Raw genomic sequence first — 72,089 nt, forward strand, 5'->3', positions numbered from 1 at the left:
CCCTCGGGGACAGCAAAAAGACAACATCCATGCTGTATGGAAAAGTTTCCATCATCAATATTCGGACTGTATACATTAACAAATGTGACGTGTTTGCAAATAAGTATACCCTGAACAACAACAAATCTGTTCATCATTAAAGGTGTGTAAGTTAGAAGTGTGTCCCTTTTTTAAGATAGCAACTCCTCTAGAATATGAGGAGAATCAGAAAGCATAAGCATATGCTAACCATCTGGTTGACAGGATTTTTTCGGGACTGGTAGGTGTGTTGTTATAATTAATTCCAAGCACGATGAATGGTATTTGAAGCTATCTTTATTTCCAGCAGCACACTATTCTTCCTCTCAGCGCATCCCAGTACCGGCCATTCTGGCTATCTTTCCCAACCATCTACATTCCATTCCAGAACATACACAATAATGGTTCTGTAACTTTAATACATAACAAATGTAAAATTGCCTAGAGCATGCAATACATAATAATAAAACATAACACATTGCCCTCCTTTGAAACAAAACACAAATAAACTAAAAGAAACTATAAACAAAAATATTATACAAACTCTCCTATGGGCGCTTAATTTGACAAGTGAAGCTATGAACTCATTATCTTTTGTCATGTTGTTTTCATTACTAGTCATTCCTGCCACATTCTCATCACCTGTAGAACCACTCCCGTACATGGTGTCGTTTTGATCACCATTTCTTCTATGCTGCTCCAATGATGACATAAAACACAAATCACACTAATTTCCTATCCTAACCAATGATCCTTTTCCATCACCCTCATTCACCAGGCTCCAACAAGCATGCTAACTACCTCATTTACATTAGATAAGGGATGACAGTTCACTACAATATTTACATTCACAGCTCTAAGATCCACACATAATCTCAAACATGTGTCTGCTTTTGGCCCAAAATGATCGGAGAGACCCTTTCTGAGGATTCTGTCTTCTCTATACCATCTTCCTTAATCATCTCTGACAACATATGCTTCCAATCTTCCCTCCCAGTAATAGGCACATTTCTGAGTTTTTGTACGACTGGTCTAGCGCTATTTTTGACCTTGATCTTGTGACTGTACCCTTCCAGTTTACCCAGTATTACCTCCGGGAATTTGGATATTATCCATTGTTTCGCCTCACCAATTTCTACTATCAACACGGGATCTGGACTCCTTGGATTCAATATTATTCCTAGTTTCCACTGGTCCTTCCAGCCTAGTACATTTACCCCTTTCACTGCAACATACAAATTTATGATTGCACATTTCCCTTTACATTTTATCTCAGTTTCTACATAACCTATGATATCAATTGCCGTGCCATCAAAACTTTCTGCTGTAATGTCAGATGTCTTTACATTTTCTATGATCCAAACATTTTCACATTTTTTGAACAAGATAACTTTGGGCAACAATTGTCCAGGGTGATCCTGAGTCACCCATAAGTTCTAATTCAGTGTTCCTTATCCATAGTTTGCATTTGGAAGGGCCTTTATTCTCACCATCTTCATCATTCCCGTCACTGTTTTTAAGAGACAATACCAAACCTATTTCACTGTCATCCTTACACCCACACTTGTGTTCACACTCACCAGCCCTTGCATTGCTCACATATGCCACTTTACCCTTCACAGTAGCATATCCCTTTCTCAAATCCCTACACACCAGAGCAAAATGCCCAACCCTGCCACATTTTTTACATTCTTTGCCTAATGATGGACAATTAGCAGACGATGCAATGTGGCTTGTGCTACCACAACAATAGCATGCAATCTACTCCATCTTATCATGTTTATCATACTTTTTTCCTAACATGTTGTATCGTGGATAGTCACTCCTTGTAGCACATACAACTTCACTCTTGCTCCCTTTAACTTTGACAGATTCTTGCACAGATTTCATCCACCTTTCAGATTGTTCTAATGCCTTAGCTGTGGTAATTACATCTTTCAATTTAGGATCTCCCATTACCCACAATTGCTCTTGTGTCCTTTTATTTTTGACATGTACAATTATCTGATCTCTAATCATCTCATCAGTTATCGCACCAAAGTTACAGTGCAAAGATAATCCTTGTAATTCAAGTAAGGAATTCATCAAAATCATCTTCATTCTTCTACGCTCTAGTGTAAAATTTGAATCTATTAAGTGCTATACTTGCAGTGGGATTAAATCTATTTTTCTAAACATAACAATGCCTCCTGGAACACATCTGCCTCCTCTTGTTGTTCTTGAGTCATAACTGATCGAATTGTCTAAATATCATTTGCCCCTCTGAGCCTAAACAATGTAACTTTTTTTTCTTTCTTGAGACATGTCTTCATCATCAATTGCCCTCATATATGTTAGAAACTCCTCCTTCCATCTCACCCAAGGAATAGGTGGATCACTCTTGTTTTGTAAGAATTTGGTTGGTGGTTCAAACTGCATAATTCAAATGTGGAAACAGTGTGCAAATCACTGAAATACTTAAAATCTGCTCAAAGTGTGCAAATTACTGAGTATATTTAGTACACCTGCATAGTTCAAATGTGGAAATATGTGAAAATCTCTGAAATTCTGGAAATCTGCACAGGAAGTGTGCAAATCACAGAATATACTTAGTTGAAATAGTTGTTAACAAATATAATAAAATGGCGTGTGTTTGCAAAGTGAATAACATAAATGTATTAAAAATCTGCATATTAATTGTCATGAGCGTGCAAATCACTGTAGAATAAATATAATATTGATCTGCACGATAACTGGAACCAGTGTGCAAATCGCTGACAGTGAAATCAAGAAAATGCAAAGTCCTCTTTCTTTTTCTCCTTTTTTTTATATCACGTGACGTTAGAGACACTGCATTATATTACACGAGAACTTCCAAGAGAAATGGAGAGAGCTGCATCCACATTGCGAAAATCAGATACATCCACTTTTGAATGCACATCTACTGTACATAAAGGATCCACGCAAGTACCATAATAATACTTCCTAGCATCATTCAAAAGTTCTGCTGAGAAGGTAAAGTTCGCGCCTTAGCTATTGTTCGTTATAAAGCACGAGCACTACTGCATTTTTTATATCTTACGCTTGCGGTGTGAAGTAACTCGCAGTACAGTTTATAAACGAACTGCAGCCAAGAGACTTTGGGCCAGATGTAGCAAAGGGTTTTTCCCCTTCTGTGTCAATGGGAAAATGTGTTCGTACATATGGCCCTTTGTCTCAGTATATAAACAATTTTAAAAATTGTACATTACCACACGTCTAGCCACTGCACTGCTAGTCCTGTTGCTTTTACACTCCGATGTGATGTCAAGACCACTCGATGTCCTGACAATGTAGAGATAGAAATATGGAAAACACTGGTTCTAAGGAGAAAACACTGCTCTGTGCTGCGTAATTACAAGTCTTTCTCCAGCTCGTCGCTACTTGTTAAAATTAATACCAAACGCAATGATTGGTATTTGAAGCTATCTTTATTTCCGGCAGAAAAGTACTCCTCCTCTCAGCTCGTCTCAGTACTCGCCATCCTGGCTATCTTTCCCAACCATCTACATTCCTTTCCAGAACATACACAATAAAGGTTCCATAACCTTAAACATAACAAATGTAACATTGCCTAGAGCATGCAATACATAATAATAAAACATAACATGTGTCTCCAGCAGGAATGCTACTGAAATATCATGATGCACACAACAATCATAAATTTGGCAAACACTGCAAGAGTTGTTCAGTCCTTTGAAATTCTATGTTAGAAGATTAAGGGGGTCATTACGACCTTGGCGGTCTTTTCGCAAGACCGCCGAGGTACCGCCGTGCTGAAGACCGCCAGTGGTGGCGGTCTTCTGCGCCGCGTATTATGACCGCTGGCAGGCCGCCGTCCTTTTTCATACGGAAAGCCGCCAGCAGCCATACTGGCGGACGGCGGGAAAGTGGAGGTTGCCCAACCTCCAACGCCACGTCAACAGAACACCGTCCACTGAATCACGTCCCATGAGTCGGTGTGGCGGTGTTCTTGTGGCGGTGTTCTGGTGGCAGAGCTGACCCCATGGATCCCGTCCCCTCCCGGAGGATCAACGGACAAGGTAAGTTGATTGTCCGTTAGGGAAGGGGGTGGGGGTGTTGTGTGTTGTGTGCGTTCATGGGGGTGTGCGTGTGAGAGTGTAGAGGGGGTGAGTGAGTGAGTGTATGCGTGCGGGGGGTGCTGTGTGTATGGGAAATGTGTGCGGGTCGGACGATGTGCATGTCTGTATGTGTGCGGGTATGTGTTGTCGGGGTGTATGTGTGCGTGTAGGGGTGTGTATATGTGCATGTTGGGGGTGTGTGCGTGTAGGGGTGTGTATATGTGCATGTTCAGGGTCGGGGTGGGGTGGGGAGGGGGGTTGTGCCACCTTTGGGAGGTGGCAGGGGGGTGGGGTGTGTGGGGGGAGGATTCGTGGGGGGTAGCGGGGGTGGGGAAGACCCCTATCAGTGCCAGGGAATGAATTCCCTGGCACTGATAGTGCCTACCGCCATGGATCTCATGGCGGTTCCCAACCACCCGAGATCCATGGCGGTATGCAGGGTCCTGATACCGTCGCCGGTCTAGTGACGACCGCCGGGCTGGAGACCACAATCTCCAGCCGAGCGATCTTCACCGCCATGGCGGTCGGAATGGTGAAGTGACGGATGACCGCTGCGGTCATAATTCCATTTTTTTTTCCGCCGGCCTGTTTGCGGTCTTACCACCGACCGCCAGGGTCGTAATGAGGGCCTAAGTGAGGGCTTCATCTTGTATGTATTAGGAGGATAGCCTTTGTGGTGGTAGTAACAATTCTGGAACAACATGAAAATGCAGCTTGAGCTGCTACATCTGCATTATGACAACATAAGAGGCATGTCCTGGTTTAAGGGATGTAGTGCATGTGCATACCAATAAACAACCCACCCCCCACTCAGCCACACTATGGCCATTTCAGTCAGCCAGTCAGCCAGTCAGCCAGTTACCCATCTAACCTGCCCCCCGAAAACCTAGAACAGATCCATCAGATTAAACATCTCTTCCCAAATGATGGTAGTGAGGGTATTACTCATGGGGAGCATCCAAAGTGCAAGGTGAACTTCTGCACACAAGGAGGCAGAAAGGATTGTTTTATCTGGCGTCATGACCTATAGCAAAAACAATCAATAAGTATATGTCCCAGGGTCTGCACAGTTAGTCAGAACATAAAGAGAATTTAACTTAGTCAACCGCTGAAGCTGAGTGGGCGTTTTGCAGCAATCTGGGCCAGTCTGCGTTTCCAGCTTTTCTTATGAGGACTCTTGTGAGCCACTGTTATGGAATGCAAATCCCTCTGGCCATACTTCATGCTGCTGGTGCCTTGCTTTGTTGATCTTCTTCAGGAAAGGAGAGGCAAGCTGGGGTGTGAAGATGTGTTGCCTTCCCTTGTAGTGCACCCTAAGGTCCGCATGGTACAGCACTACATATTTCATCCCCATCTGCTGCTGATTCTGTTTGATAGGAAGTTATTCTCACTATGCCACTTGGACAGACAGAGTAAATTCTGGAAAGAATGCAACACTGTAGCCCTAATTTTTCAAGTTCTGCTTTTCATGAGCCATTCTCAGCACTGCATGTCGATCTCTGTATTTTAACAACCTGGCAATTATGGGATGTGGTGGTTCACCTGGTGAGGGTCTTGGGGTCAGCACCCTTTGCACGCATTCCACAACTAACAGGCAAGAGACAATGCCGGTGCCAAAAATAGTGATTAGTAGGTGTTGCACAAATACTTCCATTTTACCTATCTCCACTGTCTGAGACAACCAGGTTGCGGAACCTGTTGTGGCGCTACTTGGCCACAAGGTCTTTATTACAATGTACCAACTGCAGACGTTTTTGAAAACAAGACACAGGGGGAGTCCAAGTGGCGTGGCTTGCATTCATCTTGATTTTTTCTTTCCCAGAATGCCCTGCAAATGTTTAACATTGAATAAATTGAGATAATTTTCCATGGGGGATGTTCTAGTATTTGGGCCTACTGTGCTCCAACACCCAAGCAAGCACAGATATTTTTGAAATTTGGAGACACAAGGCAATTCAGGATGCTGTTGCATGCATGAATCCCATCACTTTTTCATACCTTGAAAGGATTGCCTAACCTGATTCCACCACTGTTTGTAACCCAGAATGCCTTGCAAATGTCAAAATATGTATAAAAAACATCTACATTCCTGGCAATTACATGACAGAACACTTCCAGCCAACTGCAAGTGTCCCACTATTTTGGTTTCATGTTAACATATGAATACCATGTTGGCACAATATTGACTTGATATGGTCAGTTTTGGACCGTGACTTCAAAATATCATACACCCACCCACACATGTGGCATACTAAAATTTCTAGGTACTGTTATTTACAAGGAACTTTCCCCCATACATTTTTTTTAGCTCTGACTTGCTGAAATTTACCAAGGTAAAAACAGAAAGGAGGGTGGTTAAATGCTTATTGCACAACTCATATTTGCAATATGTGTGTTAAATAGGATAGTACAAATATTCGGGACAGCCAAAATTAGGTAGGAGTTGCATTTTTTCAGGAAGAAATTACTTTTGCTTAGTGTTCTACCTATTTAGGTAGAGCCGCCGACCAGACAGTGCAAGCTGTCTGGTTGCGAAAGACATATTTTGGCCTTAACAAGAATTTATATATGCTTAGAGCCTGTCTGTTTCTAACCATTGGTTGGCAATACTGTCACTTCTATTTGTTTGCTTATTTTGTGGCTTTACTTGTCCATCTTCTGCTTGTCCCACCCCAGGAGCACAGCTTCCTTAACATTCTCTTGACTGACTTGTCCATATGCTTCTCATTTTACTGAACTGTTTCCTTTTTGGTTAAACACTCCATCAGTGTGCATGCATTTTCTTGCTCTCTTTTATTTCTTCTGCCCACTGCTAAAAAAAATATACCCACCACCATATACTCTGTTTGCTGTCTCTGTAGCTGCCAAGTCTCTCTTCTGTGCACTTCTACCCCGCAGGCCCCTCTGATACTTTGTATGGAGCTCTCCTTTTTGTTGTTTCTCTCGAGCTACCTGCTAATGTCTCCATCTTGGGCTTTTCCCCACTCCATGTTGCTCTCTCTCTCATGCCCCCACCCATTCCTGTTGTTTATCCCAGCACTCTCTCCTCCTTTACCCCACAAATTCTGCTCTTTTAAAATATTTTTCTTTAATAAATGTGAAAAGTCCCTTTTTTCGGTGTGTATTTTTGTTTTACTAACATTCATTTTCATATCTCTCAAACTTTTACTAGTGCTTGCATAGAGGCTTTTTACCTTAGATGCTAGCTGTGAGAGGTATTGTGCAGAGTCCATGGACTATCCAACAAGCGCTCAGTAATGCTGCAACCAACTCATGGTCCCTTCTGCTAGCTCACTCTACTGTATCCATTCATAGTAGTTTAATGTTGATTTTTTAATATTTTGTCCTCTCATCTCCGGATGACATTACTATAGAGGGACTGAATCAATGTTCATGTAATGGGATAGTGCTTAAATAGCAAGACAATATGACTTTTAATCTAACCTTGCTCTGAATTGCTGAAATTATAACTCTTTTGCTCTCATCATGATGATTTAGCATTTTCAATGTTAGTCTATCAGAATTTCTATATAAACCCTCGATGTTGGGGGTGAGCCAGAACATTCCTGAGACTTTTCTAATGCAACTAGCGATGCTGTGCGATTTCTTATTGATTTTGCTGCTCATTTCAGACTTACAGTCTTTCTGATTTAGCTCTGTTTTCTGTATTGTTCTATCTCTGAAAGCCTTTATGCCATTGACTTTATGAATTTGCATTATATTTCTGTACTGCACCTTTTGAATTTGTGTAATAAATATTTTAGCCATAGAACTAACTTATTGAGTTTGCCCTCAAGTATCTGAATTTTTGATATGCTGTGTGATTGCCATGTCTCAGAACACAATGCCTCATGAAATTGAGGTTTAACCCCACCCTCAACCCAACCACATGAGGGTGTGGTTTTGAAGTATCTTTTGGAATGTAAGAATTTAAGGGATTTCCCACGTCTACAGGGGCATGATGAGCCTGCTCCACACACACATATATATATATACATGCACACAATCAGATTCCAAAGCAAACACACAATGGAAAATCCACAAATAATCTCATGCACACCTACACATTCATATGCACAACAAGGACAGAGACACACAGCCACCATACTTCAACACACAGTTGCAGTGATGCCCCTCCATTCTAGTAACCACTATGAAATAGTGCAGCCCAGCTCAATGTCAAGGTGGACATTGTATAATCACTGGGCAAGGCTTGGCTTTCAGGTAGAGGGGAGTGTTAAAGTGTTCACAGCAGCAGATTAAATTATTACAACCCACCTAGTCCACGAGCCATGTAGAGGTTGGCTTTTTCTTCTCCAGTTTACAGCAGTATTGTACGTGGGCATTTTTTTGGCTTTTGGAATATAATTTATTTTTAACCTTACACTGTGCGCTATGTGAGTAGTTGGGTGGCAGGGAACTTGTGTGTAAGTGAGCAACAATATGTGCACTGGCTTTTCATATGTTGCCAAGTATATGTTATTTATGCATGTGTGCTTGTATGAGAGGAGTGTATATCTGACAAGAACTGGATAAATTGCAATGTCAGTCCCATAAGAGCAGCGGAGTCTTCTGACTGGGTGGTGCAATTGGTTGTGGCAAGGCCGGCCAATTGGAAAATTAGATTTCAGATACCTCAATACCAATACTTTAGTAGCTCAGTGTGCAGTTGTTTGTCTTTGTCACAGGCAGGATATTGATGTGTCTCTGTGTGCATTTGTACCTTATGTATTGTGCGCTTGTATCTGTTGCCTTAGTTTTGCTATGTGTATATTCATGTCTAGATGTATGTTGCCTGTGCTCAGGTGTGTGCTTGTGCAATGCTATATTATGCTGCCAAAGCTGCATACACTAGAACAAAGATAGAGCAGTTAGCTGTAGCAGCGCTTAAATCTGTTTTATTTCCCAATAATACGTCTGTATTCCATGTCAGAATAGTAAACGTCAAACCGACTGCTGCTGTGTCAATACGTCCATCTGTTGCAACACATGTGCATGTATAAAAGGCTGCCATCTTTACAATTCCAACATGGCAGCTGTGTGTGTACATGTGTGCATATGCATCGTGATGCACTGGCAGCCAATTTGTATTTTCCTATTCCGATATGGCCAACAGCCCTTTTCTTCGCCCATGCTTGTTAAATCTTACATGACAAATGCAAGACCACTGCAAAATGTATTCCTCCTGGTTTGTGTCCCTAGGTTTCCACTGTACAAGCAGAGGTTCTCATATGGGTCAAAATTGCAGGGCCCACTTGTACAAAAAAAGGCCTTTGATGATTCGAAATGTTGGCATGCATATGTAATATTGTTAACTGGTCGCTTCACTCACCAGTACCGTGTAACCAAAATGCAGGTATTTACTGTGTTGTGATATATGTAATGTGTATTACAATATGTTCAGATTCTAATCAGTTCTGTTGGAGACACTGTAGTTAGTAAGCTTCCTCAGATAGTGATGAATCTAGAATATTTTATACACTCTGAGCTGTTAGCTGGGGAATAACGCAGCTGTTGCAGTGCTCTCTCGTAGATGCTGTGCCGGGATGTTGATACAATAAATTACTCAAACTGACTACGTCTCCGTGCTTCAATATAATCTTTTTGGGGTCAAGGATAGGGTGACGGGAGGAACGGTGAAGCTTCTTTACAGGAAGTTGCAAGACATTTCAAAGGAGACGTAGTTAACAGGAAAACGGGCAAAAACTGAGTTGTCAGATAGCAAATTAAATGGTTACGAGGGAGCAAAGAATGATACTAAAGATGTTAATGAAGTATGAACTGCAAAACAATCACCGTTTTCACTCTACCAAGGACATTTCACATTTTGTTTTTTTTCTTTAGATCATGTACATCTAGAACATCTGATTTGGCACTATTGCCCAAAACACGTTAGCATGATGGTCTTCTGATTTATTCGCCTTAGAATCAGATTCTTCTACTATTTTTTATGTGCTGCCCTTATGCCTTCTTTTCCGACAGATTTTATACAAAATTACTAATATTATGCATCCTGAGCACTTTTGATTGCGAGCAGGACATTGTTTGTCATTTGCAAAATGACTTGAGCTTCAAAATCTGTAACACATGCTAATATTGGCATTCGAATTAAGTTTCTTTTTGGCATTAGGCTTTTAAGAATTGGGGTTTTTCCTCATAGATTACCAACCGCCTTGGGCGGATTGTTTCAGACTCTTGGTCTCCCTATATCATTATCCACGAGGATATTTGGTTGGATAAATTCAAGGCAAAGTTGGGCGAGCACTTGGAACTTGCAGGGAGCTATTTCACCAAAAAGTTTCACTGCTGAAGAGTCCATTATTGGATTCATTAAACTGTTGTTTACATTTAAAAATAGGCAGAGTGCAAAGTGTATGTTTTATGAGGAAGGGTATCTCTTTTGTGGTGGAGAGATGAAGGGAATTTAGGCATGATCTTAGGTCGTAGCAGCCCAGAACCAGTCCCTGTCCTTCAAGATAATAATTATGAAGATTTGCAAATATTGGAATCCTTCAAATAAGTTTTCTTTTCTGGTAATTCAGAAGAACGTGTTTCCAACATAGTGTAATCTTAAAGGGAAATGATGTTCATCATGTCCACAAAGTAAGGAGCATTCCCATTACCATTAGGGAAGGCCTTTCTCGGGAACTGGATACATTGAAATGTCAGTTCCATAAAAGCAGCGGAGTCTTCTGACTGGGTAGTGCAATTGGCAAGGCAGGCCAATTGGAAAATCAGATTATGTGCCATTTCAGATACCTCAATACCAATGCATTAGTAGATCAGTTCCTCTTACCAAAAACTAGTGAGATGTTCTTACTTGCTAAACCTACACAATGGTTTATGTCGGAATATTTGAGGTCAGCTTGCCACCAAATTCCCCTGCAACTAGATAGCTGAAGACTTGCAGCTTTTATCACCCCATTCGGGCGTTTTCAGTTTTGAAAGATGCTGCTTGGCTTCGCCTCTGCAGCTGCTATCACTAGCTGAGGAAGCATACTAACTACTGTGTCTCTATTAGAACAGATTGGAACATGAACATATTTTATCGTAGTTTATACACAATATCACATACTGTGAATCAAGTTCTGCGCAAAACCCTCTCCCGGCTTCCTCAACTATCAAAATTCCACAATGAAAAAATCATCGCTGGCACTTATATGCTTCATGTTAGCAAAGATTTATTTACAAACAATTCGAATGTCAGACTCCATCGTATTTGGGTTTTTCTTATGTTCTTGCTGGCGCTTGTTAGGAGCAGCTAACGATTTCCTAAAGGCGGGCACTGGCGTAGCCACTCTGGCTGCCGCCTGAGACGGTACCTCGCTGAGCTCGTGTAACGCTTGCAGCTCCCAGACAGTTGTTTACTTCAAGACAAACTACAAACACGGCTTCCCCCTTGCGCCCGCCCCCGCTCACGAACTGACAGGTTGGTATTTGCACAGGGAATAACAGCCAATTGGCGAGAGGGAAGCACAATAACAGCCGTGCCACTTGACCAATAGCGGCCGTGGAAAAAAATAATCCTTTTTTTTTTTATATAACTGAAAAAATACGTTAACTACAAGCTTCTCTTGTTCCCGCGAACAGCCAATCGTGCCGTACGATTCAGGTTTACTCGGTTATAAAAATTAATACACTGCTGGAATACACTTTGGATAGTATTTCTCAATCAAATCCCACCCCTTCCTCCGCAAACGACATGGCCTCGTCTCACTGAATTTGCTCAAAATGGGACTGGGTTCGTTCAAGTTTAGGGGGTTGTTTGTCTCACGGAGAGGGCGGGTACGGTGGGCGGGGCACTTTTTGTTTTGGTATTGGTTCCCCGGGTAGCCAGTTAATGGTGTCCTCTAGTTGTAAGGCCTCGCCTACTACCCGCCTACCATAGATGAAGAAAGAGGACATCAATAATGGCAAAGGCTGGCTACGAGTCTGCCAGGAAGCCATATTTAAGCAAAGAGTGTGTAGACTCAGGCGAAGAAAATGTGTATAATGGCATTTATACTGTTCAGTAAGAGAGTATGTGAAAAAAGAGTGACAGATCCGAGACTGTGCTTTCTTTGGCGCAAACATTCGAATGTGTTTAAACACATTTTAATATGGTAGATGGTTTGGCTGCCGATGCAGTTCCTACGAGCGCGGTTCATAAAACAATATTTTAGGTTAGCTAAATAGCACCTCGTTGTAGAAGTCTACCCCCGTGAGCGAAAAGCAAATCCTTCTGTCGGAAATGGTATCCTCACGGTTTCAGACAGGAGACAGCCATTGTGTCTAGGCGCGTCGCGTTCGTCCTTCGTCTGTGTCGCTGGCGCCCCCCTCCGCCCCCTGCAGTCTGGAGGCCCGGAGGTGTCTGCGTGACGCAGGAGGCGGCGCGTCACGTGATGTTTTCGCCGCGCGGCGGCTGTTGATCCCCCTCGGTGCGAGTGTGTGTACGAGTGTTTCTGGTCCTGGCCGCCGGACGCGCGCGCCTGGAGGCCCGGTGGGGTGAAGAGAGGCGAGGCGCCCCACAAGCGGCCATGGCGAGCGTGCTGAACTACCAGGAGCCGCTGGACGCGGGCTCGGCCCCGGGCGGAGAGTGCTGCTGGCCGCCGGAGGAGAGCCCCTACCACCCGCTGAAGCGCTCGTCCAGCGCCTCGCTCTCTCAGGTGCGGGAGGAGCCGGAGGACGACGTGCGCAAGTGCGGCTACCTGCGGAAGCACAAGCACGGCCACAAGCGCTTCTTCGTGCTGCGCGCGGCCAGCGCCCGGGGACCGGCGCGCCTCGAGTACTACGACAGCGAGAAGAAGTTCCGCGGGGGCGGCGGGCTGCGGAGCCCGCCGCCCAAGAGGGCCATCCCGCTCTACCAGTGCTTCACCGTCAGCCGGCGCGCCGACGCCAAGCACCGCCACCTGGTCGCCCTCTACACCAAGGACGAGTACTTCGCCATGGCGGCCGAGAGCGAGCAGGAGCAGGAGTCCTGGTACCAGGCGCTAAGCCTGCTCATGGGCGAGAGCAAGGGGGCGTCGGTCGGGGAGGCCGACGAGGAGCTGTTGCAGGAGGCCGACGGCGCCTTGAGGCCCGGCGCTGTCTTCAAGGAGGTGTGGCAGGTGCACGTCAAGCCCAAGGGGCTGGGGCAGACCAAGAACCTGGCCGGCGTCTACCGCCTCTGCCTCTCCAGCAAGATGGTGCACCTGGTGCGCCTGAACTCGGACGTGCCCTGCCTGCACCTGCTGCTCATGAACATCCGGCGCTGCGGCCACTCGGAGAACTTTTTCTTCATCGAGGTGGGGCGCTCGTCCTCCGTGGGGCCCGGCGAGATGTGGATGCAGGTGGACGACTCGGTGGTGGCGCAGAGCATGCACGAGACCTTCCTGGACACCATGAAGGCCCTCAAGGCCTTCGCCGACTTCAGACCCCGCAGCAAGAGCCAGTCCTCGGGCAGCAACCCCATCTCCTTCATCAGCAGCCGCAGGACGCTGGGCAACCTGCCCCCCAGCCAGACCGGGCTCCAGAGGCGCTCGCGGACTGAGAGCCTGGCTGGCACCCCGCCCACCAGCAAGGGCAGCAGCGCCTACCGCTTCAGGACCTCCAGCGAAGGCGAGGGCACCATGACCAGGCCCTTCAGGTCGGTGACCGGGAGCCTGATCCACTTGAACACAGCCAGGATGAACCTCAGTCGGCAGGAGGGCACGGGCAGGTACGTTAGGGCACCGTTCACGTCGTCCTACCATACTCGTTCCGCCTCACTCCCCGTCTCCCACTTCCCAGCCACTACAAGCCCCATCAGTGTTTGCTCCAGCAGTGGGCACGGATCAGCCTCCGAGACCCTCACGCGACCTTCTAGTTCTTCAGTCTGTGGGTCCCCAAGTGATGGGGGGTTCATCTCTTCAGATGAGTACGGTTCCAGCCCAGTGGACTTCAGGTACTTTCGTGTCCGGAGTAATACTCCGGATTCTCTTGGGAACACGCCACCCATCAGAGAGGAGAATTGCTTAAGTGACTACATGTCAATGAGTAAACAGCAAAGTGACTCTAGCTCAAGGGACGATTACATGGAGGCTGACAAATGCTTCAGGAAAAGGACACATTCGTTGACAAAACCAGCGAGTATATCTGCCCAGCAGAAAACGGCACAATCCGCTTCTGCTTCGGAAGAAGTCCACTTGGACTGTCAGCCTAGCACAGACTCAACATTAAAAGAGAACCACCACCCCCTAAGTACTGTTAAACCCAATTATTCATGCAACCAAAGTGCAAATAAAAGTAGTGACGATGGGTACATGCCAATGATGCCAGGAGTAGCGTCTACCACCCCTAGTAATGGGGATTATTTGCCAATGGCTCCTAAAAATGGGTCTGCACCTAAACAGATTCTTAAATCTTGGCCCTCTTCGCAGGTAGACTCTAGAGGCTACATGGTGATGATTCCAACTGCGGCGAGCCCATCACCAGTTCAGAGTCCTGTCACCGGAGCTGTTTCTAAAGGGGGTCATGTTGTCAACGGCGAATACATGGACATGACCTGCGGAAACCCAGGGGCACCAAAGCAGCTCACAGATTCACAAGTCTCTCACCCCAGCACCGTTTCCAAAGGCTTCAGTTCCTATTTTTCTCTACCGCGAAGTTTCAAGGCTTTAGCAAAACACACTAATGATGTCAGCGAGTATGTTCCCATGTCTTCCCCAGGAAAATTATTGCAACTGGGTGCTGACCGTAGTGAAAATAGACTAGTTAACGGTACACACACGACAGTTTCTAAACCTTTAAACGATACATCAGAGCAACATCATAGGGCTACAAGGCCAACAAGACTTTCTTTAGAAACCAGAGACAGTAATAACATACTACAAATGTGTGATGGTGTATTTGCAGCAGAACCATCAAGTCCTGGGGAGTACATTAACATTGATTTCACCGAAAAAGCAAGTAATACACCCTATTCGATGTCTGCGGAGGGTTCCCCCTCTTCGCTTGGGTCGAGTTATGAACACAGACAGTCTCCACTTTCAGATTATATGAGTGTTGACTTAGACGTACAGTCTCCTAAAGCAGCTGAGCTGTCTAATTCCTTAACAGACATTTCGGTTTATCAAAGCCCTAGCCTCACCAGAACTCAGCCAAGTGCGGACTATGCTAGTCTCCCGTGTGGTACCGCATGTGTTAGCTCTGCAACCAATAGAAGCGATGACTACGCAGAGATGACTTTCAACATGGCCATGACACCACCGAGACCTTTCGCTGCAGAATCCACTAATAGCTCCAAAATTCATAGTCCCTCTTCCATTGTGAATAGGCTGTGCATCGTTGACAGATTGCGGGGTAGTGGTGACTTTTCTGTTCCCGAGCCATGTTCTGAGGCTGCCATTGGACCCAAAGTGATTAGAGTGGACCCACAGGGTAGGAGGCGACATAGCTCCGAAACCTTTTCTTCTGCAGCTACAGTTGCAACTTCCACATCACTTTTCACTGAAAGTAGCAAACGGCCCAGCTCTGCTTCCTTTGATAATGTTTGGTTGAAACCGGATGAAGGCGCTTGTGATCTACACGAGAGCAACATGTCTAGGAATTCTTCAGCTGGATTCCAAAATGGGTTAAACTATATTGCTTTGAATGTACATGATACTTCTCTTGATAGAGTGTCTGCCACAACTTCTCCAAATTGTCATCTGCAAAATGGTACTAGGGATTTAGATAATGGAGCATACGTAAGCATAGACTTCTCTAGAACGGATGGGTTGAAGTGCACTTCTACTAGAAAAGGTTTGTATACATTTACGATGTTATATGAAAGTTTGTCAGATGTGTCCTGAACTCTCCAGTCTGTGTTGGCTTAAACATCTAGGCCATGATTATAAGTGTACATGGAATGGTGCCGAGCTATTTACCACACTGACTAGGCAAGTTTCTATATATGTTTGATGCGGTAAATACTTCCTTCTGCAAGGTGTTCTCTGATTAGTGAACGGTTACGTGCAAAATTTGTTTTTTTTCATATTCCAGACGTATTAGAATTTAGAGCATATTTATTTCCTGGCATGTTTGGTTTCTGTTAATTTATCCGGAAAATTGTGAATGTGCAGTATTCCCCGCAGTACTTTGAATTGTGAAAGCCTTTTTCAAAGAGATTGGGATATACTGTTCGACTTGTACTCGGGTCCTTGGGTAGGAAAAGTGTATCCTCCAGACACCTGAATTACTTTTAAGACCTTGAGAAAGTCACCTCTTTCCCCTAAACACCTCAGTTTTTTTGGTAACACTATATTGTTTATTGCAGCAACCGTCAGGTGCAATAAATGACAGTGGCTAATATAGCATGTGAAATGGGGCTTAACCTTTTTTTGATTTTGGTGCTTACTGCACCAAATTTAGTGTGTACTGTCACTTACGGTAAATTTTCCACTCAGTAAATTACAGCAGGTTTTACCTTCTGAAATTTAACATTGGTGTTACTGTACATCGCAAATTAAAAGGCCGTCTGCAGTGGGTGAATGTGTTTTCAGATGATGTAGTTACTTGCAGGCAGCTTAGCTTCTTTTTCATTTGCTCCAGTCCAGGCTGGTGTGTGTTTTTTTGGGGCACTCCTTACTTTGGGTGCGTGGATTGCAGTGTCCCTTTGCATGATCAGTAAACTGTGGCTACTAACATGGGTGATTAAAGGTTTTGATCTTTTGTAACCAGCATTTGATTGTTTCTTTCCACAGTCAAGTGCTTGCCTGGTGGGACTTGAATGATTAGATTTTTTATTTATTTTTAGATCTGGTTTGAATACACAATTTGGAAGTTTTCATAACACTCACCCATTCCAACGTTTCTCAATATTTTCTGTATTATATAGAAACAACCATCTGAATCCTGGTGCACACTTGAGAAACGGTGATTTATCTATACAATAGGCTTGCTTGTGAATGTATGCGTTCAGTGTCTGGAATTCACATAAGTTGACATGTAAAACCTTTGTAAGTTGAAAAAAAAAAAAAAAAGACTCTTGCAAATAGGGTCGGTTTTAAGTAACGAATAAGGTATGAATTTCGATTGGTTAACTACCTAGTCTGAGTACTACTGTTGAATTATGAAGGTACACTCAGCCGTTGGTAGCCCAACATCCTGGGTTTATGGGAGTCAGGGCAACACCTATAAAGTGGCTGTACTTGAGGTACCTTGGGTGCAATCTATGTTACTTTTACCATCTCAAAAGTAGGGAATTGCCACTTACGGTGTTTTTTTTTTCACAAAGAAACACATGCGAACCACATGCAGAACATAACAAGTATTTGTAATGCAATAGGTTTCTCATTTGCTTGAGTTACAGCTATTGACATTGTAAATTCATACCTGGACTTTTCTTGCCACACAAATTGGTCAACCCTGCCTCATAATTTCGTCTGTTCCTGCCATATAATTCCAGTGGCCCTGCATATCACTAAAGCACTTCCAAGTACCTTCCTCCTCTGTGTGCAGCAAAAAATGAAAATGTTAACTTTTAGCATCCTAATTTTAATCTGACATGCTAATTCCAGTACAATACTACTTTCACCACCCCACTGTCAGTTGCTGGCTCGCTAACTCAATTCCTTAAAATAAAAAAAATAAAAAAAGACAGCCATGGAGGGGTAACGCGACAAATAAACTAGAAGGGTCACCCAAACATATCAATAGTGTTGAAACGATCATAGTGTAACAGGGATGTTAATTTGGCCTGAATTAGGGTCTTAATTGTGAAAAAAGAGATAATTAAAGCATATACAATTATCACATACACATTTATCAGAAATAAATGTTTGGCTTTAGACTGTAATGCTCAAAGCCCCTAGAGGGCACCATAACAAAAATATAATTTGTAAGAAACGTGGTCAGGTAACCGTATTGTTAGCCTCAAGAGGGGATAACCTCATAAAAAATATAGGGGAAAGTTATGCAGTGTAACCATATACTTAGCCCCTAGAGGACATTTTATGGGTTAGCAGGCCTATTACAATGATATTACAAACAAGGCCTTCAAAATAAAACTTATCTCAGCCGTAAAACATACATTGTAGCCATGAGAAAGCTTAAGACACTGAATGATGGAAGGGATTATTTGGGGGTCCTCAGTAACCCAGTGGGGGGGACCCAGAGATGATGTCGACAGAGCGTTTAGAAGGTGGTCCCAACAGGATGAGTTATGGGCAAAAATGTCTTGTAAAAGTAATGCTCTGCAAAGCACCATGTGGTGCGTTTTCATATAGTATGTCGACTGCAATGCTTAGAACAGCCCCTAGAGGACACTACAATAAAAATAGCATTTGGAAGAAACATTGTCATGCAACTATGCAGTCAGACTTGGAGAACATAACAACCTGAAAAAAAGAATGGGCAAAAGTATATAAGTGTAACAGTATATGTAGCTGCTAGAGGTCATAGCACAGTACACGTTTTCAAGTTTGGCATAACTATTACAAACAAGGCCCATACAACATACCTCTCCGAGCTGTAAAACAAAAGTTCCAGCCATGAAAAAAGATAATTAATGGTGGTAGGGGTTATTATTGTGTAGTCCCCAGAGATGATGTAGACAGAGCACATTGTGGTCAGTGTTTTGAAGGTGGTCCCATTGTCCTAGGACCACCACAGGCTGAGCTATAAGCAAAAACATTTTTTTTAAATTAATGTCCTGAAAAGAATTATGGGACACATTTCCTAGCCCAGATATGACTGTAATGCTTAGAACCTCCCCTTGAGTACCCCACAATAACAATAGACCTGGTCGTGTAAATGTACAGTTAACCATATAAAAAAAATGGCAGAAAATAAGGTAGTGTAAGCATATATTCAGCACCTAGAGGGCATGGTACAGTACAGTCAATCAGGGCTAACAGGCCTATAGCAATGATATTACAAAGACGATCCTTAAAAAACAACCTACTCCGCTGTAAAAACAAAAGTTCCAGCCATGAGAAATGTTAAAGAGACTCTTAATGATGGGATGGGTTATTACTTTGGGGCCCAACTAATCTAGTGTGGGGACCCAAAGAATATGTAGACAGAGCACGTTGTTGTGAATGTTTTGATTGTGGTCCCATTGTTCTAGGGCACCACTGTCCTAGGACCACCACAGGCTGAGTTATGAGCAACATTTTTGAAAAATAATGCTTGCAAAGCATTATGGGGCGAGTTTCCAGCGTGCAGTGAATATTATAGCATCTGCTCTACCACTGTGCTGAGAGAGATGCTTTCACTTCAAGGATTTCTGTTTTAGTAGAGCATTCACCAATTTCAAGTGTTTTAAGGGGAGAACCATAAGAAATGACTGATAAGGTAATGGAACAATATGACCAGTGCTCCAATACCGCTTATCGAGTTCACACTGTTGTGCCTGTTCGTACGTGAGTGCCACGACCGCGGTGCAGCACGAAGGAGAGACAAAAAAATAGTTCTCCCACGCTGAAGTATACTGGCTATCGTACAATAACCTGTGTAAGAGGGGCAGTCTGCAAGGTGCTACAAAAACAGCCTCAAGGCAGGACAAACGTGTAAAGCAAAATTTTAATTCTGAGGCGTAGATTTAATTTTTGTAAAATGGAAGGGAAATTATAACAACATTAAAACACATTTATTATGCAAGGAAATGCATGTTATAAATTGCTGCAGGTGTAGTTAAAATGGGCGTTCAGACTTTTTCTTTCCCCTATAAAGTGGATATAACATTTGGACGGTGAAATCAAAGACACTGCGCATCAGTTCCACTAGTTGCTAAACATTGGGGATAGGGTTCCTCTCCCCATCCTCTTTCCCTTTCTGCAGCATTTGTTGCAGTGCCCTATGTGATACTGAATATTTTATCCCAAGGTGTTATTTTCTGTACCTTATAGTGCAGAGATATGCCCTGCTAAATAATCATATCCATAATTAGTTTGTCTTAACACCAAAGATATTTCTTTACTGGAAACGTTGATGTCACATAGTTTTCATTTGACTCAGTTGCCCAATTTGTAAAACGTTGAATTAAGCCAGCTAAAGGAAATCTTGATTTGCAAAGCAAAGAATAAGGGGGTGGTTTTTAAAACCAAAGCCTTTCCGTAGCTGCTTATACAAAGAGTACGTTTATTTAAAATGCAGTGAGTGCTCCAGTCAACTGGGGCACACACACAATTCACACAAACTCTACATCTCTTAGTGCTGGTTTATTCTGTGAGTAGTGTTGGTACTCCAGTTCATTATTAGAACTCTGTTCTTCAGAAATAGTTGTGAACATTTCTTGCTGTGATATGTGCTTTGTGTCTGGACCAAGGCTAGGCTCAACTTCTGGCTATGGCTTTCTAGAGTTGCTCTCAACCAACTCAGAGCCAATCCAACATTTAGGTATTGTGTTGTAGTGAATTAGTGTATCATGGGGGTAGACAGACTTGCACAAGCAGCACTGAAACAATAAGCGCAAAATAGAAGATCCTTCTTCCTTACTAAGCCTCACCAAAAGTAACACCTACTCAGTCAGAGCATTGCACATCCCCTTCCTAAACAACCATACTGATATCCACTCAGAATTTCACGTCACACACACCCCTCATTTAATTTTTTACAGCTCTGCCACAACTTCTTTTTTTCACCAGTGTTAGAAATGGGGTCTCTAGTTGGCAGTCGTTTGCACAATGTTCAAGTAGGGACCCTCACTCTAGTCAGGGTAAGGGAGTCACACAGCTAAGATAACCCTTGATTACCCACTTGGTACCTTGGCACGAGCAGTCAGGCTTAGCTCAGAGGCAATGTGTAAAGTATTTGTACACACACACACACACACAGTAACACAGTGGAAACACCACAAAAGTACTCCACACCAATTTAGAAAAAAAGCCAATATTTATCTGAGTAAAACAAGACCAAAACAACAAAAATCCAACATACACAAGCAAAGATATCACTTTTAAAAGATTAAATGTAATTGTAGTTCCTTGAAGTCAATGAAGCAATTGATTAAGGCAACGTACTTTAGATGCATCAAAACAAAGAGTGCGGGCCCCAGGAAGGTGATGCGTTGGTTCCTTGCTGTTAAGAGGAGGTGATGTCGGTTCATTACTGCTAGGTAGGTGAGATGATGTTGGTTCCTTACTCCCACAGAAGATGTGATGCGTCGTTTTTGACATGAAGCGTCGGTTCCTTACTGCAGTGTGGATGAAGAAAATGGCACCCAGGGACGATGCATAGATGATGGGCCAAAAGTCAAGCTGCAATGCGTCTGTCTCACAGTGATGAAGCAGGTGTTGCGACGGCAGCAAGGCATTACGTCACAGATTTCAGTGATGCAGTGCTCAAAACTCATGCAGCAGTGGTTCTGACGCACTGCGACGGAAAGCTGGGGCCTGTATTGAAGGCTATGGTTGATGCGTCAAACAAGGAACACGCTCTGGTGCGGGATGCGGCAAATCATTACAGCGATGCATCAGTTCGGAATGACACTGAGTCAATGCATTGATTTTCCTCTTGTAGCACCAACAACCTCCCTCAAGGGCCCATAACTTGATTTGGCACCACTTGACAGGACCGTGCTCTCAGCAGAGGAGCCCAGTGCTGCCAGACAAAGTATTTGATATCCCTCAGGCTTCTTAACAGGAGGCAAGCTCAACTCAAGCCCTTGGAGAACCTTGGAAAGCAGAGTCCAGTCCTTTTACTCCCAGGACCGAAGTAGCAGTCAGCAGGCCAGCACAACAAGGCAACAGGCAAAGTGGCAGTCCTTCCTACAGCATCCAGCTCTTCTTCCTGGCAGAATGTCCTCAGTCCAGAGGTGTTCTACCTTTGTGATGTCAGAGGGCCAGTACATATACCCATTTCTGTCCTTTGAAGTAGGCAGACTTCAAAGAGAAGCCTTTGTGGTACACAAGACTCTGCCTTTCCCTGCTGTGGGCCCAGGCACAATCCAAGGGGTTGGAGACTTTTGGCACAGCCCTATTCAGGTACAGGTGTCAGCCCCACCCACCACTCTAGCTCAGGAAGACTCATCAGCCTGGTGATGGGCCATCAGGAAATGCAGGGCACACCTCCGCTCCCTTTGTGTGACTCTCTAGAGTGAATACACAAATAGCCCAACTGTCATGCTGACCCAGACGTGTATTGCACAGACAGACAGAGGCACAGAATGGTTAAGGAAGAAAATGCCCACTTTCTAAAAGCAGCATTTTCAAACCTACATCTTTTGGTGAAGTTGGTTTTACATTGTGAGTTCAGATACCCCAAACTCTAAATCTCTGTCTGCTCCCAATGGGAAATTGCACTTAACCATATTATTTTATTTCCTTGATATCTTTTATGAGAGAGGTAGCCCTTACAAAAGTAAACAAGCATTTGCAATGCAATAGGGTCTCACATTTCTCCGAGTTACAGCTATTAGCAGTAGTAAACTCCCAGCCGGACTTTTATTGTCACATTAAATGGGGAAAAAAAGCACAATCACGCTGCTACAGTTCACTCGTATGGAGAGTTGAAGACGGCATGCAGGTAGAAGGAAAAAAATACTAAAAAAGAGCGCAATCGCGCTGCCACAGTTCACTCGTAGTGAAACCTGTCGGCAAAAGTGCAATTAACTATCTGAATGTAATGCAAAGCGCTGGACTTCTGCCATGCGAGATCGCGCTGCAAAAAAAAGATAAAAAGTAGTCCACAAACCTGACGGGAAACAGCAAGCCTTGCATGTTTTCAGTACTTGGTCGCTGCGCTTGAGGAAGGCTAACCACCGAAAAAGGCATGGCGTATGCATGCCTTCCACTAATGAAAGCAAGCAGATTTTGAAAGGCAAGCCCACAAACCAATGAAAGACACTGACATGACATGGACAGGGCTCTGAGCCCTTTTCTATCTACTAAAGCGTCTCACAAGCGAAACGCATGCGCAAGCGACGCAGGCTCGACCCTACAAGACAAATTTAGCAGTATTTTACTGTTGTGACATGTAAAGCACGCCAGTACATGTCCTACCTTTTAAATACATTGCACCCTGCCCGTGGTGCTGCCTTGGGCCTACCTTAGGAGTGACATACAGGTAATGAAACAGAAGGTTTGGGCCTGGCAAGCAGGTGCACTTGCCAGTTCGACGTGGCACACAGTGTAAAACCGCACACACAGGCACTGCACTGGCAGGCCTGAGATATGTTTGCAGGACTACTTATGTGGGTGTCATGATCGGTGCTGCAGGCCCACTAGTAGCATTTGATTTACAGACCTTGGGCACACCTTGTGCACTATACTAGGGGCTTATTAGTAAATCAGAGGTGCCAATCATGGATAAACTAATCGCCAATACATTTTAGACAGAGAGCATATGGACTTCAGCGGTGGTTAGGAGTGGTTAAGTGCTCAGAGTCCTACAGCTAACCAAAACAAGTCAGAAAAAAATAGGCAGGAGAAGGCAAAACGTTTGGGGATATGCCTACAAAAAAGGCCAGATCCAATAGTGCGTATACAGGAGAATAGTCTTGGTTTGCATCCTCCCTTCAACGAAACAACGCAAGAATGTTGCCCACAGCATGTTCGGAATGCACATACTAAACTAATTAAAGACCACACGTCTTCCTTAGGAACATCCGCAAAACTGCAGCTCTTTGAGTGGAAAGCTGGTACCTGGAACACAGCCCAGGTAGGCCATTCTCCATCCACATCAGTATAACCACATGCTGAGAAACCATATCTACCCAGTTTAAAAAAATAAAATAAAAAAATAAAAAAAACATTGCCACTCTGTTGTACTTCCCGAGATGTTACTTTGTTTTAGTACAACATTTATGCCGTAATGTCATTTTTATGAACAAAATTTGAATACACATGCCTGATGGGCAGCTTATACAACTACTTAACCCTTGCACAGATGTCATCGTCTGTCCTTGAACACTTGCCATTCCCACAATCATGCAGCACTTCCATCCTTAGACACTGCTGCCCTCAGAATAAAGTACTTGAAATTCTTGATAGTGGACCTCACGCAGCGCTTGCAGGCCGTTTCTCCACGCTTATCCCTACCACTCTGAAGCACACTATCTTCATACTTCGGAATATTAACACTTGACATCTTAAACAGATTTCAGAATATATATATATTTTTTTGTAATGAAAACTTAATTTCTCTTAAGGTATTGTGAAGATACTTTCCTCCATTTCCACTTGAGTCTTTAGGTGTGACCTGTGTTGAATCTTAAAGCTCTCTTACAGGACAAAATCCCCAACTCATACCAGCATTAAAACTATCCTTTATTAACTTAAGCAAATCTTTTACAGCAGGTGAGAAACGTTTTGAGGGGCCTAGAATATCCTTTGTCTCTGTACCAGGCTAAGGACAGTGTATCCTGGCTCCACATACATTTCATCCAGTTTTCAGTGCTTGGTGTGGTTCTCGCCAACGCATGTGTGTACTTGTACCACATGCATTTGTAAAAGGACTGTGTACTTCCACAGTAGGTAAACATTCAATCGGTGTCTCAGCAGATTGCTAAATAGTAGCATTTAAGCTAGCGCCGCCAAGATGCTCAGTATTTTAACTTGTTCCTGTGTATCTGTGATGAGGGCCAGAGGTCCAGTGTTTACTATTCACCCAATTGGGAAATAAATGTTAAGGTGAATTGCAAACTGCAGTCATACATGCCCCCTCTACTCACGTTTCATGGTAAAAACCCATCCTTGCAGTAAACCTGCCTTAAAACCCTTCCCCCCGTATCCTTTAACAGTTCTCGGTTAAAACCTTCAGTGGATTTGAGGGCAGGGCCAATGCTTCTAGACTGCTGGTCATTTCTCTGACGTGTTGATTTGGACACACGCTCTTCAATCCTCCATAGGCTACAAAAATGCCCATAATGTCTGAAAACATTATGCCCTTCGGGAAAAATAGCGTCTAGAAGGTCCTATATACGTGAAACCAAGGCACATTCTAGTTCAGGAGCATGTTTTGCAAGTTACTAATGAAACACGGCTAAAAAAGAAAGACTGTCTGCTTCCTTAAATGTAACTTTCATGTTCCCACCACGCTGAAGATTCCACTCATCAGATAGCGCCATAACTCATCATTAGGTCTCACTCTTGCACCTCTCTGACTTCACCCTCGTTCCCCCTCTCCAGTTTAGGGGTCCACAATTCCCTTTTTTCGGTTTAGCCCCCAATTGATTTAAACTAAAATGGATGCACAAATGAATGTTCAATAAATAGAAAAGTTCATTAACTTACTTGAAACTTTATGATTCAAGAATACAAAATTAATTAGAATAACTGGCTACCAGTGTCAAATGTGTTACTTGGTGCCTCAGTCAGTAGTGCTATTGGGTAGCCTTGTATGCCTTTTACTGCAGACAGTCCCATTTATAATCCCTTGTCATTCCAGCATAATTAATTTCACACAGATATGTTGGAAATGTAGCAATGAATCGTTCTTTTACTGTTTTATTCAAGGCATCTGTAATGTAGAATAAGAGTGACGGATCATTCTGCCCAGGGTTAATGCTCTTTATGATAGTGGTCTTACTAATTAGTCTGTTGCTGATGGTAAGTTGCCACATTTAACAAATTTGGCCAATGCCCTCCATGTATGTATGGGATTCTACTTGCATATTTCCAGTTTGCCAGATGGTCTTGATGGCAGTAGTTCATAACTTACTGTACTCCTTTATACCATACTTACCAAATGTCTACCCACTTGTTAGTAGTACTAGCGGGAGTGCGGCCAACGTGTGCAATTGGTAAGGATTAAACGGGCCTTTTGAAATACCTTCACCCTAGTGTACTGTTGCAGTTGAATTGTTATAGCCTGGCTTGACAGCACAGCTGTCACCAAACTACTTTGTGAGAATCACTAGGAGAGATGAGCTTTGGTGCGAAAAGAAGAAAAAACCCCACCTCTTGAATAGGTTCCAGTAATGGAATCCTTACAACAATACTATAGCGTTGAGCAAGTCTAAGTACATACATAATAATAGCAATATAAAAGAATACATTTGATGTCAAAATGTTATTCATCCATAATTAGTATATCTTAATATCAAACTTCATGAGCATAACACAGAAACTATCTCTCAATCCTCATTCATACCGACATGCTCAGCTCACACTCCTTGATTAAAAAGACCAGTATACATAGATTGTTGGCCTAGTAGTCATTATTTTACAAATGTTCATGAAGGTGGAGGGGCCATCCTCCATAATCAAATAAGATACACTGAAATAATTCCAAAGATCCAAATGTTTATCATATAGTCTCTAATCTGGATCTTCATATGGTGAATACATCAGGCATCTATTGTACTGTATTCTTTAATCCCCTCCGCCTCCTGTATTCCAGGAGTACCCTAAGCGTTGCTGATGAGGGAGGGACCTTTGGGTATGTGGACCATATCCCCCTCACAATATTGAGTATGCTGGCATAAATCAAAAACTGTCCCTTATTCACGCTAAAAGTGTCCTGAGCCGCCTCAAAGGTTACAAAAGTCTCACTGGGGTAAAGGTCTGTAAGTACCCACCCTCTCGTCAAGTTCGAACATCCACCTTAGTTGTCAGGTGTTGAAACGCTGGAAGGCCCCAAAATAGAATTTTCGAGCGAATGGTGCCCACTGTAAGACCACCTTCACCGCACACATCAAGAGTATTGTTTGTTTCATTATATATGCAAGCTTGTGGCCCTCACCAACCCCAGTGTGGAGTAGCTGTGCTAGTGTTTCGGCTCGAGAGTCATCCCTGAGAAGGGTTTTCTCCCAGTTGTTCCCCTCTGCTAACCACCATGCTGCATACTGTCATTGGGAGGCTAAATAATAATACTCTAAGTTGGGCAACACCAATCCTCCCTCCTCAAATGGAAGGTGAAGGGTCTCACGTTTCACCTCATCTTGGCCCACAACCACACCAAAGATAGTAAGTAGGAATGTGGACGCCTAAATATTAAGTGAGAAAGTGTCTAGAGAATTCTGCAAAGTACATAGGCATCCGGGCAGAAACACAATTTTTGCCACTGCTACACGCCCCATGACCGACAAGGGGCTGGTGCACCGATCCCCTCAACCTCGACAGTACTCTCTCAATGTTAAGCTTATTTCGCAGTGCGATGGTGAGTCACCGTTTTCCGAGATATCGGAAGTGGTCAGTTTCCCATCGTAGGGGCATACACGGTAAAGCTTCCTGTGGGAGCCTCGCTAGGCTCCCCAGTGGGAATAATAATGATTTTTTAACATAAATACATAGGCCCGATAGTCTCCCAAAGGATTCCAGATGTCTGAGCAAAATAGGAATAGAGGACCTCGCCTCTGCTAAGTAAAAAAAAAAAAAAGAGTATTGTCCGCATACAGAGACAGTAGGTGGCGTGTCTCGCCCACTGTGATGCCCCATCTCCCGGTGCCCTGTCTAAGACTCTGTGCCACAGGCTCCTGAGCCATCGCTAAAGTAAGGGCAATAAGGGACACCCCTGTTGTGTGTCCCGCTCTATTTTCAGTCTGTTTGAGCATTGACTCCCTCACCTCCCCCAATTGGACCCAAGCTAAAGATTCTGTGTAGAGAATTTTAACCCATTTCAGGAATTTCATCCCAAACCCCACATTTGCAATGACCGCCAAGAGATACTTCCAATTGACGGCGTCAGACGCTTTCGGGATATCTATTGAGACCAGTGCCAATTCCTCCTCCCTCTATTCCACCTCATGGAGCACATGCATCAATCTATGGCAGTGGTTCCCAACATGTGGTCCAGGGACCCCTGGGGGTCAGCAAAGCCTCCTCAGGGGGTCCATGACTGCTTTGAAAATTAAACAACATTAACAGATTAGGTCCCCAGCTTTCAGTAATGACTTAATGGGTGGTCCCCGGACTCCAAAAATGATTCAGTGGGGTCCTCGTTTCCAGTAATCATTAAATGGGGGTCCAAAGAAGTCAAAAGGTTGGGAACTACTGATCTGTGGGTATTCAGTCATGTTCCGACCTGGTATGAACCCACTTTGGTCAGGATGGACCAGCCGGGCCAAGCCATGTTGCGAGGATCTTACTCAGTATCTTCACATCTAGGTCGATCATAGTGATAGGCTAGTAGGCCGCCGGATCGGAGGAGACCACTCCCTGCTTTGGGAATCATAGCAATGATCACCTCCCGCATTGATTCTGGTAGTATATTATTAGTAAATGCCTCGTTATACACTTCTAAAAGCCAAGGAGCGAGTTCAGTCGCAAATGCCTGATAAAGCTCGGTTGTAAAGCTGTCAGTGCCAGGACTTTTACCCACTGGGAGAGATTTAATAGCCGATTTAACCTCTTAGAGCGTAGGATCAGAGTCCAGCTCCTGCATCCTTGTCTCACTCAGGTAGGGGAGGACCGTGCCATTTAAGTATTCCAGCGAACTGTCTCGATCTGGGCCCATTAATTCATTCAGAAAGACAAATTAATTAAGTGGTTTTTTTTTTATTCTTTATTCTTCACCATATAATAAAAATTCTTTGTCACCCCAGCCAGTGTGTTTTTCCCTTTACACAGGACTTCATCAGAGATCCATCACACTGAAGTGGGATGCCAGTTGTAACATTCCTATCTTCTCTAATATCCCTTCACTAGTACTTTAATTGCCCAATTCCTTCAGCCTGTCAGAATATTGTCTTGTCCCAACTTTTTCCTTCCTGACAGCTGGCATGAGGACGTTGTAGTATGACCCACATCCTGCTGCAGTGGATGCCTGGCCCATTATCCTGTAGCTGCATGGAGTGCACATTGGGCAGTGGTTGATGAAAACATGGGGTGCCGAGCCGCTCCTCCATCAAATCTGCAGAGCCAGCTCTCCTTCCCGGCTCCCTCGGCTGCACAGAGAGCTGATCATGGACTATGTATAGTTTTGATTGAAATCTAGTGGGAAAGGAGGCCTTGGGCAGTAGAACCTCTGAGAAGCAAGCACCATATTTTTTTTAATTTTTATTTTTTTAACTAATTCATTCATTTTTGTGCGATAGGCAAAAGCCACTACTGCCTTTGCTTTGGTTGAGTTCACTACCCTTTAACTTTCTATTAAATCTCACTTCTAGTAGGACATTTTCCTTAACATGTGCTGACCGGAGATCTAGAGATGACGGCTCCTGCCCTGATCTCCCTTTGAAATATCTTGCTTACCTCGTCATTGGTTCCTACTAATGTTTATTAAAAAAAAAAAAAAAAAAACACACAAAAAAGGTGTGGTCCTTGCTCTATATAAAAGCCTTTAGCATGCTCAGAACTTCTCAGCATCTCCTGACATCTCTTTGCTACGTTTTTGAGTGAGTGTGCCACAATATTTTTATATAAAAGGAAAAAAGCAGAAGTATTTTGTGAGACCTTTTCTTTGGGTCGTGGCAATAGGTGAGTATGTGGCAGTATCTGTGGTGGATGCCATTGGTCACAATTGCCATTTCAGAACTTTTTTCGTTTTAAGTTATTCCTTTTAGAAACTTGTCTCTCTAAAGGGGGCAATAGTGTGTAGCCGAAGCTTACTCCAGGAGGTGCTGTAGGTATCAGAACGTAAATATGCTATGTAACATTAATCATACTTGATTAGACCCGTATCCAGCTACCCTAGCTATTTTTAATAAGGGACTGATTTTGAGTACGGTGTTGTAGGTTGAAACGCCAAAATGTCTTCTGTGACTAATAATCCCCAATACCCAAAAGAATCTTACAATCTGTGTGTGCCCAAAGAGTCCTGCAAAATGACATTAGCCCATCCTGCACGATTTAAGTACTGCGAGACCAATGGAAAGGGGGCCATTCTCTGGTAGGAAATGCAGAGAATCCACAATTGACCAAATTGGTGAGAAGTTTTAATATCACTGTAGATCCAACTGGGCTTCTTGCTTGGGCAGGCTTGGTTGCTAGTGCACAACTCAGGGCTGCTGCAGCCTTAAGGTTGGTGTTCACTGAGTCAGTCTGACTGTGCTTGCAAAGCCAGCTGGCCCATTGTCATGTGTAGAATGACAATCTGCCAATACAGTATGATGTGCGTCTAATTTGTGCCTCTTTCCACGACACATGATCTAAAACCTCGGGAAGTGACAGCTATGTCGGGCAAAATGGCTGCTTTTCAGTAGCACAGTTAGAATTCGCCCTCTGTGGGAGGAGAGGAAAGGGACTGTGCAGGGAGGAGGGCATCTGAGGAGGAACAGGGGCATTCCATGGAGTACATTAATGCACATTGAGTGATCTGCTAAACACTGAAGCTATGAGACTAGATAATAAATAGGTTCAGAGAGGCAGATCTTGCATCGGAGGTGGGAAGACCAAAGTGTTTGATAAGCTACCCTAGGAGTGACTTGCGGATAATGGACATAATCTGGTCTTCAAGTATCTGTTTTGCCAAGATCTACTCGATTTACCTGAAGCCAGACACAATTTGGTTATTAATTCTTAGGCTAAATATGAGTTGAGTAGCCTGGTTCTGGCCCCTTAGCAATTTGGCAAGTGTATTTTCAAATGTTAGGGCCATGTGCCTTAAATGTTTTTAACTGTAAGGCTCTAGCATTACTTTAGCTTTATTTTGCAAAGTCAAGCACCAAACCCCTTACCCCTCCACCCACCCAACTTAACTATTCGTTGTTACATTTCCTTTCCATATAGATGTAAACTGCACAAAGTCTACCATAGTAACCCCTTTTTGTTTTATTAGTTAAATGTATCTTTTTAGTGACTGGCTCCCATTATAGCTTTGGCAGTCTTTTTTTTTTTTCTCTTGTTTCAAACTGTTTTCCCTTTTTAGCCATCTCTTATGTATATTTCTCAGTTCAGCTCTTTGCATCTCTTACAAATGGAGTATAAGAGTAATTGGTTTGTTTAGAAATTCAATGTGATCCAGGCTTGGGTACTTCTGCCAGCCAATATGTAAGCCCAGACCACCTGTGTGACATTTGTGCCATCTCTTTATCTTTTGCAATCTGTGCGTCTTGTTGTTTACTGCAGCTTTTGCAGGTCACTTGCCCGATCTAGCATGTATTGTTATCATTGATCCCCTATGTATATTGAAAACGAAATGCCTTATCTTGAGCTTCACTGTGGAGTCACTTGAAGCCTCGCTGCATATCTCTGCAACACTATGAATTGGGATTTTAATCATGCCCTAATCTGGAAAAGGCGAACAATGGAGTAAGCGTATCAGTTTTCGAGAAACCCTGGCTTAGATTTTTCACCACTTTTGATTAATGCAACATATTTCCACTTAATACAGCTTTAATGTATATGTACTTATTATATTAGGATAATGTTTTATATTTTAGCCATTTTTGTGATACCCACACTAGGTAAGTAGTTTCTACTGCAAGCTGCTTCAACTATGCCAAAAAATGAATGTTCAGTTAATGTCACTTCCTGTGATGTTACCTCCTAGAGGGGCCTCGCAAAGTTTCTATTCTGCCTGGAGCCCCGCAAATCCTAGAACTGGCTGTGTTAACATGTGCAAAGTTAATACCGTAAAGCAGCCAAAAGGAAGTGCTCACGATCTTTCCTAAAATCTGAATCAGAGTACGCGTTAAGGTAACTGGAGAGTGAATGAAGGAGGGTATATTGCTTAGTTGCTTCTGCTGTAGTTTGAGTTGTAGTGTTAAACCATGTTCAAATTAAAAGCATTGACAAAGAATAGCAATGTATATAAAACCCTATTTAAGAACATGTTTTTAATATTCTTACCGCATTTTCATCTCAGCTTGTAAACTAAACCACACATTTATGTTAAAACAGTGTATTGCTCAAGTTTTTTTTTTTTTTTTTTTTTTTACTGTATATTGATCTTACCATTTGATCTCTTAAGAATGTGGAGGCACGTGTGAATGTTCTGTTGGGTGTGTTTGAGGGGAGTATTCTAGTGTGAATTACTTCAAGGAACTGGCCTCTGGTGGTTGTATCAGTAGCTCCAATAAAGGCCTCTTTTACAGAGTGTTCGTTTAATTGGCAACGAACGCTGACAGTCAGTGTTAGCATGCAATACTGTGCCACGTGGCAGTTCCTAGTTTGTTCAGTCCAGATCAGAGTTGTCAACAGAGATGATTCCAGTGGTCTACATTCTGGTTGTGACTAGACTTCACACCTGTGCTTGAGTAGAGCTGCGTTCATAATGTGGTCTGCATCAGAGAGGTGACAATGCAGACCACATTGTAGGAGCAGTTTTCTTATAATCGCACCTGGTGCTGTATGTAAATTTAGGATCTTGTAATGCAGAACTAAGGCAGCCAGTGTTTCAGTTGGACCGTAGGTATTATGTAAGACGTCATCATGTTTATATGCAGTAGTTACGTTTTGTAGTGAAGCACACACCTTAATGTAGCCTGCGCTCTCAACAAGGGAAATTCTCTGCATTATACTGCCTGGAACTGTGGTGTTACGCAGGCCTTATAACTTGGACACGTTGTCTGTTCTTGCATTCATGATGATCCACACCTTTTACTATGCTTTCCAGAATCACACTAACGAGTTGTACGCATGTTTGGACGGGTACATTGACACTGCTGTTTTGCATTGATTTGTTCTTAATACATAATCTGTGATGTGTACACCTGGGAATTGTTAGTTTTCTCGTATGTGCTGAAGCATGATTGTGGCCTGCTCGGCTAATTCAGGGTTCGGTATAATAAGTTGTTTTGCATCTAACATTTGAGATGTTATTTACTTAGGTTGGTGAACATAAATACAAATATTAACTGGGCCAAAAAGCAACTCTTCTATCATTTCTGCTTATTGTCACAGTTTCACCATGCAGCAGAGTGTTGTACTGATACCTTTCAAACCTAGGTGTTCCTGTTATGGGCTAAGATCAGTGGAAATAACTTTTTGAGGCCTATGTGGCTGCCATTTGATGGCACTAAAAGATACTAATAGGCAGTAAAAGTTACTAATGTGCCCTGCTTCGTCATTGTTTAGGTACTAATAGGTAGTAAAATGTACTAATGTACCCTTCTTAGTCATTGTTTAGGTCCAGGGCACAGGAAGATCTTTAAGCTCTGTTCTCATAAGATAGGAATGGGTGAAAAGGTGTGCAGTTGACTAATATGCCTGTTTGGTCAACAAGGTTCACACTTGTTTCAAGCCACAGAAACGTTACTGTGGAAAGGTATACATTTTAAAGGAGACATCGATTGCCGGTGGAGCTGACTTGGACTTTTGTGGGAGCCCTGAGCATATTGGCTCCAATCTGCAAGTACGAAGAATTATAGAATGACATTAGACCTCATGTTGTGGAGAAGGCTAGTAGCAAGAAATTTTGACAATTCCCAAGCCTACCATGGAAAAGGCCATATAACTAGTCTCAAGCATTGAAAGCACAATGTCCTGTTGGAGGGAAATGCCTTTGTCATCCCAGTCACAAGGCGTTCATAATGTCCTCCACAATAAATGAGTGGAACTGTAATGGGGGGGAGGTCCAAGTCTGTTGACTGTTATGTTGTGGTTACAGTAGTTAGATGGCCAGTGCTGTATTTCTGGATTTGGAAAGGGTGGATAATAAATGCAAGAAGGCAGGGCATTTTTAAAAAAATCTTAAAGTGTGGGAGGGGAAACCTTCTCTAAAGATATGAATGTAATTGATTTTCATGATCTTCCAAGGATTCGAAATTTGGGGAGGAGAGTGGTTTCGGAGTTAACATTTCATCTAACGAGCCAATAATGTGCATTGGGAGGTGTGGGGTGTAGTAAAAGACCTGATTGTCAAAGATGGAAACTTGGGGTGGAGCGGGCATGATGGCAGACTCGTGTCTCTTTTTACATTCTTTGATGATAATAAACGAAAGGTATTTCCTAATGTGTCTTTGAAAGCTACTTGTGTCAGAAAAGTGACACATGGCGGCAAGCCTATTGACATGCCAGGTGAGTTTAATGATGTCTTTCGAAGGAAACTCCACTCATTGCGGTATGACGTGCGAGTAATGCCCTTTTGGTTGGTTAGAGCAAAAGAATCTGGAGCTTTGACTTTGAGCAAGTACTCCTGAACAATGAGTTTCTAAAGACGAGAAGTATGTTAGCGAATATACTGGATAGGTTTGAATGGCAACAAAGGTCCTCTAAGTGCTTTACTGATGCAATTGGGAGGTTTCACGCAGAGAATGCATCTGAAGTCAGATGCCCAGCTAGTGGTTCACACAGTCCTGTTACCGGGGCATTCGGAACTGAAGAAAGAACTGAACCCTTTGTTTTCGCAGGATGTTTTTGAACCAATAGAGGCTTTGGCATGGTTATCCCTAGTGGTGTTGACATACAGGTTGAATGCTTTCTTGAGGATGTGTCAACATGCCTGTTCTGAATACCAGAATTTGGATCGACAGACCTGCCCTTCCAAACAGCAAACACGCTGCAGTTTATAAAAAGTGATATGCAGCAGCTCAGTCAGTTCGGTTTTATTACGCCTCAAGTGCTCTCTGCCCATTTGTCATCTTTGGGTGTTTTTAGAAGTCTGCTGTTAAGACCGACCAGGACTTAACGGAAACGAAAAGGCTAGGCTAGTACAGCCCAGCACATCACTGCCTTCACAGAATAGTGCACCGAATTAACAACATTTACAGGGCGTTATATCCCATCAGGCATTTGAGAAGTGGACTGCTCTTCCTGCTGGTTATAAGGGTGTGGATTAAAGCTCCATTCTGCAGCATGGTGTTAATTCCTAGGTTAACGTTACCAGTACGCCTGTCAGTGATCCACAACCACAATTCATTACGTCTTATCCAGCCTTTGAGAAATAGACTGATTTTCACCCGGACGAATAGCGGGTGGATTGAAGCTTCATCCTCATCTATCCGTGTTCTAGCTGAATCTGTATTGAACTCTTTGAATAACACTAGTTTTGAGGAAGAGAAATTGTGCTTGTTTCTAGTGAAATTGAACAAAGATTAATGTGCAACTAACTACAAGAAAAACACGCATTAAGTTCACTTTGAAATATTTACGTTTAAAGTGGATAACTGTAGAATCTTAAAAAATCAAAATCCACCTCTGCTTGAGAAGTTTGACTTTTATTTCAGGTAGCTTGGTTGTAAAGTGCCAAGGACACTGAAAGGTGATATGATTGAGCATAAATTTGAGTTCATTGGATATCTGTGAGATACTCAATTTTGCATATGGTTCTGCTTTTCTGGGTCGTGGTTCTTGTCCTTAGCAGGGCCATTGCATTACCTTTGACCATGTTGTGTTCTTGCATGTGTGCCTGCCTCCCAGAGAACGTATTTCAGAGGCAGCAGAGATGATCAAGTGGCCTGTTACTATTGAAATAAAATGTTGCATGATTGGTGGACAGGGACCGTGAACTTAATCTAAATTCGTGTTAGTCTGCTGCTTTAGTATGAAAAACGGGCATTAATCAAACCAGTAGGGTTGCCCTTAGTATAGCCTTTACACATGTAAGCAGGGGAACACCCCTACAGATATCTACATACACATGTTCCAACATACCTATACATTTAGAGCAACGTAGGTGCCTACATCCATTTCAGTACGATTATATCCGGTATATATGGGTGCCTATACACAGCTAGACTTCACACATACATACATACTCCTGTATGGAGACTGCGCAGTTTCCGATACAGAAGCAGCACACGCACATTGGCACATCATGCATGCTTATGAATGCATCAATAGGCGAGAGCATCCCATGCCAGTGGTACAACATGTAAAGTCTTTACTCTGCAAACCTATGGGGTTTAACATTTCTTATGAGTTCTGGATGAGACTAACTCTCACTACAGATTTTTGGTCAGTATCAAAACATTTCATTGTTTGCGAGATCTAGCACCAATGTAGAAATATTCAATTAATTTGCTAAAGTTCATTTTGATTGAGAAATGTACTTGCCCCAGAATTGATCAGGGCGGCTCTATTGTTCACTTTGTTTGAACAACTTCTCTCCGTCTAATACTAATCCCTTAAATCTTTTGCTCATAAGCCCTAATGCCCTCCATATTATACGACCTTGCTTGCCAACTTGATCTGAGCCAAACTACTGTGCCAACTCAGTCTTAATAGTTAGTAGATCAATAACCCTGATAACGGAGCAACCTTTTAGCAGGGGAGTTCACTAATGTTAACTTCTACAATATTTTGTCCTTCTGCTTTGTGCATTTATCATCCCTTTGCCCTCCTGGGTATCTACTGTAAGTTTACGAAATGCCTCATCACAAATGCAATGGATTCTATAGATAGCAACAACGTGTCAAATGCAGTTGTGAAGGAAGCGTCATGAAAAGCTACATGTAGCTGGAAATAATTTTGCCAGTGCTATATATTAATTTAAATTATTCGAATGGGTGCCGGAGAAAATCTGTCTTCCTTTTTCGATGACACTTTTTTTTTTTGGGCAATGTCAGTTGGGTTTTGCTACCACGTTCTGGCAACACCTACAGGGGCTAATAGTATGTTACTTAAAGAGGCTTTCAAATGTTCATTTTCTCCTAACGTCCACTCAAGCTGCTGACAACATAATCACATTAATAACGTCTTCCACTATCTATGGTAGAGAGCCCGCTACGTTCTCTGTATGAATAAATGCACCGTTCCCTCTCCCTATATTGGCCTGCTACAACTACCACCCTTCCACATTTAGGTACAGCCATTCAGTCCAGGCTACCCACAAGAGCCATTGCATTGTCAGTCAAGTGCAGTTTTATTCCTGGCCTGTGGCACGGCCAGGTAGATGTATTGGTTCACTGCTATGGATGACTTAGACCGCAACACAATTCTCAGGAGGTATATTCAGTCTGCATGTTATTGTCAGAACGGCTGTGTCATTCCAGGGCACACTGATGTTCAGACATTGCCACATCATGTGGTAGAAATCTGCATTCTCCCAATTACATGTGGGCACTGCAGATGTGCTGTGTCATATCTTAGGCCTGCTAGAAGTAATTGATGGGGAAGAGTTAGACGTGCGCATCGCACAAAACCTCGTGCTGCTTGTTCACCGACACTGGTATGCCCTTGGTTTGTCCCCCACTTCAGCCTGACCTCTTCCAGTGTTGTATGTCCAAGGCTGTGAAGGGCTTCGTACTTCTATGTGACCAACCTCCTCCCCCGCCGAAAGTGAAATATTCGTGCATAATCAGGAGGGTCAGACATTCTGAATCCATTCAGCCCTGATGAGCTGTACTGCACAGGCCAAGTATGTACGCATCCGGAACTTCCCTTTTGAGAGGTCTTAAAACAGCCTAGCATCGCTCCCTTTAAACAGGCTCCCAATTATGAAAATGCCTGTCAGCCCGCAGGGATTTCTTGGGCGTAGTACGTCAATATTATGAACCCAGTTATGCTCCATTGTGTAAGATCTGGGTCCTACAGGGACCTTACTCCAGCAAGGGCTGCATTCCATTCCAACACGAGCAAGGTGGGTGTAGTAACCTTTAATGTCAAATAATGGAAGCTATGGGCAACCATTGCACATCCCTGATAAGGTATTGTCTCTTCTGTTTGCTTGGGTAAACCACTGTTCCAGACATGGTAGCTGGGCCACTAGAAAGTAATATTCAAAGTGTGGAACTCCCAAGTCTCCCCTCAGCAAGGGCGCTCAAGTTACAGAGCCACCTGTTTTTGGAGACACTGGCATTTAAGATGGGGCCACATATCTCATCATGGAAAACGGAAGCCATTTCCAAAAGGCTACACAACCCCTTAAGGCTGCCATGTCTCTTCATCTCTAGGTCTTGACTACCTACCATGGGGGCATACTGGAACAATTATACATGTATTTCTGTGGCTAGTGAAGGGTAAGATGGTGCTTTTCTAAAATAATGCATACTTTTTTCTTCTCATCCTTCCTTGTAAGTATATTTGGTAAAAGAAAGGCTAGTCTCACTAGGCTGAGCCTAACTTTCATTTGCATTTAATTTATAGTCCTGTGAATAGTAGTCTGCATCTCATGCTGTTATGGAATCTACACAACTTCTTTTGCTCAAGCACGACTGTTTTGTGTAAGAGTGTTGTGCCACTGAAAACTCTCAGGTAAAAGGTAGAGCATCCACATGGGACTTCCCACACACTTTCTGTAAACATTGTGTGCCTCATCAAAATAACTTGAACAGTTTGCGTTCATGTGTGTTTTTGTATTTACTTAAAGAATGTGTTCCATCTTCGAAGGCTTCTATGCAAGGTAATCTTTCCCAGTGGGATGTGGAGGAACAGGCATAAAGGATGGAAATAGCTGCGTTAACTTGAGTACTGTTAGTTTATAGTCTCACGTATCTGGCGTACATCCTCTTCTCATTTCAGTCATGGTATGAATGTGTTAAGTGAATGGCGGGCTTGGACTTTTGGGTTCCATAGAAGTCTAGTGCATTACTAGATTCTTCCACAACTGAACCATAAATACCTCTTACTTGTCGCTTCATACTACCATTACCTGAACCCTACAAACTTTGTGCTGCCTGTAACGCTACTCTTCCCCGGGGCTGCGCACTCTAGAAACCCCCCCCCCACCCCTCACAGGAGCACTTTTGAACTGGCAGATCCTACAAGACCATAACACTAGTCGCCACTGAACCGTGAAAACTTTACCCCTTAACGCAATCCTTCCTTGAACCCTAAAAACCTATTACTGCCCCAAAAGCCATCCATTTTTTAACCCTAAAAACCCTTACTACTGCTTAAAGCCTACCTATCCCTGAATCTTAAAAAGCTTTTAGTAACCTTTAATGCTACCTTTCTCTGAACCGTAGAACCTTCTTAGTAAACCTTAACGGAAACATTACCTGGACCCTAAGGGCCTTTTACTACCCATTAGTGCTCCCCTTTCCTGAACTCTACACTCCCCTCAATACTCCTTAACTCTCACCCAGGGACTCTGCCTGCTGAAAGCAGGTTGGGCCTATGGGTGAAATGCTGGGAAGAAATGGAACTCAAATTACTGATTCCCCAGTAATTCCTCATTTCTAAGGCAACCCTCAAGGGCCCACTTGTGATCCCCGTTATTTCTATCGCCACCTAACTCCCCACAGTTATCAGTGCCCCAGGAATCGTAAACTCTTGGAAGGAGTTACCAGAAGATATCAGGGACGTCATTATAAGGCCATTAGTGATGTGTCAAGCAGCTTCCCTCTTTGAAGAGTTACAAGAACATTACTAGGGTGTCAGAGGAAGCGCTTTTAAGGATACATTATACTGTTTTATGTAGTGGTGCTACATAGACATGGGCTTAATGAGCACCTCACCAATAAAGGAGTCCTATACAGAACGTCGGATATTTTGCTGTTATGCAAGAACTCTGTAATACTGTTTTCAAAACCAGTTATTGTGACGTTACCACAGATTTAGAGAGAAGCTTGCAAGCATTGTTTTTGCCACGTTTTTCCACAATTATTGGTTTAAAATTGGCTCTAGCTTTTTGCTTGGGCTTTGGTACTAATATGTGCGGAATGCAGTACTTTTTCTTTCAGTGCAGAAGTATTGGTAAATGCAAGTAAAATCATTTTGCACACTTTTCACCATTTTATTACTGCGTCTATCTTATTCTAAATGACCGCCAAAGTAGTATGTCAGTGAATGACAAAATACACCAAATGTTAGTACATGAGTTTTTTTTAAAACTTTTTTTTTTTTTGTAACAATGGCCTTTTTAGGTAAGATGTTTTGAACAACCTACATAAGTTAATTAGATGGAAATGTGCTTTTATGCAAGTAAATTATTGCCTCTCCCTAAGCCCACTCACAAACCCACCTCCTGTAGAGAAGCCGCTTCCACCTACACCTCATTAAAAGATGGTGTTCTGTTCCCTGTCCTGCAGTTCCAAAGGGGGAAAACTACATACAAAATGTTTAAACACCCACAGACTGACAGTTTTGTTGCTTTCATCTGTATTTGGTAGCTAAGACTTTGCCTTCCCCTCCTATTCATTTCATCTTGTAACACCAATTTTTCCGCTTTCACCCTTAGTTTGCACTTTTGATGGTGGAAAATCCACGCACAAAGCAGGACACCCACAGTCAGAGTACACTTTTTGGGCACACAAATTGCACTTAAGTGCATGAAAATATTCGTTCATTAAACTATTTTGCTGCTCTGACTTTAAAAAATGTACATGTTTATGTTTTTGTAGTGAGAAAATATGAAACAGCGAACTCCTTTTTGCAGCAGCGTCTTCACCATATATCATATTTGCTTATAAAATAGGTTGAAAGTTAGTTGGTGTGATTCCTATTTCCTCCAATTGCTTTTATTGTGAACTTTGAAAGTATTCTCCTTAAAAATAGGCATTTTCTAAACCATAAATTGGTGAACAGTACTATGGTTGAACGCTTGGATGCCATTAATATTTTTTGTAAAAGACATCTTGGAAACTTTCAGAAAGTTGACCTAGGAATGTATTCTGCTCATTGATTACCATTAGCTTTGTGGTTTGTAACTCACGTTCTGGCTTTCCAGTTGCCAGCTTTCTTTGTTATACCCTCTCAAGGTCCAGTTCGTCCTCCCATTGCCTAAACCGTGTTTTCGGTATCTTTCCACAAGCTCACTCTCTGTTAGCAGCAGGCTCTTAAATCTTGTTCTTATCTCGTCACATTTACTGTGGATTTGAGCTCAAATGTCAGGAGCTGGCTTCCAAGGGCGCTTGTTTACTTTTCTTTCTCTGGCTTTAAAGTGAGGATTTATGCGACAATCTTGCTGCGTACTGGGGATAAGAAAGAGTTTGCTTTTTTTTCTAGCACACGACAACACTTAACTTACACTAGATGTTGCAATTTACACACATTTTTGACTGTGCACTGTATAATTGTATTAATAAAACTGTTGATCTGTGCAAATGTAATGGTAATTTAAATTGGAAATGTGTTGTCTGTAAGGGCAGTGTGCTACCACACCATGAATACTCCACTCTATGCCACTGCACTCTGCTCTGCACAACTCCTCTTTACACCACTCTGCACCACTCCTCTTTACACCACTCTGCACCACTCCACACCACTCCACGCAGCGCCTCTACTCTGCCCTGTGCCACTCAACTCTATGCCAACGCACTCTTCGCCACTACACTTTGCACCTCTCTAGTCTACTCTGCGCAACTCCACCCTGTCACTCTGCAACACTGCACTCTCCGGCACTGCACTCTATTCCAGTACACTCGACATCAATGCACTTTACTTTGTAGCACTCAATTCTTTGACCCTGCTCTCTAAACCAATGTAATATGCACTACTGCACTGTGACACTACACTCTACTCTGCACCACTCCCCTCTACGCCACTTCACTCTACTCTGAAACAATCTACTCTATGCCATGGCACCCTAGATGACTGCTCTCTATGCCACTCTACACCACTGCACTCTGAGACACTACTCTGTAACACTGCACTCTCCGCCACTCCACGCTGCGCTTCTGCACACTTTACTCTGCATCACTGCACTCTACTGTGTGCCACTATAATCCATGCTACTGCAATGCGGCATTGTACGATGTTGATTTCAGTGCCACTGCAATTTACGCCACTGTATTCTGCAACACTTAGTCCACACTACTCTGCCCCTCCAGTGCATGCTCCTCTGTTGGAGTCCACACTATGCCGCTCCAGTACACTACACTACACTGTCTGCCACACCACAACACTGTACTTCACAATTCCACTCTGCAACACTCCACATCACTCTCCTGAATGCCACTAACTTTTAGCCATGCTCAACAGCTGTCCTGCTGGTGAACAACGTGGCTAAAAGCCATTTGGCAAAGTCAATAGCTCTTGCATAAGCGATACCTTATTGCCTTTGTCAGTGCTTGTTCTTCACTATATGGTTAGGGTAGATTTCACTTTCTCAGGTTGAATGTCAACAATCCAGTGGATAGCCTCATTTGGCTACAGAGTTTGAAGGCTGAAGAACACAAATTGGGATTCGTTCAACCTAAGTATGTGATCTGCTTAGGCTGAGGTTTGGAGAAGTACATTAACTTTCGCATGATTTTATGGGCGGTAACTTCATCTAGTTTAAGAGTTGAAATCTACCTTTTACTACTTAACATACCACTGGTATTATTAGGCATAAGTAAGGCTTCATGTGTGTCCCTTGAAAAGTAGATTTATGCAGATCACTGGATGAAACGGCTACCAAAACAAAATGGTCTGCTCACCCTAGAGCCCATTAGTCTTTGATTTGTTTTCTTTCATGAATGTAAGCTGGAGTATTGTGCTTTATGCAGCAGACTAGGATAGTGTGGTGCAACGTTTTGTTTGTTAGTCACCAGTTGATTTATTATTTGTGCTTGAGTAGCAAGCATCCTAAAGTTCATGATGTATACGGCGCCCTTCCTTTACGTAGTATGAAATAAGTCATTTGCTATGTTTCTATATAGTGGTGCAGATTTTTTCGCATGCTAAAAAGCAAAATCTGTCATGAAACTGCTCACTAACACGTGTTGCAAACATTGTGAAATGTAAAGCATAATTCTGTTTCTGAAGTCTTAGTGTATTCACAGCCCTGTTGTTTATGCACCCTGTTTTGGTGTTTCTAAACATGACCTTTTCAGTTTTAATGACTTTTTTTTTTTTTTTTTTTTTTTTAGGAGACTGACTGTATTTCGGTGGAAAACCTTGATGAAAGAAGAACATTTTGTTAGTCTTCTGCTACGAATATGGGATTTGCTGTCATTGAAGCAGACACTTAAAAATCTCGAAGTCAGCAGGCCCGTTTTCAAATGGACACCCACGATAATTTAATTTCCATCTAGATCAACGTTTTAGGCCATTTGACTGACAAAATATGTGAATTAATAAATATTAATGTTTTGGTGATAGAATTTTGTCATGCTTATGTAGACTTGAATGCCGAAGATGAGTTCTCTTCCTTATTGGGTTAAAGAAGGCGTTTATATATTCTCAGATTGTAGTTGATGGTACAATATTTAATATATGGTTTCAGGTACAATAAGTGATTGTTAAACATGTAAGTGAGAAAATATTTTGAGAGTTTAAAATGTCCGCGTATTTTAACTTAAGAATGCTAGTCAGTCACATCTGACATGATAAATGTTTTTTTTTTGCTATTGTATTAATACAAGTCTTTTGACCTCCAGGCTTCTATATTTATGAAAAAGAATGTTAAGTTAAAACAGATGGTATTTACTAGAAAACATGTTTCTGTATAGCATAATTTGCTAACCAGGATTTAAACATGGTGTCCATGGCAGAATTACATCCGTTATTTGAGTTCCCCATATTTCTTGTGTTTATGAATTCTTAAAAATCCTAAAGACTGCAGAATCCGTGCATTACGAATTATATTTGGATGTAGTTTAAATGGAAAGACACCGGATGCGGGCTCAATTTTTGTCAAACGTTTTCTAAGCAGAGTGCAGAACAGAACTACTCTTGATTTTCGTTGTTGTATTTCTTATTTGTACATTGCTGTTGTCTTTATAAACCTTAGAGGAGCATTTGTCTGTAATTCAGAAAAATGCCGTATGATGCTGTTTGAACTCGGATCTGCAGAAATCCTAGTGTGGGTGTACTCATGCCATGCTGGTAATTCCCACCATCCCATGCCGTACGTTCTCATTTGGGCTGGACTGCCAAATGATGTTCAAGCTATCACTGAACAAGGCTTCATTAGCTGGGGCACTCGTCCTATCCTGACAGCTCGATGGTACAACATTTGCCAGTGTGAACCATGGCTCTAGAATAAAGTTGAATATTGGCATGTTGTCTTCTGTTAAGAATATTAAGTGATGTTAGGGCCATGAGCCCCATGGTTCCGGTTGTGTATGAAGGCCTTCGGGTGGTGCATTAATCTCTAGCCCGCGTGCCTTCTCCTTACCGAGCACCTGGCCGTGGTTGACTTGTGAAAGAAGGATTTAGTTCTAGCCAACTGTCCAGTGTATGTGGCACTTGTAAACGGAGTTCTTGTGTTCCTGCGTTTTTTGGCTTTTTGAGTTGTCAGTCTATTCTAATTTCAGAAGAATGGAGCACACCAACACTCTGGTTTTTCACTGCCGGATAGTGCCTGGGTCATCCTCAGGTGTTCCCTCTAATTTGACTTCGTGAAACTGCCATTTCCCTTCCATGTGTATTTGAGGCAAACAATTGTTGCCTGTCTTGCAAGACAAAAGTTTACCTGTGAATGTTTTTTTTCTGTTGGTACTATTTTTTTTCCCCCCTCTCTTTTGAGATAATCATTTCCCCCTACCTTTACATGCGAGTTAAGTTCTTCAGGAAAACCGAGCCGTAGAGCCCATGTTAGCTAGCTTTGTTGCATAAATTCTCTGGTCACCAAGGTTTATTTTGCAGAGTTGACAAGCACATGTAAATTGAGGAGTACGGTACACACTTAGTTCTTGCAGCTGTCACCAACTGCAGCTGTTAAAAAGAGTTTACTATTTATTTAAAAACAAAAGTCGTTTTCGTTTGCATAATTGATGGCACAGAAAGCTTTAATATTTTCTATGTTATTAGGTTGTTCCATCGTTTGATCATTTTTTGTGGTCCCAAGGCTGCCCATTGTAAAATATAGTGAGCACTGATCTTCTGGTACCGGTATAATAAATTCAAATGCTGAACAGTGGGTAACCTCATAGTTGTGAAAGGAAGAGTTAGCAGGCTTGGCATAATGAATATGCAATCTTTCTATCTGTAGTTTACAATGAGTGCTAATTTCTTCAGTATTGTGCTGGAAAACATTTTCAAAATATGTCAAACAAATCATTAGTTATATTTTCTCTTCCAACTACCAGTTTACTCTACTGTATAGTATGGGAATACCAATTATGGAACAATGTTGTTTGTCCTGTAAATTTAATTTGTTATTGGACATTTTGTTTTTCTTTACAAACTGAAAACATGGTTGATAACTGTTCATTATTTTTTGCTATTCTTGCTTCACAGATAAGTTTTTAAAGTTGAGCTTAATTATCTGGCTTCGTCTTCCATTGTAAATATTTTTGCATTGTTTTCTTTGTAAAAAACCGCTTTTGGCGGAATTGGGAGACTGCCTTTAAGCCCTGTATAGTGTTTATATTTATCAGACTGGCTTTCCATAGAGCTAAAATGCAGTAAAATGTGTTCCTGTAACAGTGTGCTTTTCTTTTTATTACATTCATATCTTATGTTTAAATAATTACAGTTTCAAAACTTTCACAAACATACATTTTTGAATTGTTCACAGATTCTCATTGAAACACGACGTTTTCTGTCTTATTTCCTAAGTGATTTGTTCCAAATAGTTTTCTTATGAGACTATTAATAGTGTGACATGCAAACTAGTGCTGCAGTGCTTGCTCCATTTTCAAAATCGTGACAAACGATGCCATCTTGTGGCTGAAACTGACCGTGTTACTCTGTCTCTCAATAAAGGCAGTCCTAATGCGGTACATGAGCTATCCTCTGGATGGCCTTCCTTGCTCAACCCAAAAGTATTCCTCTAAATTTCTAATGACTACAGTCCACACACAGTTTCACTTCTGTCTCTTTTTTGTTTTTAAACCTCTGGCCACAAGAAATGGCCTATCTGCAGTCGGCTTTGTCAGTTAAAAGTCCACAAAACGCCAGCACACGGGGAACTAAATGCAAAAGATTTATTACATGGTGCAGTGACATGGTGCCAGGTATTTTGCTCTTGTAGTGTACACATCAAGTTGAAAAGTATTGCACGTCAGTGCCACGGACGGTAGGTCAGTTTGTGCTTTCAGTCGATACCTATCGGATTATGGCTTGGGAGATTAGACTTTAGCATCGTGAGGACAGAGTTTGGGTGGGGGTGGCACTGTTGAACCTAATGAGGAAAAAAATCAAACCTGTATGTGAGTGAAAGGTACATGAGAGGTGACGAAAAGAGCAATATCGAGCAAGGTGCTCCAACCAGGATTAAGATTTGGTAGATCTAGTCAGCAGCTGTTAAATACGGTTAAGTCCCTCTGCCATTCACCAGCAGACCAGGAACTCTCATGCTAAAGATCCACTCTAGCAAGTGTTCTGTGGCGGAATGTACCGGTAGAGCAATGTTGCTGCATACAAGGTTAAAATAAGTTCAGAATGGCGATGGCGAAGGGCGTATCTAGATATAGCTTTCTGATGCACTGCATGGTGCGGGAACTTGTTTTTTCACCAACATCCACAGTGGGTCTAACACCTCACTATAATATGAGGCTTTCAGCAACATCTAGGAGTGGGTATGTCCCAGCAGTGACAAGTCGCCTAGCGCATTGCAGGTTGAGGATGCACAGCTGTCTTTAGATGTAGCTGCTGTGACAATCCATCTCTTCTTTTGTGGGTCCCCTATCCAGCACTGCTAATGATAACTCTGGTTTACCAACAAAAGAAGTTCATTGAAAAACACTCCAAATGCAGAATGACCGCACTTTTGGCTCTCCTCAAATATCAGTGAGATTTCAGACAGTGGCGAAAGAGGCCTGCCCGTGGAGGCCCAATGCATACGTACAATATTTTTGTAATTGTACTTGCAGTGACTGTAGAAATATATAACAAGGAAATTCTGCAATTTTTTTTTGTTTGTTGAGGACAGGCTTCCTTCTGAATGATAGCTTGGAAAATGGCACACCACGACAGAGTAGGCTTGTAAGCCCTAAGGTTCTATACATTATTGTTTTAAGGTTTCCAAGCAGTGCAAGTTGGTCAACCATGCAGTCTTCTTTCCTAACCCTTGGCCCACGTGCAATATACACGTTTGAGGTTGGTTGAATTGGCATAATGATAGTGCTGAGCGCAACAAAATCAGCCTCCTTACTATTACTTCCCTTCATAGCATTCTTTCCTCCCTTCTGTGCCTTTCCTGTCCACCGTGTGCACCCTCCCTTTCAGATTTGTGGTGGCCACTTTAGAGACCGAACAGTGGCATCATGGTTATACGTGCTCCGTAACGATGACAAATATGACAACGGTAGGACCCATGACCTTAACACATGCACACAGTAGCTCTGTCTGCAAATAACACATTACATCAGTACTGGCAGACTGATTGCCATCTGCAAGAGTGCCAATATTGTCATGCAGGCTTCCCTGCATATACAACTGTGCTGTCTGAAAACCCGGTGCAGAGCACCAGTCTTGTGCCTTTCCAGTTGTAACATGCACCCATATTGAAGTATGTAATAGTGCACCTTCTGCGGCTACTTCTGTTCTATTTAGTTTTAGACTTCAGAAGATATTAACACATTATTAATAAAATCTGTACCAAATACATGAAAACCTTCCACAGATGAAAAAAATGAATGAATCTCTATTCACTTAATTAAAACATACAAGTATAAAATCACATTAAAAAAAAAGTACAGGCCAGCGTTTTGCATGTATTGCCAGCCAGTGTTCCATAAAAAAAAATTGCAAACCTAAGCACCAGAGCTAAGTGTGTGAAGATGGAATCTTTTTTGCCTTGCTAATGCTCTATAAAAAAAATTGCCTTTTTAAAATCTCTGACAATTTATGGGAACCCTGATCATAATTTAAATAAAAGATCCTTTATTAAACTGCCTTTGCCACTTTTGGGTCGGCAGTGTTCATGAACTTAAGAAATTTCACGCAAAACAGTCATCTCTCCTTGAAGACAAGCCATAATCGATTGCTGGTTTTTGCGTATACTGTTGCTAATGAAAAACTGTCTCAGAAAACCTTTTCGTTCTGTCATTAAAGCTGTAGAAGTGCAAACAATGTGACAGATGTCTTTCTTAGGGTAGTTGCAAAGCCGACAAGTTACTACAGTGAAGGATCTCTTCCAGGCAGGGGAGTTAATACGGGTGCAACGATCACCTAGCCAGAGGTTCAGCAGTTTGAGCTTTGCCTTTAACAGGTCCCCTAAGTATGACTGGGGTTTTAGAAGGCCATACAAGCCTATTATCATCCAAACATGAGATCTCTTGAACAATGCAGTTTTATCGTTGAGAGATTAATTCTTTTTTTGCCGATTGAATTGATGACTGTTAAAAGCAGATTGTTAAACGGTTGAAGCACAGCCATCCTCTGCTTTAAAAGTGGTTAGTGCTAGGTTTAGTTAATAGCGAGCCTGGGAGTATCTTGAATCATTTATGGCTTTCACATGATACTACTAAGAGAGGTACTCAATTCACTTTTTATCATTTAGCAAAATTACAAATACCCACCCAGGCAGCTTACCTTCTGTTTCTGCAAGCTGCACTCAAAATAATTGATAACGCCATAATAGGGACACATCGAAGTGCACTTAAACTTCCCCACCAGGCCTCCCCAGCTGACATTGGATTTAGCCCTTCCTCACAGGGCCTCTGCTCCGTACGTGAGAGCTGGAGCATGTTTAGCAGGCATAACTTGTAGGAGAGGCTAAAGGGACTTACTTTTAAACAGTTTCGTAGAGAGCTGAAGGTGGCGGTCAAGGTGTTATTTCTCCTTTGTATCGCGCAGCACAGTTTGGTGAATGCAACGCTTCAGTCAAAAATAATGTTTAAGTATTTGTACTCTTGACAGGTTCCAGGGCAGTCTAGCTAAAAAATTGGTGGTCACATATTTTTGTGGTCAACAGCATCATTTTTGTCATGTTGAGATTCACTTGTAGCCTGTGGTTTGCAGCATACTGGGAGGTAGCATTGATTACACGCTGAAGGCTGACTTTGGTGTAACTTATCAAGACAACATTGTCCACATACAGCATGTGAGAGGCACTAAACCTGGATATCAAGGGAGCGTGTGAGTTGAAACTATTAAGGACAGCTGAGAGATCCGGTAAGTACAGGGTGAAAAAGAGACGGTGCCATAACGCACCCTTGTTTTAGGCCATTGCTTGTTGGTATTTTTTTTCCGAGATGGATGCACCTCTTTGTTGCAATGCTCGTGCACAGTGAATGTGGAATTGTGCTGTCACTGGGCTCGAGCATCGCCAGGGAATGGCGTTCGATTATGCTGAGAGTAAGCTGACAGTTGGAGGGTTGGAGACGCTTACCTGTGGTTGTCCTGTTGTCGGGGTCATACTTCTCTTCGAATAAACGTTTATCACCTCATTCCTGTGGTGACTTTTTTTCACAACAAAATTGGCGACGAGGGACCCCGATGAATAACCCACGCGTCCAGCAATATATTCGTTCCTAGTGCGACAATGGATTTCCAGGCTGGTTGAATCCTCGCGTTTGCCCTGACCTGGCGTTTTCATGTGGACCACGTGGCTGCGGTAGGAATTATTCAGTGTTAAAAAAAAAAAAGAAAACCTTTCTTGCCGCTGCTGTTTTCCGCTGTTTGCCTCATTCGCTCCTCTGCCGTTGCTTCAGACTCCTCGTGCTGCTGCGCACACTCCGGATCTGTTTGCTGTTGCCTAGTAACCAAGCTAGGAAAGTTTATGCTTTTACTTCAGACGCGCACAGCTCACGCGCTCCTCTGCCGTGCTCCAGACTTCTGCTGCTGTGCACGCACCGGATTTGTTGGGTGTTGCCTAGCAACCAAGCTGGGAAGGATTTTACGCTGTTCCTTCGGACGGGCACGGTTTGAGCTCTTATACATGGATTGTAGTTGCTTAGCAACCAAGTCTTGAAGGTTATTTGCGTATTTATTTTTTGTTTTCACATGCTCATCCTCAGAGAAAAGGAATAGAATTTTAAATTAAAAGGTAAATTTTAACATAAAACCGTCATGGCTTCAGGAAATGCATGGAATCTTACTGCCCCCGAACCCTTCATGCCTAAAAATGGAGAACCTACCTTAAAATGGGAGGCATGGAGAGAATATTTTGAAAATTACATTTCTACCTTTGAGGATGAAGAGGAACTTACTCCAGAAAAGAAGAAGAAAATGATTTTACATTGTTTAGGTGCAAAGGGTTTAAAAACTTACAATACTAATAATAAAAAAAATTAGAGCACCGGATCAAGGCAACGTGTTCAGTCATGCACTTGATGATCTTACTGAGTATTTTAAGCCTACTGTGTGCGTGGCTGTGGATCGATTTTAAATTTTATCATAGGCAGCAGCAACTTGAGGAATCTGTGGAGGATTACGTTGCTGCGCTCAAGAATTTGGCATTATCGTGTAAATTTGGGAATCTTCATGACAAACTCCTCAGAGACCAAATAATAATGGACACACCCAACCCCCATATTCAAGAGAAACTTTGGGCTAGAGGTGAAGCACCGCTACAAGACGTTATTGATATGGTCAAGAGAGCTGAACTTACCGGAAGGTGCGCAAACGCTGTTCTGCGTAGTGAGGATAAAACATTTTCGAAATTGGAAGACAATGTTACTATTGCCATGGTCAAGAAATACAACAAATTGTCCTATACAGAGGACTATCCTACACGTAGAGCGAAATAATTCAAATCTGAAAGACAAGAGAACTTGTTTCAGATGTGGGAGCAAGGTTCACCTAGCAAATGATAGGAAATGTCCCGCTCGTAATCAGAAATGCTCAAGTTGTGGCGTGTAAGGGCATTTTGCGATAGTGTGTCATAGGAAAAAATTGGGCGGGGGTGACACGTGTGTTAAATGCGTGAAGGATTGTGATTTAGAAAATAGCAGGTCTTCGGAGGAGTCAGATTCTAATTTATGCTTTCTTAATGTTGATGGCAATGTACAGAACGTAAAAGGGAACATTAGTAGGCCTTTGTGCCAAGTCACAATTGAAGGTATCGATACCTCTGTTGCTGCTGATTTTGGTTCCCCCTACGCAATCCTGAACAAGGGAGTTTGGCAGCAATGTCTTGAACCCGTGTTAGGTAATTGCTTTGAAAAAACGGATATATAGGAAGTTGGCTCTGTATATACTATTTCAAAGTAAGAAATAGTGTGCACAGAGTCCAAGGGTTCCCCTTAGAGGTAAGATAGTGGAAAAAGTAGATAATTCTAATGCTCTATTTTGTGGTAGTGTGGTCGAGCAGTAGGCTTATCAGAGGGTAGTGTTAAGCATTTGTTGTACACACACAGGCAATAAATGAGGAACACACACTCAAAGACTTACTCCAGGCCAATACGTTTTTATATTGAAAAATATATTTTCTTAGTTTACTTTAAATGTAAGGTACTTCACTTAGATACTTTAGGAACTTTGAATGAAAGCAATATCACATACAGTCTTTGTAAAAATGGCAATAAGCTATTTTCAAAGTGGGCACAGTGCAAAAATCAACAGTTCCTGGGGGAGGTAAGTAGAGGTTAGTTTTGGAGGTAAGTAAAACACTAACAAGTCTCAAGTTTGGGGCATAGACAGCCCACTGTTGGGGGTTCAAGGCAACCCCAAAGTTAGCACACCAGCAGCTCTGGGCCGGTCAGGTGCAGAGGTCAAATAGGTGCCCAAAACACCTAGGCGCCTATGGGGAACAGGGGTGCTCCGGTTCCAGTCTGCCAGCAGGTAAGTACCTGCGTCCTCGGGGGGCAGACCAGGGGTTTTTGTAGAGCACCGGGGGGGGGGGGGGGTACAAGAAGGCACACAAAGTACACCCTCAGCGGCACAGGGGCGGCTGGGTGGAGTGAGCAAAGCAGGCGTCTGGTTTCAGGCAGGAATCAATGGAGGGACCCAGGGGTCACTCTAGCGGTGCAGGCAGGCACGGGGGGGGCTTACTGGGACAGTCACCACCTGGGCTAGGCAGAGGGTCGCCTGGGGGTCACTCCTGTGTTGAAGTTCGGTTCCTTCAGGTCCTGGGGGCTGTGGGTGCAGTGTTGGTTCCAGGCGTCGGGTCCCTTGTTACAAGCAGTCGCGGTCAGGGGGAGGCTTGTAGGTCAGCAGTCGTCCTTCTTTCTTCAGGTTGCAGGAATCTGATTTCCTGGGATCTGGGGTGCCCCTAAATACTAATTTTAGGGGTGTGCTTAGGTCTGGGAGGGCAGTAGCCAATGGCTACTGTCCTTGAGGGTGGCTACACCCTCTTTGTGCCTCCTCCCTGTGGGGAGGGGGGCACACCCCTAATCCTATTGGGGGAATCCTCCAAGCTCAAGATGGAGGATTTCTCAAGGCAGGGGTCACCTCAGCTCAGGACACCTTAGGGGCTGTCCTGACTGGTGGGTGACTCCTCCTTGTTTTTCTCATTATCTCCTCCAGCCTTGCCGCCAAAAGTGGAGGCAGTGGCCGGAGGGGCGGGCATCTCCACTAGCTGTGATGCCCTGGGGCTCTGTAACAAAAAGGGTGAGCCTTTGAGGCTCACCGCCAGGTGTTACAGTTCCTGCAGGGGGAGGTGAGAAGCACCTCCACCCAGCACAGGCTTTGTTCCTGGCCACAGAGTGACAAAGGCACTCTCCCCATGTGGCCAGCAACATGTCTGGTGTGTGGCAGGCTGGCAGGAACTGGTCAGCCTACACTAGAAGTCGGGTATGTATTCAGGGGGAATCTCTAAGATGCCCTCTGGGTGTATTTTACAATAAATTGCACACTGGCATCAGTGTGCATTTATTGTGCTGAGAAGTTTGATACCAAACTTCCCAGTTTTCAGTGTAGCCATTATGGAACCGTGGAGTTAGTGTTTGACAAACTCCCAGACCATATACTCTTATGGCTACCCTGCACTTACAATGTCTAAGGTTTTGCTTAGACACTGTAGGGGCATAGTGCTCATGCACATAGGCCCTCACCTGTGGTATAGTGCACCCTGCCTTAGGGCTGTAAGGCCTCCTAAAGGGGTAACTTACCTATCCCCCAGGCAGTGTGAGGTTGGCATGGCACTCTGAGGGTAGTGCCATGTCGACTTAGTCATTTTCTCCTCACCAGCACACACAAGCTGGCAAGCAGTGTGCATGTGCGAAGTAAGGGGTCCCTAGGGTGGCATAAGACATGCTGCAGCCCTTAGAGACCTTCCCTGGCATCAGGGCCTTTGTACCAGGGGTACCAATTACAAGGGACTTACCTCAGTGCCATGGTTGTGCCAATTGTGGAGCCAAAGGTACAGTTTAGGGAAAGAACTCTGGTGCTGGGGCCTGGTTAGCAGAGTCCCATCACACTTTCAAATCATAACTTAGCATCAGCAAAGGCAAAAAGTTAGGGGCTAACCATGCCAAGGAGGCATTTCCTTATACAACCCCCCCCCCCCTCCCAAACGAAAGAGGATGAGACTAACCTTTCCCAAGAGAGTCTTCATTTTCTAAGTGGAAGAACCTGGAAAGGCCATATGCATTGGCATAGGCAGTCCCAGATCTGTGTTTCACTATAAAGTCAATTCCCTGTAGGGATATGGACCACCTCAACAGTTTAGGGTTTTCTTATTTCATTTGCATGAGCCATCTGAGAGGTCTGTGGTCAGTTTGAACTATGAAGTGAGTACCAGCAATGCATGGTCTCAACTTCTTCAGGGACCAGACCACAGCAAAGGCCTCCCTCTCAATGGCACTCCAATGCTGCTCCCTGGAGAGTAACCTCCTGCCTATAAAAGCAACAGGCTGGTCAAGGCCATCATCATTTGTTTAGGACAGTACTGCTCCTATCCCATGTTCAAAGGCATCTGTCTGCACTATGAACTGCTTAGAGTAATCTGGAGCTTTCAAAACTGGTGCTGTGCACATTGCTTGCTTCAGGGTGTCAAAGGCCTTTTGACAGTCCAAGGTCCAGTTAACTTTCTTGGGCATTTTCTTGGAGGTATGTTCTGTGAGGGGGGTCACTATAGATCCATAATCCTTCACAAACCTCCTATACTAGCCAGTCAAGCCAAGGAATACCCTAACTTGAGTCTGGGTTTTTGGAGCTACCCAGTCCAGAATAGTCTGCATCTTGGGTTGGAGTGGCTGAACTTGACCTCCACCTACAAGGTGTCCCAAGTAAAGCACAGTACCCTGCCCTATCTGACATTTAGATGCCTTGATGGAGAGGCCTGCTGCTTGCAGGGCCTGCAAAACCTTCTTCAGGTGAACCAGGTGATCCTGCCAATTGGAGCTAAAGACAGCAATATCATCAAAATAAGCTGCACTAAAGGACTCCAAGCCAGCAAGGACTTGATTCACCAACCTTTGGAAGGTGGCAGGGGCATTCTTTAAGCCAAAGGGCATCACAGTAAACTGGTACTGCCCATCAGGTGTAGACAATGCTGTTTTCTCTTTTGATCCTGGTGCTATTCTTATTTGCCAGTACCCTACTGTTAAGTCAAAGGTACTCAGGTATTTGGCAGCACCCAATTTATCAATCAGCTCATCTGCACTTGGAATGGGGCGAGCATCTGTCTTGGTGACAGAATTAAGCCCTCTGTAGTCCACACAGAACCTAATCTCTCTCTTGCCATCTTTTAGGTGAGGTTTGGGGACCAAGACCACAGGGCTAGCCCAGGTACTGTCAGAGTGCTCAATCACTCCCAACTCCAGCATCTTGTGGACTTCCACTTTGATGCTTTCCTTAACTTGGTCAGACTGTCTGAATATTTTGTTTTTGACAGGCAGGTTGTCTCCTGTGTCCACATCATGGGTACACAGGTGTGTCTGACCAGGGGTTATGGAAAAGAGCTCAGCAAACTGCTGGAGGACTTGCCTGCAGTCAGCTTGCTGTTGGCCAGAGAGGGTGTCTGAATAGATCACTCCATCTACTGTGTCATCTTTAGGGTCAGTGGAGAGCAGATCAGGGAGAGGTTCACTCTCTGCTGTCTGGTCCTCATCTGTAACCATCAACATGTTTACATCTGCCCTGTCATGGAAGAGTTTTAGGCGGTTAACATGGATCACTCTCTGGGGTCCTGCTAGTGCCTCGGTCCACCAGGTAGCTGACCTCCCTCTTTTTCTCTAGCACTGGGTAAGGGCCACTCCATTTGTCCTGAAGTGCCCTGGGAGCTACAGGCTCCAGAACTCAGACTTTCTGCCCTGACTGAAACTCAACCATAGCAGACTTTTGGTCATACCACATCTTCTGGAGCTGTTGGCTGGCCTCGAGGTTTTTACTTGCCTTTTCCATGTATTCTGCCATCCTGGAACGTAGGCCTAGTACATAGTCCACTATATCTTGCTTAGGCTCATGGAGAAGTCTCTCCCAGCCTTCTTTCACAAGAGCTAGTGGTCCCCTAACAGGATGGCCAAACAGAAGTTCAAAGGGGGGAAAAACCCTACTCCCTTCTGCAGCACCTTTCTGCAGGCGAAAAGCAGGCATGGCAAGAGGACATCCCATCTCCTTTTGAGTTTTTCAGGGAGCCCCATGATTGTGCCCTTCAATGTCTTGTTAAATCTCTCCACAATACCATTGGTTTGTGGATGGTATGGTGTGGTGAATTTGTAAGTCACCCCACACTCAATCCACATGTGTTTTAGGTAAGCTGACATGAAGTTGGTACCTCTGTGGTAAACCACCTCCTTAGGAAATCCCTCTCTGTTAAAAATACCAATGAGTGTTTTGTCTACTGCAGGGGCAGTAGTGGGCCTAAGGGGAATTGCCTCAGTGTACCCAGTAGCATGATCCACTACTATTAGGATATACTGATTCCCTGATGCTGTGAGAGGTTCAAGTGGACCCACTATATCCACTCCCACTCTTTCAAAGGGGACCCCCACCACTGGAAGTGGAATGAGGGGGGCCTTTGGATGGCCACCTGTCTTACCACTGGCTTGACAGGTGGCACAAAACTCCTTCACTTTCTGGGACATATTGGGCCAATAGAAATGGTTGACTAACCTCTCCCATGTCTTAGTTTGTCCCAATTGCCCAGCAAGGGGAATGTCATGGGCTAAGGTCAGAAGGAACTCCCTAAACTCATGAGGCACTACCACTCTCCTAGTGGCACCAGGCTTGGGATCTCTTGCCTCAGTGTAAAGGAGTCCATCTTCCCAATAGACCCTGTGTGTTCCACTGACATTTCCTTGTTCTTGGTCAGCAGCTTGCTGCCTTAGGCCTTCAAGAGAGGGACAAGTTTCTTGCCCCTTGCACAGCTGTTCCCTTGAGGGTCCCCCTGGGCCCAAGAGCTCAACCTGATAAGTTTCTAACTCTATAGGCTCAGTTCCCTCAGGGGATAGAACTTCTTCCTGAGAAGAGAGGTTCTGTTTCTTTTTCTGTGCTGAAGCTGGTTCCCCAGTCTTCTTTCCTTTTCTCTTGGAGGGTTGGGCCATTATTCCATACTCCCGCACCTCTTTTTCACCCTGAGCTCTGCACTGTGCCCTAGTCTTGGCACACACCAGTTCAGGGATACCCAGCATGGCTGCATAGGTTTTGAGTTGTACCTCAGCCCATGCTGAGGACTCCAGATAATTTCCAAGCAGACATTCTACTGGTATAGCAGAAGAGACTACGACCTGTTTCAGGCCAGTGACCCCTCACCATTCTAAAGTTACCATAGCCATGGGATGTACTTTAGTCTGACTGTCAGCTTTGGTGACTGGATAAGTTTATCCAGTCAGGTATTGTCCTGGGGAAACCAGTTTGTCTGTCACCATACTGACACTGGCACCTGTATCCCTCAGTGTAGGAAAGTACCATCTTGCCTGGCATGTTACCCCCATATTTCACTGTATATATGTTGTTTTAGTCTGTGTCACTGGGACCCTGCCAGGCAGGACCCCAGTGCTCCTAAGTACGTGCCCTGTATGTGTTCCCTGTGTGATGCCTAACTGTCTCACTGACGCTAAGCTAACCAGAACCTCAGTGGTTATGCTCTCTCTGCTTTCCAAATTTGTCACTAACAGTTTAGTGACTAAATTTACCAATTCACATTGCCATACTGGTACACCCACATAATTCCCTAGTATATAGTACTGAGGTACCCAGGGTATTGGGGTTCCAGGAGATCCCTATGGGCTGCAGCATTTCTTTTAACACCCATAGGGAGCTCTAACAATTCTTACACATCCGTTATTTCGCAGCCATTTACCACTGCACTCAAGTAAATTATAAGTCACCTATATGTCTTACCTTCACCTGGAGAAGGTTGGGTGCAAAGTTACTTAGTGTGTGGGCACCCTGGCAATAACCAAGGTGCCCCCACATCGTTCAGGGCAAATTCCCCAGACTTTGTGAGTGCGGGGACACCAATACACACGTGCACTATACATAGGTCACTACCTATGTATAGCGTCATAATGGTAACTCTGAACATGGCCATGTAACATGTCTAAGATCATGGAAGGCAGTGGGGGGACAATTCCATGATCCCCCGAGTCTCTAGCACAGTACCCAAGTACTGCCAAACTGCCTTTCCGGGGTCTCCACTGCAGCTGCTGTTGCTGCCAACCCCTCGGACAGGTTTCTGCCCTCCTGGGGTCCAGGCAGCCCTGGCCCAGGAAGGCAGAACAAAGGATTCCCTCTGAGAGAGGGTGTTACACCCTCTCCCTTTGGGAATAGGTGCGAAGGCTGGGGAGGAGTAGCCTCCCCCAGCCTCTGGAAATGCTTTGATGGGCACAGATGGTGCCCATCTCTGCATAAGCCAGTCTACACCGGTTCAGGGATCCCCCAGCCCTGCTCTGGCGCGAAACTGGACAAAGGAAAGGGGAGTGACCACTCCCCTGACCTGCACCTCCCAGGGGAGGTGCCCAGAGCTCCTCCAGTGTGTCCCAGACCTCTGCCATCTTGGATTTAGAGGTGCTGGCGGCACACTGGACTGCTCTGAGTGGCCAGTGCCAGCAGGTGACGTCAGAGACTCCTTCTGATAAGCTCTTACCTATCTTGGTAGCCAATCCTCCTTTGTTGGTAGCCAAACCTCCTTTTCTGGCTATTTAGGGTCTCTGCTTTGGGGAATTCTTTAGATAACGAATGCAAGACCTCACCAGAGTTCCTCTGCATCTCCCACTTCACCTTCTACCAAAGGATCAACAGCTGACTGCTCAGGACGCCTGCAAAACCGCAACAAAGTAGCAAGACGACTACTAGCAACATTGTAGCGCCTCATCCTGACGGCTTTCTTGACTTTTTCCAGGTGGTGCATGCTCTGGGGGTAGCCTGCCTTCACCCTGCACCAGAAACTCCGAAGAAATCTCCTGTGGGTCGACGGAATCTTCCCCCTGCTAACGCAGGCACCAAAAGACTGCATCACTGGTCCTCTGGGTCCCCTCTCAGCACGACGAGCGTGGTCCCTGGAACTCAGCAACTCTGTCCAAGTGACTCCCACAGTCCAGTGACTCTTCAGTCCAAGTTTGGTGGAGGTAAGTCCTTGCCTCCCCACGCTAGACTGCATTGCTGGGTACGGCGTGATTTGCAGCTGCTCCGGCTCCTGTGCACTCTTCCAGGATTTCCTTCATGCACAGCCAAGCCTGGGTCCCCGGCACTCCTTCCTGCAGTGCACTACCTTCTGAGTTGTCCTCTGGCGTCGTGGGACTCCCTTTTGTGACTTCGCGTGGACTCCGGTTCACTTTCCTTCCAAGTGCTTGTTCAGGTACTTTTGCGGGTGCTGCCTGCTTCTGTGAGGGCTCCCTGAGTTGCTGGACGCCCCCTCTGTCTCCTCCTCCAAGTGGCGACATCCTGGTCCCTCCTGAGCCACAGCAGCACCCAAAAACCTCTACTGCGACCCTTGCAGCTAGCAAGGCTTGTTTGCGGTCTTTCTGAGTGGGAACACCTCTGCAAGCTTCATCGCGACGTGGGACATCCATCCTCCAAAGGAGAAGTTCCTAGTCCTCTTCTTTCTTGCAGAACTCCAAGTTTCTTCCATCCGGTGGCAGCTTCCTTGCACCCTCAGCTGGCATTTCCTGGGCTCCTGCCCACTCTCGACACTGTCGCGACTATTGGACTTGGTCCCCTTGTCTTACAGGTACTCAGGTCCGGAAATCCACTGTTGTTGCATTGCTGGTGTTTGTTCTTCCTACAGAATCCCCCTATCACGACTTCTGTGCTCTCTAAGGTAGTAGGTGCACTTTACACCTACCTTTCAGGGTCTTGGGGTGGGCTATTTTTCTAACCCTCACTGTTTTCTTAGTCCCAGCGACCCTCTACAAGCTCACATAGGTTTGAGGTCCATTCGTGGTTCGCATTCCACTTTTGGAGTATATGGTTTGTGTTGCCCCTATACCTATGTGCTCCTATTGCAACCTATTTTAATTCTACACTGTTTGCATTACTTTTCTTGCTATTACTTACCTAATTTTGGTTTGTGTACATATATCTTGTTTATATAACTTATCTTCATACTGAGGGTACTCATTGAGATACTTTTGGCATATTGTTATAAAAATAAAGTACCTTGATTTTTAGTAACTCTGTTTATTGTGTTTTCTTATGATATTGTGCATATGACACCAGAGGTATAGTAGGAGCTTTACATGTCTCCTAGTTCAGCCTGAGTTGCTTTGCCATAGCTACCGTCTATCAGCCTAAGCTGCTAGAAACACCTCTTCTACACTAATAAGGGATAACTGGACCTGGCACGAGGTGTAAGTACCTCTGGTACCCACTACAAGCCAGGCCAGCCTCCTACATTGGTTGTGCAGTGGTGGGATAAGTACTTGTAACTACTTACCACTTTGTCATTGTGTACTTTTCATAAGAGAATAATATACAAAACAGTTCAGTGTATGTGCACCTAACCAAAAAGTTTAGCTTTTCTCCTCTTAAACTTTTTACAAGCTTCTGAAAAGTTTTCTAAAACTTCTAAAAGTTTTCTAAAGTTAGAAAAGTTTTTTTTCTCTGTTCTTTAAAAAGTCCTGAAACTTTTTCTTCCTTCGCACTATTTCTAAACCTTTTACTATTATGTCTGTAGAAGATTCTACTCTTAAAATGGTCAATACTACTTATGACAATTTGAATTACAAGAGCCTAAGGAGTCTCTGCTTAGATAGAGGTTTAGTGATAGGAAAGAACCCTACAAGAGAGTTTCTATTTAACATGCTTATTGGGAATGATGAGTCCCAAGCAGGCACATCAAATGAGAGGTTAATAGAAGGTTCCCATTCTGACTCGGGGGATCTCCTTGAGGGAGTTGGGGAGGGTTCTGAACCAGATCTGCCCCCTAGCAGGACACCCAGTAATGTTGGTAGTAATGGAGGTTCCCATCACAGTAGGGAAGTCTTTATTCCTAGAGGCAAAGTTGCTAGGGTCCAGTCAGTTAGGGACAGATCCCTCTCTGTTGTTTCCAATTTATCTTCTGTGTCCAAGCATTCCCAACCCACCCACCCTGAAGACAACATGTTAGAAAGGGAACTCAAAAAGTTGAGAGTGTAAGAGACCAGACTGAAGCTTAAACAGCAACAGCTGGCCTTAGATAGGGAATCCCTAGACATTGAGAAGGAGAGACAGAGGTTGGGGTTAGGACCCCATGGTGGCAGCAGCAGTATTCCTGATAGTAATCCTGTTAGAGATCATGATTCCAGGAATCTGCACAAGATAGTCCCCCCCCTTACAAGGAGGGGGATGACATCAACAAGTGGTTTGCTGCACTTGAGAGGGCCTGTATGGTACAGGGGGTCCCTCAAAGGCAGTGGGCTGCTATATTGTGGCTATCTTTCACTGGAAAGGGTAGGGATTGGCTCCTTACTGTTAGAGAAAGTGATGCTAACAATTTTGCAGTTTTGAAGGATGCACTATTGGATGGATTTGGCTTAACCATTGAACAATACAGGATTAAGTTCAGAGACACCAGAAAAGATGCCTCACAAGACTGGACAGACTTAGCAGACTGTTCAGTGAAGGCCTTGGAAGGGTGGTTACATGGCAGTAGAGTGTCTGACTATGAACGCCTGTATAATCTTATTCTGAGAGAGCATATTCTGAATAACTGTGTGTCTGACTTGTTACACCAATATCTAGTGGACTCAGATCTGACCTCTCCCCAAGAATTGGGAAAGAAGGCAGACAAATGGGTCAGAACAAGAGTGAACAGAAAAGTTCATACAGGGGGTGACAAGGATGGCAAGAAGAAGGATGGTAAGTCTTCCGACAAGGGTGGGGATAAAAGTAAAGCTGAGTCTTCATCAGGCCCACAAAATCCTCTGGTGGGGGTGGTGGGTCCAAATCCTCTTCCAATAATCAACCTAAAAAGCCTTGGTGTTATTTGTGTAAAGTCAAATGCCATTGGACAACTGATGCCAGTTGTCCAAAGAAACACCAAACCTCCCACTACCACAACCCCTACTGCAAATTCTAGTGTCCCTAGTAATAGCAGTGGTGGTGGGAGCAAACCTACAAAAAGCCAACCCAAGGGAGTAGCTGGGCTCACTGTTGTAATATAGTTGGGGTTGGTCTTGTTAGGGAGACCACAGAGGCTGTGTTAGTCTCTGAAGGTGCCATTTATTTGGCCACCTTAGTTGCTTGTCCCCTTAATATGGATAAGTACAAGCAACTTCCCCTAATAAATGGTGTTGAGGTTCAGGCCTACAGGGACACAGGTGCCAGTGTTACCATGGTAATAGAGAAACTGGTACACCCTGAACAACACCTACTTGGTCAGCAGTACCAAGTGACAGACGCTCATAACAACACTCTTAGCCACCCCATGGCTGTTGTGAATCTCAACTGGGGTGGGGGGGGGGGGTTACTGGTCCAAAGAAAGTTGTGGTTTCCTCAGATTTACCTGTAGACCGTCTACTAGGAAATGATTTAGAGACATCAGCTTGGGCAGAAGTGGAGTTGGAGGCTCATGCAGCAATGCTGGGCATTCCTGGGCATATTTTTGCTTTGCCACGGGCTCAGGCCAAAAAGCAAAAAGGACAGGGTAACTTGGATCCTGGAACAATGGACCAAGTGTTCCCTAAAGCTAGGGATAGCAAGGGTAAATCCCTACCCACTATCCCTCCCTCTACAGATGATTCTCCTTCTGAGGAAGAAGAATTTCCTCCCTGTGCAGAACCTTCACCAGATGAGCTAGCAGCAGACACTGCTGAGCTTTTGGGTGGAGGGGGGCCTGTCAGGGAAGAGCAAACTTGTCCCACATTAGAGGGTCTCAGACAGCAAGCTATCAAGCAGCAAAATGGGGATGTCAGTGACTCACATAGAGCTTACTGGGAGGACAACCTCTTGTACACCGAGGCAAGGGACCCAAAACCTGGAGCAGCCAGGAGATTGGTCATTCCCCTGCAGTACAGAGAGTTCCTCCTAACTCTTGCACATGACATTCCTTTGGCTAGGCATTTGGGCCAGATCGAAACATGGGAAAGGCTTGTCCCCCTGTTTCACTGGCCTAGGATGTCAGAGGACACTAAAGATTTTTGCAAGTCTTGTGTGACCTGCCAAGCCAGTGGCAAGACTGGTGGCACTCCAAAGGCTCCCCTTATTCCACTACCTGTGGTTGGGGTGCCCTTTGAAAGGGTAGGGGTTGACATAGTTGGCCCCCTTGACCCTCCTACTGCTTCAGGCAATAGGTTTATCTTGGTGGTTGTGGACCATGCGACAAGATATCCTGAAGCAATTCCTCTAAGGACCACTGCAGCGGTAAAGGCCCTCCTGGGAATCTTTTCCAGGGTGGGTTTCCCTAAAGAGGTTGTATCAGACGGGGGGTAGCAACTTTATGTCTGCATACTTGAAGGCAATGTGGAAGGAATGTGGTGTAACCTACAAATTCACCACTCCTTATCATCCACAGACTAATGGACTGGTAGAGAGGTTTAATAAAACCCTCAAAGGTATGATAATGGGACTCCCTGAAAAACTCAGAAGGAGATGGGATGTCCTGTTACCTTGCCTCCTTTTTGCTTACAGGGAGGTACCCCAGAACGGAGTGGGCTTCAGCAACTTTGAACTCCTCTTTGGACACCCTGTAAGAGGTCCACTAACACTTGTGAAGGAGGGTTGAGAACAACCTTTAAAAGCTCCCAAACAGGACATAGTGGACTCTGTACTTGGCCTAAGATCCAGAATGGCTGAGTACATGAAAAAGGCCAGTAAAAAACCTTCAGGCCAGCCAGGAGCTGCAAAAGCAATGGCATGACCAGAAGGCTGTTCGGATCCAGTACCAACCAGGACAAAAGGTGTGGGTATTGGAGCCTGTGGCCCCAAGAGCACTCCAGGACAAATGGAGTGGACCCCATCTAATTGTTGAGAAAAAGGGCGAGATTACCTATCTGGTAGACCTGGGCACTGCCAGGAGTCCCCTTAGGGTGATTCATATCAACCGCCTAAAACCCTACTACGACAGGGCTGATCTCACCCTGCTCATGGCAACAGATGAGGGACAGGAAGAAGAGAGTGAACCTCTCCCTGATCTCTTTTCCACCACTGACACTGATGCTTTCGTGGAGGGAGTAGTTTTGGCAGATTGTCTGACTGCAGAACAGAAAGACAACTGCATAAATCTCCTTGGACAATTTTCTGACCTCTTTTCAATTGTGCCAGGAACAACTTCCTGGTGTGAACACACAATTGATACTGGAGACAGCTTGCCTGTCAAAAGTAAAATCTATAGGCAGCCTGACCATGTCAGGGACTGCATAAAACGAGGTGCAGAAAAAGCTTGATCTAGGAGTGGTTGAACTTTCTGAGAGCCCATGGGCGAGTCCTGTGGTGCTTGTACCAAAGCCTCACTCAAAAGATTGAAAAAGGGAGATGAGGTTTTGTGTAGACTACAGAGGTCTTAATCAGGTAACAAAAACAGATGCTCACCCTATACCCAGGGCAGATGAGCTCATTGATACACTGGCATCTGCCAAGTATCTTAGCACCTTTGATTTGACTGCAGGGTATTGGCAGATCAAATTGGCTGAGGATGCTAAACCCAAAACTGCATTTCCAACTATAGGAGGGCACTACCAATTTACAGTGATGCCCTTTGGTTTGAAAAATGCACCTGCCACTTTTCAGAGGTTGGTGAACACAGTCCTGCAAGGGTTGGATGCTTTTAGTGCAGCATATCTAGATGATATAGCTGTCTTTATCTCCACCTGGGATGAGCACCTGGTCCACCTTTGGAAAGTTTTGGAGGCCCTGCAAAAGGCAGGCCTCACTATCAAGACCTCAAAGTGCCAGATAGGGCAGGGAAAGGTGGTTTATCTGGGACACCTGGTAGGTGGAGAACAGATTGCACCACTTCAGGGGAAAATCCAGACAATCATGGATTGGGTTCCCCCCACAATTCAGACCCAGGTGAGAGCCTTCCTAGGCCTCACTGGGTATTACAGGAGATTCATCAAAAACTATGCCTCCATAGCAGCCCCTCTTAATGATGTCACTAGTAAGAAGATGCCTAAAAAGGTATTATGGACAGCTAGCTGTCAGAAAGCTTTTGAGGAGCTCAAACAGGCCATGTGCTCTGCACCTGTCCTAAAACGCCTATGTTACTCCAAGAAATTAATTATTCAAACTGATACATCTAAATTAGGGGTAGGGGCAGTCTTATCACAACTGAATTCTGAGGGCCAGGATCAACCAGTTGCTTTTATCAGCAGAAGGTTGACCCCTAGAGAAAAGCGTTGGTCTGCCTTAGAGAGGGAAGCCTTTGCTGTGGTCTGGGCACTGAAAAAGTTGAGGCCATACCTGTTTGGCACTCACTTTATTGTTCAGACAGACCACAAACCTCTACTTTGGCTAAAACAAATGAAAGGTGAAAATCCTAAATTGTTGAGGTGGTCCATATCTCTACAGGGAATGGACTATACAGTGGAACATAGACCTGGGAGTACCCACTCCAATGCAGATGGACTCTCCAGATATTTCCACTTAGACAATGAAGACTCATCAGGTCATGGCTAGTCTTATTGTCCTTCGTTTGGGGGGTGGGGGGTTGTGTAGGAAAGTACCATCTTGCCTGGCATGTTACCCCCATATTTCACTGTGTATATGTTGTTTTAGTCTATGTGTCACTGGGACCCTGCCAGGCAGGGCCCCAGTGCTCATAAGTATGTGCCCTGTATGTGTTCCCTGTGTGATGCCTAACTGTCTCACTGAGGCTCTGCTAACCAGAACCTCAGTGGTTATGCTCTCTCTGCTTTCCCAATTTGTCACTAACAGGCTAGTGACTAAATTTACCAATTCACATTGGCATACTGGTACACCCATATAATTCCCTAGTATATGGTACTGAGGTACCCAGGGTATTGGGGTTCCAGGAGATCCCTGTGGGCTGCAGCATTTCTTTTGCCACCCATAGGGAGCTCTGACAATTCTTACACAGGCCTGTCAGTGCAGCCTGAGTGAAATAACGTCCACGTTATTTCACAGCCATTTACCACTGAACTTAAGTAACTTAAAAGTCACCTATATGTCTAATCTTCACCTGGTGAAGGTTGGGTGCAAAGTTACTTAGTGTGTGGGCACCCTGGCACTAGCCAAGTTGGCCCCACATCGTTCAGGGCAAATTCACCGGACTTTGTGAGTGCGGGGACACCATTACACGCCTGCACTATACATAGGCCACTACATATGTATAGCGTCACAATGGTAACTCCGAACATGGCCATGTAAGATGTCTAAGATCATAGAATTGTCACCCCAATGCCATCCTGGCATTGGGGGGACAATTCCATTATCCCCCGGTGTAAGGAAATGCCTCCTTGGCATGGTTGCCCCCTGACTTTTTGCCTTTGCTGATGCTATGTTTACAATTGAAAGTGTGCTGAGGCCTGCTAACCAGGCCCCAGCACCAGTGTTCTTTCCCTAACCTGTACTTTTGTATCCACAATTGGCAGACCCTGGCATCCAGATAAGTCCCTTGTAACTGGTACTTCTAGTACCAAGGGCCCTGATGCCAAGGAAGGTCTCTAAGGGCTGCAGCATGTCTTATGCCACCCTGGAGACCTCTCACTCAGCACAGACACACTGCTTGCCAGCTTGTGTGTGCTAGTGAGGACAAAACGAGTAAGTCGACATGGCACTCCCCTCAGGGTGCCATGCCAGCCTCTCACTGCCTATGCAGTATAGGTAAGACACCCCTCTAGCAGGCCTTACAGCCCTAAGGCAGGGTGCACTATACCATAGGTGAGGGTACCAGTGCATGAGCATGGTACCCCTACAGTGTCTAAACAAAACCTTAGACATTGTAAGTGCAGGGTAGCCATAAGAGTATATGGTCTGGGAGTTTGTCAAACACGAACTCCACAGCACCATAATGGCTACACTGAAAACTGGGAAGTTTGGTATCAAACTTCTCAGCACAATAAATGCACACTGATGCCAGTGTACATTTTATTGCAAAATACACCCCAGAGGGCACCTTAGAGGTGCCCCCTGAAACTTAACCGACTGTCTGTGTAGGCTGACTAGTTCCAGCAGCCTGCCACACTAGAGACATGTTGCTGGCCCCATGGGGAGAGTGCCTTTGTCACTCTGAGGCCAGTAACAAAGCCTGCACTGGGTGGAGATGCTAACACCTCCCCCAGGCAGGAGCTGTGACACCTGGCGGTGAGCCTCAAAGGCTCACCCCTTTGTCACAGCCCAGCAGGGCACTCCAGCTTAGTGGAGTTGCCCGCCCCCTCCGGCCACGGCCCCCACTTTTGGCGGCAAGGCTGGAGGGAACAAAGAAAGCCACAAGGAGGAGTCACTGGCCAGTCAGGACAGCCCCTAAGGTGTCCTGAGCTGAGGTGACTCTAACTTTTAGAAATCCTCCATCTTGCAGATGGAGGATTCCCCCAATAGGGTTAGGATTGTGACCCCCTCCCCTTGGGAGGAGGCACAAAGAGGGTGTACCCACCCTCAGGGCTAGTAGCCATTGGCTACTAACCCCCCAGACCTAAACACGCCCTTAAATTTAGTATTTAAGGGCTACCCTGAACCCTAGAAAATTAGATTCCTGCAACAACAAGAAGAAGGACTGCCCAGCTGAAAACCCCTGCAGAGGAAGACCAGAAGACAACAACTGCCTTGGCTCCAGAAACTCACCGGCCTGTCTCCTGCCTTCCAAAGAACTCTGCTCCAGCGACGCCTTCCAAAGGGACCAGCGACCTCTGAATCCTCTGAGGACTGCCCTGCTTCGACGACGACAAGAAACTCCCGAGGACAGCGGACCTGCTCCAAAAAGACTGCAACTTTGTTTCAAGAAGCAGCTTTAAAGAACCCTGCAACTCCCCGCAAGAAGCGTGAGACTTGCAACACTGCACCCGGCGACCCCGACTCGGCTGGTGGAGAACCAACACCTCAGGGAGGACCCCCGGACTACTCTACGACTGTGAGTACCAAAACCTGTCCCCCCTGAGCCCCCACAGCGCCGCCTGCAGAGGGAATCCCGAGGCTTCCCCTGACCGCGACTCTCTGAAACCTAAGTCCCGACGCCTGGAAAAGACCCTGCACCCGCAGCCCCCAGGACCTGAAGGACCGGACTTTCACTGCAGAAGTGACCCCCAGGAGTCCCTCTCCCTTGCCCAAGTGGAGGTTTCCCCGAGGAAGCCCCCCCTTGCCTGCCTGCAGCGCTGAAGAGATCCCTTGATCTCTCATTGACTTACATTGCGAACCCGACGCTTGTTCTAACACTGCACCCGGCCGCCCCCGCGCCGCTGAGGGTGAAATTTCTGTGTGGGCTTGTGTCCCCCCCGGTGCCCTACAAAACCCCCCTGGTCTGCCCTCCGAAGACGCGGGTACTTACCTGCAAGCAGACCGGAACCGGGGCACCCCCTTCTCTCCATTATAGCCTATGCGTTTTGGGCACCACTTTGAACTCTGCACCTGACCGGCCCTGAGCTGCTGGTGTGGTAACTTTGGGGTTGTTCTGAACCCCCAACGGTGGGCTACCTTGGACCAAGAACTGAACCCTGTAAGTGTCTTACTTACCTGGTAAAACTAACAAAAACTTACCTCCCCCAGGAACTGTGAAAATTGCACTGTGTCCACTTTTGAAATAGTTATTTGTGAATAACTTGAAAAGTATACATGCAATTGAAATGATTCAAAGTTCCTAATGTACTTACCTGCAATACCTTTCAAACAAGATATTACATGTTAAATTTGAACCTGTGGTTCTTAAAATAAACTAAGAAAAGATATTTTTCTATACAAAACCTATTGGCTGGATTTGTCTCTGAGTGTGTGTACCTCATTTATTGTCTATGTGTATGTACAACAAATGCTTAACACTACTCCTTGGATAAGCCTACTGCTCGACCACACTACCACAAAATGGAGCATTAGTATTATCTATTTTTACCACTATTTTACCTCTAAGGGGAACCCTTGGACTCTGTGCATGCTATTCCTTACTTTGAAATAGCACATACAGAGCCAACTTCCTACATTGGTGGATCAGCGGTGGGGTACAAGACTTTGCATTTGCTGGACTACTCAGCCAATACCTGATCACACGACAAATTCCAAAATTGTCATTAGAAATTGATTTTTGCAATTTGAAAAGTTTTCTAAATTCTTAAAAGACCTGCTAGGGCCTTGTGTTAGATCCTGTATAGCATTTCTTTTAGAGTTTAAAAGTTTGTAAAAGTTTGAATTAGATTCTAGAACCAGTTTTAGATTCTTAAAAAGTATTCCAACTTTTAGAAGCAAAATGTCTAGCACAGATGTGACTGTGGTGGAACTCGACACCACACCTTACCTCCGTCTACAGATGAGAGAGCTAAGGTCACTCTGTAAACTAAAGAAAATAGCAATGGGCCCCAAACCTACCAAAGTACAGCTCCAGGAGCTTTTGGCAGAGTTTCAAAAGGCCAACCCCTCTGAGGATGGCAACTCAGAGGATGAAGATAGTGACTTGGAGGGAAATTCCCCCCCTCCAGTCCTACTTAGGGAGAGCAGGGCTTCTCAAGCCCTGACTCCACAAATAATAGTCAGAGATGCTGGTTCCCTCACAGGAGGGACCAACAACTCTGAAATCACTGAGGATAACTCCAGTGAAGAGGACATCCAGTTAGCCAGGATGGCCAAAAGATTGGCTTTGGAAAGACAGATCCTAGCCATAGAGAGGGAAAGACAAGAGATGGGCCTAGGACCCATCAATGGTGGCAGCAACATAAATAGGGTCAGAGATTCTCCTGACATGTTGAAAATCCCTAAAGGGATTGTAACTAAATATGAAGATGGTGATGACATCACCAAATGGTTCACAGCTTTTGAGAGGGCTTGTGTAACCAGAAAAGTGAACAAATCTCACTGGGGTGCTCTCCTTTGGGAAATGTTCACAGGAAAGTGTAGGGATAGACTCCTCACACTCTCTGGAAAAGATGCAGAATCTTATGACCTCATGAAGGGTACCCTGATTGAGGGCTTTGGATTCTCCACTGAGGAGTATAGGATTAGATTCAGGGGGGCTCAAAAAACCTCGAGCCAGACCTGGGTTGACTTTGTAGACTACTCAGTAAAAACACTAGATGGTTGGATTCAAGGCAGTGGTGTAAGTAATTATGATGGGCTGTACAATTTATTTGTGAAAGAACACCTGTTAAGTAATTGTTTCAATGATAAACTGCATCAGCATCTGGTAGACCTAGGACCAATTTCTCCCCAAGAATTGGGAAAGAAGGCGGACCATTGGGTCAAGACAAGGGTGTCCAAAACTTCCACAGGGGGTGACCAAAAGAAAGGGGTCACAAAACCTCCCCAGGGGAAAGGTGGTGAGACAGCCAAAAATAAAAATAGTAAAGAGTCTTCTACAGGCCCCCAAAAACCTGCACAGGAGGGTGGGCCCAGAGCCTCTTCACAAAACAATCCTGGGTACAAGGGTAAAAACTTTGATCCCAAAAAGGCCTGGTGTCGAAACTGCAGTCAGTCTGGACACCAAACTGGAGACAAGGCCTGTCCCAAGAAAGGTTCCACTCCAAACTCCAATCCAGGTAACACTGGAATGGCTAGTCTCCAAGTGGGATCAACAGTGTGCCCAGAGCAAATCAGGGTCCACACTGAAGCTACTCTAGTCTCTGAGGGTGGGATGGATTTAGCCACACTAGGTGCCTGGCCTCCTAACATGCAAAAATACAGGCAGCAGCTCTTTATTAATGGGACAAGTGTAGAGGGCCTGAGGGATACAGGTGCCAGTGTCACCATGGTGACAGAGAAACTGGTTTCCCCTGGCCAATACCTGACTGGAAAAACTTATACAGTCACCAACGCTGACAATCAGACTAAAGCACATCCCATGGCAATGGTAACTTTAGAATGGGGAGGGGTCAATGGCCTGAAACAGGTGGTGGTCTCCTCAAACATCCCAGTAGACTGTCTGCTTGGAAATGACCTGGAGTCCTCAGCATGGGCTGAGGTAGAACTAAAAACCCATGCAGCCATGCTGGGTATCCCTGAACTGGTGTGTGTAAAAACAAGAGCACAATGCAAGGCACAGGGTGAAAAAGTAGAGCTGGAGTCTGGAAGAAAGGCCCAGCCTACCAAGAGAAAAGGAAAGTCAGTTGGGAAACCAACTGCAACACAGTCAGAAAAAGAGAACCTCTCTTCTCAGGAAGAAGTTCTGCCCTCTGAGGGAACTGAGCCTTTGGAGCTTGAACCTTATCAGGTTGAGCTCTTGGGCCCAGGGGGACCCTCAAGGGAAGAGCTGTGTAAGGGACAAGAAACCTGTCCCTCTCTTGAAGGCCTTAGGCAGCAAGCTACTGAAGAGTCCAAAGGCAAGAAAAATGGAACACATAGGGTCTATTGGGAAGATGGACTCCTGTACACTGAGGCCAGAGACCCCAAACCTGGTGCCACTAGGAGAGTGGTAGTGCCTCAGTCGTTCAGAGAGTTTATTCTGACCTTAGCCCATGATATTCCCCTTGCTGGGCATTTGGGACAAACCAAGACGTTGGAGAGGTTAGTCAACCACTTCTACTGGCCCAATATGTCCCAGAAGGTTAAGGAGTTTTGCCTCTCCTGCCCCACCTGTCAATCCAGTGGTAAGACAGGTGGGCACCCAAAGGCCCCCCTCATTCCACTTCAAGTGGTGGGGGTCCCCTTTGAAAGAGTGGGTGTGGACATAGTTGGTCCACTGGAACCTCCCACAGCCTCAGGAAATATGTACATCCTAGTAGTAGTGGATCATGCTACTAGGTATCCTGAAGCTATTCCCCTTAGGTCGACTACTGCCCCTGCAGTAGCCAAGGCCCTCATTGGTATCTTTACCAGAGTGGGTTTCCCTAAGGAGGTGGTGTCTGACAGAGGTACCAACTTCATGTCAGCATACCTAAAACACATGTGGAATGAGTGTGGAGTGACTTACAAATTCACTACACCATACCATCCACAAACTAATGGCTTAGTTGAGAGATTCAACAAGACATTAAAAGGCATGATCATGGGGCTCCCAGAAAAACTCAAAAGGAGATGGGATGTCCTCTTGCCATGTCTGTTTTTTGCTTACAGAGAGGTGCCACAGAAGGGAGTAGGATTCTCACCCTTTGAACTTCTGTTTGGTCACCCTGTAAGGGGACCACTTGCTCTTGTTAAAGAAGGCTGGGAGAGACCTCTTCATGAGCCTAAACAAGACATAGTGGACTATGTACTTGGCCTTCGCTCTAGAATGGCAGAGTACATGGAAAAGGCAACCAAAAACCTTGAGGCCAGCCAACAGCTCCAGAAGTTTTGGTATGACCAAAAGGCTGCACTGGTTGAGTTCCAACCAGGGCAGAAAGTCTGGGTTCTGGAGCCTGTGGCTCCCAGGGCACTCCAGGACAAATGGAGTGGCCCTTACCCAGTGCTAGAAAGGAAGAGTCAGGTCACCTACCTGGTGGACCTGGGCACAAGCAGGAGCCCCAAGAGGGTGATCCATGTGAACCGCCTTAAGCTCTTCCATGACAAGGCTGATGTAAATCTGTTGATGGTAACAGATGAGGATCAGGAGGCAGAGAGTGAACCTCTCCCTGATCTTCTATCATCAGACCCAAAAGATGGCTCAGTAGATGGGGTGATCTACTCAGACACCCTCTCTGGCCAACAGCAAGCTGATTGTAGGAGAGTCCTACAACAGTTTCCTGAACTCTTCTCCTTAACCCCTGGTCAGACACACCTGTGTACCCATGATGTGGACACAGGAGACAGCATGCCTGTCAAAAACAAAATCTTTAGACAGTCTGACCATGTTAAGGAAAGCATCAAGGTGGAAGTCCACAAGATGCTGGAATTGGGAGTAATTGAGCGCTCTGACAGCCCCTGGGCTAGCCCAGTGGTCTTAGTCCCCAAACCTCACACCAAAGATGGAAAGAAAGAGATGAGGTTTTGTGTGGACTACAGAGGGCTCAACTCTGTCACCAAGACAGATGCTCATCCAATTCCTAGAGCTGATGAGCTCATAGACAAATTAGGTGCTGCCAAATTCTTAAGTACCTTTGACTTGACAGCAGGGTACTGGCAAATAAAAATGGCACCTGGAGCAAAAGAGAAAACAGCATTCTCCACCCCTGATGGGCATTATCAGTTTACTGTTATGCCCTTTGGTTTAAAGAATGCCCCTGCCACCTTCCAAAGGTTGGTGAATCAAGTCCTTGCTGGTTTGGAGGCCTTTAGCACA

At 44.4% G+C, this 72,089-nt stretch overlaps 1 protein-coding gene across 1 annotated transcript; it reads left to right on the top strand.

Annotated features, from left to right (window-relative positions):
* The first annotated feature begins 12,526 nt into the window (after positions 1-12,526).
* On the top strand, positions 12,527-45,034 carry IRS4 (insulin receptor substrate 4). Its single transcript, XM_069211558.1, has 2 exons — positions 12,527-15,857; positions 42,535-45,034. The coding sequence occupies exons 1-2, from the start codon at positions 12,635-12,637 to the stop codon at positions 42,540-42,542; spliced, it is 3,231 nt and encodes a 1,076-aa protein (XP_069067659.1). The 5' UTR covers positions 12,527-12,634; the 3' UTR covers positions 42,543-45,034.
* Positions 45,035-72,089: the final 27,055 nt, after the last annotated feature.

Source organism: Pleurodeles waltl, chromosome 2_1 (genome assembly GCF_031143425.1).
Source record: "Pleurodeles waltl isolate 20211129_DDA chromosome 2_1, aPleWal1.hap1.20221129, whole genome shotgun sequence".
NCBI lineage: Eukaryota > Metazoa > Chordata > Amphibia > Caudata > Salamandridae > Pleurodeles > Pleurodeles waltl.

Bases quoted from the DNA above. Each gene is read 5' to 3' on its own strand.
- IRS4 (XM_069211558.1), top strand. From the start codon at position 12,635: ATGGCGAGCGTGCTGAACTACCAGGAGCCGCTGGACGCGGGCTCGGCC.